At 39.7% G+C, this 71,254-nt stretch overlaps 3 protein-coding genes and 2 long non-coding RNA genes across 9 annotated transcripts in view; 3 read left to right on the forward strand and 2 right to left on the reverse strand.

Moving 5' to 3' along the window:
- Positions 1-3,062: 3,062 nt before the first annotated feature.
- Positions 3,063-5,328, reverse strand: LOC113947929. Its single transcript, XR_003527927.1, has 2 exons — positions 5,028-5,328; positions 3,063-3,502 (listed from the first exon to the last, which is right to left on the reverse strand). It is a non-coding gene; the product is annotated as an uncharacterized LOC113947929 (long non-coding RNA).
- Positions 5,329-12,772: 7,444 nt separating this feature from the next.
- RIPPLY2 (ripply transcriptional repressor 2) lies at positions 12,773-15,481 on the forward strand. Its single transcript, XM_027645074.1, has 3 exons — positions 12,773-13,248; positions 13,388-13,452; positions 15,185-15,481. The coding sequence occupies exons 1-3, from the start codon at positions 12,916-12,918 to the stop codon at positions 15,348-15,350; spliced, it is 564 nt and encodes a 187-aa protein (XP_027500875.1). The 5' UTR covers positions 12,773-12,915; the 3' UTR covers positions 15,351-15,481.
- Positions 13,973-16,513, reverse strand: LOC113947928. Its single transcript, XR_003527926.1, has 2 exons — positions 16,114-16,513; positions 13,973-14,514 (listed from the first exon to the last, which is right to left on the reverse strand). It is a non-coding gene; the product is annotated as an uncharacterized LOC113947928 (long non-coding RNA).
- A 67-nt stretch (positions 16,514-16,580) lies between these two features.
- LOC113947877 (cytochrome b5 reductase 4) lies at positions 16,581-52,368 on the forward strand. 5 transcript variants are annotated; one of them, XM_027644998.1, is made up of 16 exons: positions 16,581-16,682; positions 17,806-17,959; positions 20,759-20,859; positions 22,890-22,974; positions 27,007-27,048; positions 29,406-29,460; positions 30,836-30,893; positions 30,998-31,091; positions 31,678-31,710; positions 32,479-32,601; positions 42,630-42,770; positions 43,848-44,000; positions 44,604-44,754; positions 49,162-49,248; positions 50,653-50,817; positions 51,747-52,368. In XM_027644998.1, the coding sequence occupies exons 1-16, from the start codon at positions 16,608-16,610 to the stop codon at positions 51,799-51,801; spliced, it is 1,572 nt and encodes a 523-aa protein (XP_027500799.1). In that variant the 5' UTR covers positions 16,581-16,607; the 3' UTR covers positions 51,802-52,368. The 5 variants fall into 5 exon arrangements, with proteins under 5 accessions (XP_027500799.1, XP_027500801.1, XP_027500802.1 ...); XM_027645001.1 differs by lacking the exon at positions 16,581-16,682 and adding an exon at positions 16,771-16,884; XM_027645002.1 differs by lacking the exon at positions 16,581-16,682 and adding an exon at positions 16,865-16,923.
- A 15,632-nt stretch (positions 52,369-68,000) lies between these two features.
- MRAP2 (melanocortin 2 receptor accessory protein 2) overlaps positions 68,001-71,254 on the forward strand; it is a 35,202-nt gene continuing 31,948 nt past the window's right edge. Inside the window, exon 1 of the mRNA XM_027644774.1 lies at positions 68,001-68,136. The gene's annotated coding sequence lies outside the window, so the exon portion shown is untranslated. The remainder of the gene's footprint in view (positions 68,137-71,254) is intronic.

Raw genomic sequence — 71,254 nt, forward strand, 5'->3', positions numbered from 1 at the left:
TCAGAACACTGTTTCTTAAAGAGCTTAATTAACTTTATTGTTCTTGGCCCATGGTGTCTCAAGACAAGTCACAGAACATACCCAGCCACCAGAAAAAGGCAGATAAGTACAACCCCATTTTCTGTGTTTTTCAAGTAACCAACTGTGACAAGGGGAAGCATTGGTCTGAAAATGACCCTATTCTATTAACAGTTTTTCTCACCAAACTCTCACTATAAAAGAAGAATGTGGAAGCGGAAATAATTGAATTGCACATTGAAAGAGATATATTTCATATGAATTAGAGATGTTTATCTTCATTAAAATAACCAGACAGAGAACTGCTGTGCTTCATTCAGTTAAAAAGACTTGGTATTCATGTTTATTTTCCATGTAGTAATCAGAACCCCTGGGATATGATAACTTAGCTGGAGCTGTTCATCTTGAAATTTTCACTTGGAATCCAGCCAAGTTTGCAATAATTAAAAGTTGTTATCTGATGGGGAGAAAATAGTACCTTCTTTTTCCCTCCAATTTTTAAATGACTTTGGTTAGAGTGTAAGAAAAGCAACTCTCAGATAGGCAGGGTGTCTGTCCAGTTTAGTCTCTGACACTGGATGCTGAGAAGACTGGGATGTATCTGCCTTATCTATGTCTGATAGTTTTTAAATCTTCTCTATGGCAACCTGTGGCAACGAGTTTCTAAATTTAATTAATGAGTTTCTTATACCTTAAAGAATGCTTAGTACATTGGTGAAGTGTAACTTCAATTTCTACAAGCCATGCTTACTCCCTCACATATAAAACCTTCACCTTACTTTTTTTATAATCCATGTAATTTACTTTTTACTAACTTCACCATGTGTGAGCAGCACCCCTTGAACTCAGGATGTTGGTGCCTTTTCCATTTTTGTAGGAATACTGGATCTGAATACCTTAGAGTCATGGATACAAAACTATTCCTCCACAGTCATATGTGGAAATACCTCCTTCAAACTGCTCAGGATTAAGTCTAGAATGGTTTTTCTCATTGTAGATCATCTGACTAGTTGGGCCAAGAACTGAAACAATCTAAAACAGTTGTCTATGAATAATAGCGTGCTCTGAACTCTTCCTAATCCCCCTGCAGACAGCTGAAGTCTCTCCTTGCACTTATCTGACCCTTGCAGCCTTTAATCTGAGGGTGTTTTGCAGCCGTTGTCACCACCCTTGTGAGTCACTAGAAGCACAGCCTCGATCATCAGGTGGATTTATCAGGCTTGACTTTACCCGTTAAACAGGTAAGTATTTTATCAGAGGTTGCCAGGCAGACTTCCACACTTGACATCATCAGAGAAGGACAGGCACGTGCACAGTGTTGCTGGTTTCCCCTGCTTTGCGCCCTGCCTTGGGATGGGGTGTGCTGTTCTCTAAATAGGGCAGGCTGACCTCTGAGTGCAGGACAACTGTTTTTTAACTCTTGGCTAAGAAATTTCAACCCAAATTGATTTTACAGCACATATTCGTTCTGTTACCATTGTGAAACTCTGCTTTCTTTTAACAAACACTACTGCTCCTCTAATGGTGTAGTCTTCTCTGTTATTCAGATATATTTGAACTCCACTGTATTACAGTATCACACTGATTATCTTCTAGCCTACTTAGTAGGCATCTACAAGATGTTTGGATTTTGTCATCTTGTCTCAGGCACGCAGAGTGTTTTCAGCTTTGCCCTTTCAATAATGAGTCACTCCAACTGGCATGCTCTCCTACATCTGTCACCTTGTCCTCAATCCTCCATTTTAAAGCACTCCTACAGTCTTTTTTTTTTTTTTTACCCTGAATGCTAGCAGACCCCTTCCCCTCTACACTGGAAGCTGGAGTTTTCACACATTCTACATTTGTCTATATTATATTTACCGGAATTCTGGTTTATGGAAACACAGACTCTTAAACACAATACTTGAGAAGTCTGGGAAACAGAAATCTTAACTGATAAATAGGAATGTGAGTAATGTCCTCATGGGACACTTAATCATAGCAGTCCAGTTCAACAAGAGAGCAGAGAGCTGTGGTGAGTCTGTCCATCTTGCTGGACTTCATTGATACAGAACAGTTTGGTTAGAAGGAACTACAAAAGTACAAAAAAGTTTGTGCATAATTTATTAAAAATGGAGATGTATGTTTTGAAATAAACAAACAAAATTCAAGTATTTCTCAGCCTGTACACAGTTATATTACAGAAATAAAGAAACATGCACATTTGCACACACAAAGACAAACCTTTTGAAATAAATGATTTATTGAAAATTATATCCTTGGTTCCAGTGCTCACTGAGGTGTGCTGTTAAGCCAAGCTAATTTCTTGTGTCTGCCTCAGAAAGGCATTACCCCAGCTGTCACTGTGGTTTGCATGCATAGCACAGAGGAGGACACAAACCCCATGTCCACCTCCTCCAGGGAGTGCTCCCAGAAAGCTTACGCTGCCACTGCTTTCTGGCCCTGAGTTCCATTACAGATTTGTCCCGCTACTTGGCCTGTGATAGGGAATCCCATGCTCATGTAAAGCCCATAAAAATGATGAAGCCTAGTGCTGCTCAGGCCTCTGGTCCTTCTCCACTGTCAGCCTTACATACGTACCTAAGGGTGTGCTGGGGAGGCTGAAGCTGATGCCATTCATAAATCCAAGCTTTTGCAGAGTATTCACAATGCTTCCTCTCATTCCACTACACTAAGGGCATCTTGAACGCAAGGGAGGATTAAGCCTGGTCAAGCCAGTACTTTCCAGAGACATTACCTCTCATTTCACCCCTTACGCACCACTCCCTCCCCACCCCCTCCAAAAATGGAATTCTCCAGAAGATTAAACATGTTAGCATTTATGACTAAGAGCAAGCAACTGAAAACTCCATGTGGAACTTCCTATATGTGTTGTGCATGCAGAAACCCTTGGGTATTTTACACAGAAATGTTGATTATAATTATAGTACTAGAGCATCTCTACTGCCAAAGCGTCTGCCTTGCACCTGCTCTCCTACCATGGAAAGAGAGCAATGAAAGAGAACAGAAGCTGCAGCAGGAAAGGGAAGAAAAATAGTAACCTCTTTAGAAAAATACCATCAGTTTTTCTTCAAACAGTTTTTTTTTCTTGGCTTCAGTGTGGGAAAAAACAAGCATGGCTCTTCCACTATTTCCTTGCTCATGATATAAGCAAACTCATGAAGGGTATCTCAGATCTACAGTTCTTTGAAGAACTGCAGTGAAAGGATGAATCCTCAGAAGACAATATTTTCTCTTTGTCTGGTTGAGCAGACACAGGTCTTGCAGTGTCAAGACAGGCTTTCTTTCCCTTCCTCCAAACGGAACATGTTTATTGGCACTGCGACATCAGCTGAGAGTAGATATCACTCCCTTGCAGTTCAAAGTAAAGTCACTGCAGGTTTCAGAGGAAGCCAGGGCAGGATTTAAAACTGTATTTCTTTTAGAGGTCACTGAATCCCTTCTACATTTCCAGTGTGCTGCCAGTCAACATAAGGTTTTTTTTCTGATAAAAGCAAAAAATGCGTCGGTAAATGAAGCCTTCAGCTATCCTGCAGTTAGTACATAGCCCTGGTTTTCACATATAATGAAAATTATATATGAATACATATATTAATATATATACTAATATATGTACGCATTCAAAGAAAAATACTTTATCTGAACAAGGTACTTAAGAATGTATATATTTATACATTTATTAACAGAACATATTTATATATTTACTAACAGAACATTCACTTCATATTTGTGAAAATTATGCCTAGCACTCCATATTCATGTTCTCTGAATCCTTTCTAAGTCGGTAAATAAATACACAAACAAACCCAGCATTAAATATACATGCTTCAATGTATTTAAAATATTCATTTTAGACAGAAAGGCACTTGGTGCACACGTCAAACAATTTTTTATTTTGGAGTATTTGCCAAATGCTAATGTCACAGACAATATGAAAGATCTCTTGTGGTGCTGAGATAATGAACTCCCAAGGTAATAATTTCCATTATTAGCTTTCCATTTTAGCTGGAAAACACTCTTTAAATTCTTTATGCTTTACATTTCTTCTTAATAGCAGCACCATTTAAAAAAAATATATATTTTTCAAAATTTGTATTTAGGAAAATACATCTGACAAGGTTTAGATTTGCTATTTGTCACTTTCCAACTAGGTCATATATATTTGGGTAAGAATTACTTTAATATGTATTTCATGTATATATATATATAAATTCCATATATATAGTCATGGTATACAGATATAAGTATATATATTCTGGGATGGTAAGAATATCTATATTCTTCTATATAATACATGTTTTATATAAAATATATTTTCACAATATAAATATAAATATAGCTAGAGGTAAATGTAAATTCTGTGAAGGTAAGAAAATACAAACAGCAAGAATTTACAATGTCTATTATAGCGACAAAGTATTTCAATAACAACAACAAAAAACTATATAGTATGGACAGTTATTTTGGAGAAAGAACCAGCTGAAGAAGATGGGAGTTAAATGTAATGGAAAAATTCAGACTATTTTTTTTTTTTCCACTCATGCTGCAGTAATGCCTGGAGGCAAGAGAGATACTTGGCTGACTAACAAAATGCTAATTATTCAGAGACTTCTGTTTCACAGAGTAAAGCCACATCAGTAACTTGGAAAGTGGGATATGTGGAATTCTTAAAGCGTACTAATGAAAAAATCTGTCAGGAGAAAATTTAAAAGATAAGACAGGAAAAAAATTTAATAATGTGATATCACACTTATTTGCCATCCTGTCTTTCATATTCTGAATTTCATATTGTGACTGCAGGAATGCAATGTGTGATCATGAGAATGTGGCTATAGGTTAAAGAGGAAATAAATAAATAAAATTTTAAGCAGAAGAAGGTGACTCCAATATCGAGGATGCAGCTTTAAAAACATTGTGATAGTGTTCAAGTTCTTTAAAAATGACAAGTTCATTCCTATCAGACAAAATTTGCTATCATCTACTTTGAAATTTTTACCTGTGTACCATACCTGAGCATCCTCATCAAATCCAAACATTGTACCTCATAGTTTTCCACTCAATATAAAATATATTGAATATTTTGATATATATATATTTTGATAGTGATATCTTGAATATGAAGTTTGGGCCTATAAAGACATGCACAAAAGCTCTTGAGGGAAATTAAAAAGGGGAGGATCTTAGGCAAAATCTCCAGATAAAATATACCAGAGTTGCATCTGTCTCACACTCCCAGACAACCGTGTGTCAAAACATTATTAGGACTGCGATAGAGAGCACCAGAAAGTTAGAAAAGTGCCAGAACTTTGGTTGTCTGTGCAACTTAAATTCAGTTTGCACCTGTATACACATTATGGCAGTCAATGGCTTCACCATCTTCTGTTTTTCGCAAGTCCCTTCCCTCTCCCAGTGCCCAGAATAGTTGATGAGAATGTATTGAATGGTTTTTCAAGATATCAGTTGTTCTCTGCACAGCCTGCACCCTCTGACGATTTCTTGCATAGCAAAAACTTGCAGACAGTATTTCAAAATGCTGCTCTGATGGCAGGGGGGTTGGACCTAAGTGATCTTTAAGGTCCCTTCTATCCCAAACCATTCTATGATTCCAAGATTCTGCAGTGCCAGTAACCATGGTGGCTGAAGGTATTAACTAACAGACTTCGTGGAGCCTCTAGGGACTACTGCTACCATTTTATAGCTAGGTAACTAATATCAAAAAGGCTCTTTAAACCCGGTTGGCCAGTTTGACATAATGAGGATCTCATTTTTCCATAGCTTTGAATTATATAGTACTGCATTTAAGGCACGATCCTCATTAATTTCAAGTGCAGTCAGGAGCCTCATATCTAGAAGGTGATGGGACTTTGCCAGCAGGTTTCTCAGGCTTTGCCAGAGTAGGGTCCCCAGAGGTCCATATAGGCTTTGGGAAGGTATACACTGGGGCTACAACTCCTATACCTGTTTTTTCCAACTCCATTCCTCTTTCCCTTTCCCTCAAATCTACTAATATTTTAGTCATGTATCTTCCCAGTTTGGCTTTTCATCTCACTTCTTATTAATCAGTCCCAAATTCTAACCTCCTCTCTTCAGACTACCTCTGGGACCGAGACATCCAGGCCCAATATCCTTCACTAGGAAGAACCTGTCTCAAGCCTTCTGACTGTTTTCCCAGTCTTTCCTCCATTTGTAGGTACTTGGAGCTCTTCCTGTCCTCAGTCCTTCACCTGTTTTCTTACCCTGTTTAACATTATTTCTCTCTCCCAGTCTCACCTTGCATCCATCTTTCCCTCTTCACAGAACCTATTGCTATCTGACATCACCAATTTACTCTTTTCCAGTCCAAATTGTCCTTCCCATGCTCAGTGCTTTCTTTTGCCAGCTCCTCTGTCAGTCACTCTTCCTTTGCTTCTGCAAACTTACTCCTTGGTGACTTGTCCTACTCCTTCCCTCTTCCTGTTCTCCACTGCCTACTGGGGATTTGGTCCAGTCTGCTTGCTCAAACATGGTCTGCTCTTTCTACACCCTGAAGCTGCCCTTCTCCCTATCTACTGGAGACTACTCCTCCCTCAAAAAAGGATCAGAACTTTTTTATGTTGCAATATGATGTTTCTACCATTTCTCCCCCATCCCTGAAAGTGTTCAAGGCCAGGTTGGATGGGCCCTGAGCAAACTGATATAGTAAGTGGCATCACTGCCTATGGCAGGGGGGTTGAAACTAGATATTTAAGGTCCCTTTCAACCCAAACCATTCTATGATCCTTGAAAATGGCTCAATGATTTGAGCTGTCTTATTTTGATTGTACTTTCCCCCCAAAACTAATTCTCCTACCACAAGAAAATTTAGCCCAAGTAAAACTTGGAAAATTATAAGGAATGGAAAATGTGATTTTTAAGGGCACTGATAAGCAGCCTTAAAAATAAGCGACACCAATATTTACCCTTGGTACCTCTGCCATTTATCTGCATCTTCATTTAAACAGGTAGACTAGCAGTCTCTTCCAGCCTATTCCTCGTGCTCAGTGCTACCACTAAGGAACCCTGAGATGTGAGCATGCCATGAAGAAGTGCTGAAATTCTGACATGATGGAATTGGCAGCCTTGTAACATCAGTCACAAGAAGCTGGGGGAGAACTGCAGGCTTAGGGGGTCTCTGTCAGCGCTTATCTCTGGGCACCAGTGTGAGAGCTCTGACATCCCTGCAGTGCAGTACAAGACACTGTGTGTACTCCTCAGGGCTGGCACTGCTTATCTTTAGGACTTACATCACCTTTCTCAGGTGCTTGTTTGTCGGAGGTACAGCTCTGTTTCTTGCCATTCATTCTTTCCTGACAGAGGTTAAATACTGCATTATATGCATCACCAGATTAGTGGCATGTATCCTTTTGGAAAGCTGATGCTGTGCTGATAGCTTGGAGAGACAAGGGAAATTGAAAAACAACCACTCTGCTTCCATTACTATCTTTGTAGCCAGGAAAGCAATAAATCTGAAGTAACAGTTAATTGAATGGAACATTGTGAGAGGACAAATGACATTGCTAGGGACTGTATTACCAGAGGAGTAAGATCAGGACATTCCAGTGATTATCTTAATTTCTTCATCTCTTCTGTCAATAGCTCTCGACTTCATTTCATTTGGCTGCCTCTCACTTACTTCCAGAGGCAAGAGGACAAATCCTGCCAGTGCCACACTGCAGCACTGTGTGCTCCAACTGCAGTAAACACTGTGACATTATGCTGCATTATGCTGAGGCAGCCAGACACTTCTGCTGAGTGCTGACATCAGTGATGTATCAGTGTTTCACTGACTCCCATTCTATTAAAAGAGCTTAACAAGATTGGTGTTCAGCACTGATGTCTCTGTTTATCTGCATGGAATTTAAAGTGCCCATAACTCAATAGCAAGTGATACTCTAATTTTTTTGAAAGATCCCTGCAACTGGTGGCTGATTCCATTACACATTCTCAGTCCCTTCACGTGTTGCTTTCCAGTGTGGATCTCTTACCATTTGCCAGCCTGGGCGTGGAGTGCAATGGGGGAGGGAAATGAGGAAGCCCAAGCTGCTGTGTGCAGTCACACCTCGCCACATGGACGTGTGGAGGTCTCAAGTAGCTGTGTGTGTGCCACAAACACAAACCCGTTGCTCAACTCCCAGCAGATACCAACGATCACCTGACCACAAAGTTTATAACAGCATCAGGACTGGGGTAAATCTAGGAAAGCTGGAGGTTCTCAGTCTTGTTGACAGAGCAGAGTGTAAGAGCTGTGTTCTTTCAAGTGCGGCCATTCACTCCTGAATCCTCCAGCGCTGTTACCAGGAGCTAGGCTGCCAATAGCAAAGAGTGGATGAAAAGATGTGCTTTTCTGGAACTGCATCCCTCCTTTTCACAAAGTTTTCCTTCTAGTATTTCAATTTAACAGAGGAAGGGGAAGAATAATTTTCTCTATAAAATGAAAGAAGGATGTTTAATGCTATTACAGCCTAGTCAAAATCCGGAGAAATGAGGTAAAGTGAAATGGATGTGTCCATGAGAGAGCATTCCATCTTCAGGCCTCCAAACATACCCCTCTGTAGGAACCACACGGCACTTGGGCTTAAGTGGAATAACACTCTTTGAATATGTGCTACATTTTTGTGTATAAATAGGACGGAAAAAATACACAACAGCAATAGGATGAGCACAGTCTTTATTAGCCAAGCAATAGTTTTATAGCCATTGGTATCATTGGTAATGTGAATAGACCAATTTGCTGATTCTGTTCCTTTATTTTTATTTTTTTTAATAAGAAAAGATAATTTGTATTTATTTTATGTCTTCAGATCTAGTTTGGGTCTCATATTATTTACTAACAAAAAAAAATCATTTTGTGGAAATGTTAAATGAAACCGAGTTTCAGGTTTCATTCATTAGATCTATTGAAAATACTGTATCAAGACCAAATAATGGTAAGGATAAAAGTTGGCGAAGATATCTGTGTTGATCTTTGTTCTTTACAGACTGATGTTTTACTTTCAAATTATAGCAGAAAAAAATGCCATACATGCCACAGCACAACTAAGAAATGCTTGAGGCTTCATAACACACCATTGCAAAGTTTTCAGTAAAGTGTTCGTAATTGCACACAGATGAACATCTACCAAAGCTATGCACATTAAGTTCCCGTGCAAAATTTGCTTTTAGTGACAAAAAAATGATCCATTTATGAGCTAACAGACCAAACATGTAAATAAATGACATATGCATGCGCGGCCAATATCAATATGCAAATATCAGGCTTAGACTTATTTTCCAAAAACTGGTCCTGAAGTGTTGCCAAAAGTGAAAGCATCAAGATGAAGCTAGGCTATAACCTAGTAAAGATCAAATTTTTTCAGTTAATCAGTTTTCTCAGTTCAGTCTCAGTAAGCAGAGAAGCAGTTCCACGTTTGACCTTGCTTTTCTCCACTAAAACGAAGTCCTAAAAAGATCAAGCCAATCCTCTCCCCATATCAACTCATGTAATAATTTTCATACAATAATTTCATGCAATAATTTCCCTGCTTTATTAGTGAGAGCTTGCTCTGCTTTCAGAAAGGTGAATATAAAGCCATCTGAGTGTCCTCTGTCCAGATATTCCCATGTCCAAGTGTGATTAGCACTGTCTTGTCAAATTTAGCTCTAAGCCATTTGTGAACACCTTCTTTGTTTATAGTAGCACACTGAAATCTCCAAAGACCTCTGTGTTTGCTCTTCTGTGTATCCTATTAACAGTGCACTACGTTTCAAGATGTCATACTGCAGAAAGCTACAAAAGCACTTTTAATCAACCTAAACATAATCAAGTGAATTACTTTCATTCTGGATAAATACTGCTTGGTATAATTCTGACAAAACAAAATTGGGTTTTAGTTCTACTGCTGTAAATCCAGAGTGACTGTACAAGAATTTTTTGTACTGCATTTGAAATTCTTAAATTGCATCCCTATAAAAATTCAACTGTGGCTAAACAGGATTGAACCCCATAAATGACCAGCTATCACCTGCTTGGAAAGTGGTATAAGGAAATTTTCAAAAATATATGATCTTGAGAGAAATTTTCAAGAAGCTGATAACTGGTGGAATGCCCAGATACTTTTACTATTCCACAAGAGAGTAAATAAAACTATATAACATAATATTTCAGTTTTCATTCTGGTATAAAGGAATGACTCCCAGCTGACTCCCAGCCTTGCTTTACTAAAGGCAGTCTAGTTACATAGGTGCAACCAACAACAACCTTCAACTCAGGACCTGGAGTTTTCTTAAAAAGCTGAAATTCAAAAAAGCAGGAACTAAGGTACAGAATGGGAAATATTGCTTTAGTTAGAAGAGTCAAGAACATGCATGAGGGGACTACCTCTATCAGACTTCATGTTGAATTCAGCACTATGCATTCCAGTACTATATGCAAAGAACCAGCTTTAAGCGTGTCCCAGCACTCCCACTTGTCTAAGTATTTGCTCAGCAGCTGTATGTAGCCAATCTCCTCATAGAGATTTTAGCATGATGAAACTGTGGCTTGGATAGTAACTTACCAATACACCGTTACTGTTGATTTGTGCACAAACTGTAAGAGACAAAGCATCTTCTATCCCTGATTTACCAGTTTCTAGCCTGTATGTCAAGGTCAGGGGGAATACAGCAAAATGTTAAGATTTGGAGTTGTGTTTTTTATGGTGTCAATGAGAACAATTTATTAATGCAATGACAGACTTTTCTATTTCTCTCAATAAACAGGACTGCATTACTGAACTGTAAAGCCAAGAAGATAGTGTGAAAATATGCAGGGGAACAACAGCTGTTAGTCATTATTTTCTCCTTATCCTTTCAACACCTCTGTTTCAATTTGCCCTCTAATGGGTAAATCACACTTTCTCCTTAGGACATTTTCTCATGTCAGGCAGGTACTAAAAAGAGTCCTGAGACAATTAAGAGTCATTGGCCACACCCTGTCTTTTGTTGCTTTTATTGTAGATATTGAAGCTAATTTTTATGCTTTATCAAACAGATAAAACTGATGTGTTCTCTTAGACCTTTGTGATAGAGGATGTTTCCGCTTTCCTTCTCTAGACATTGAACCTTGCTTCTTTTTTTTTTTCCTTATACAGCCTCTCTTAAATTTCTCAAAAAAGAAATATAAAATATAAAAATTATGGCATCACTTTGTTTAGGCCAAAGAAGAATCTACCATCAGACAGCATTTAAACATTTGTTTTATGGTTTACTACATCTGACAAGCTTTGCAGTAGCTATACAGAAAAAGAGGAAAAATAGAAACAATTTTGCTTATGATCACATTCAGTGTAATGCACAAGCTACTTTACTCTGCACTATTCTCCATTTCTTAATTGTAAGAGGAATATTTACTGGTGTTTGAGCCATTGGTTCGCTCTGAATTTAATTTATCTGACTCTATGCCACAGAGAAAACAAGGCAGGGAAAAATGCAAACAGCTACAAACATCACATGTCCTACTAAACTGGACTTTTTAACAGAAAATACATTTTCCTTTAATAACTCTGAAAGTTCCAAGCAGTCATGTGGCAGAAACCTCCAAAGTGACAGAATATGTCCACTGATGAAGCTGGAGTATATGACAGCATGCACAAGCTTGAATGCATGCACTCTTCCAACTATTTCTCTTTCAAAGTAAGTGGCTGCTTTTCTTCAGAAAGGCAATCTGTTTACATCTGGTTTTGACTTAAAGATTTGAAAGATTACCCTGATTACACTTCCCATACAGCTTCTAATATGTAACTTTTTTACAACTGGTACTGCTGCTACTATTAAGTGAAATGGATTGTGCAGAAGATGTTGTGGAGAAGGCACAAGCCACCTGGCAGCTATGCTTGGGCAGTGCTAAGGTACACACACTCCTTATGGCTACACTCAAAAAGGCAAAATATTGTTCCAAAGAGTGCCTCAGTCTTTAATGGTACAATAAATTACCTGGATTTTAAGCTCTCCTTCATCACCTAGGGCAGCTCCATCCCACCAACCCTCCTAGCTTCCTCAGGGCTCATATTATTACTGTTTACCAGCTCTTACATAACTCTGTTGTTTCTGTTGCCCGTCACATGCATCACTGATTGCAGTCTCAGAAAGAAAAGGGGAAACAAAAATAATAAATAAAAATAGAAACAAAAAAAAGCTCCCTTGGTACCAGGGAACATGGAGATCTTAGGAGCTTGGCATAAAACCTGGCACATGTAGTGAGAGCATCTGATGCTGGCAGCGGAATGAAATATTGGGACCACGTGAAAAAGAATAAAGGAAAGAACATTCCCTCTGTAAAAATACCCTATGTATATGTATATGTGTATACATGTATGTATGTAAAGAGCCACCATGCCAACTAAGAAAACAATGTAGTCTTAGGGGGAACGCGTCAGGGACAGTACCTGCGGGTGACGCGTTATTAAGGAAGGACCCCTCCAAAAGATATCATATTCCCCGCCACCCCGGGATGAGATCCCTTTGTCCGCGCCCGCTCCCGCGGTGAGCGGCTGGCGCTGCCCTCACCCGGGCGAGCCGTAGTGCCCTCCCTGCCCACACGCCGCGCCTCGCTGCTTCAGGGCATAAACAAACAGGGGCCGAACAACAAAGGGCCGCGCTGCCGGCGGCCGGGCCGCTCCGCCGGGGCGCAGAGCGGCCGAGCACGCCCCCGGTGCCGCCCCCCGCTCCGTTCCCACAGGGGCTGCCCCCTCCCGCCCCCTGGCAGCTGCCATGTGTCTGTTCAAGTGCGATTAACACCGACCCGCCAAAATCCCCCACCCCCCGCTTCCCCTTCCCGGGCCATTTGGGGCATGCACGCGCCCGCGCCCCGTGTTTACACGGCGGCGCCTCCGCGCGGAGCCTTTTTGTGGATGGCGCTGGCAGATGAGCCGGGGGAGGTGGGGGCTCCGCGCCGCGCAGCGCCCGCCGCCACCGGCTATAAAAGCCTCCGGGCCCGCAGCCGGCAGGGCCAGGCGAGCCGCCGCGGACAGGCGGAGGATGGAGGGTGGCAGCGTGGGGTGCGCCTGCCCCCGCCCGCTCTCGGCGGCGCTGCCCCCGCAGGGGTACTCGCGCCTCTCCTCCTCCCCCCGGTGCGGGGGGCGGCCCGGCCCTGCCCTGACGGCCCTGCCCTTGCCCTGCAGCCCGGCGCCCTTCTGGAGACCATGGTTGCCCGCGCCGGGCGAGGCGGCCCCGCGGAGCGGCCCCGGCCCCGCAGCGGTGAGTGTGGCGGGGGCGCGGCGGAGCCTCTGCCGCCGGCATCGCCGCAGGGACGACGGGGGAGTCCCGGCGGGGTGGGGATGCTCGGGGTGGGCCTTGTGCCGTGCCGAAGGGCTGACCTCTGCTCTCTCCTCCTCAGCCTCACAGCCCCGGCGGGCTGGCGGACGCCTCCCGAAAAGTGGCGCAGTACACGCATCCCGTCAGGTAAGTGGCTGTTCGGGCCGCCGCCGGTCCCTGCGGGGGAGCTCTGGGCACACGGGGCCCGCTGGCGCTGCGCGGCCAGGAGGAGAGTCCTTTGCTCGGCAGCGCAGTGCCGCACCGCCCGATCTCCCGCCCCTTTTGTTTCCACCCATATATTTATGTAGGTATTAAAGTCCCTTGGGAGTGAATTGGCCATCTATGTGCTTTTGCACTGACTGGTCGTTGGGCAAGTGATTGCCAGCATTTGTGAATTTAACATCTTTGAGGTGTTGATGTGCTTCTGTGGTGTGGGACTTGACATGCTACGCAGTTATGTGGGCGTTTTTTGTGGTGGCGGAGTTGGCTGAAGCCAGCTACTCATTCCTGGGCCCAGGATTAAAAAAGGAACGGGGGTGTAGTTCCTAGGCTGTATTGCCGTGCAGACATTCAGCGCCCTCACAGACCAAAGAAGCAGGTACAGGCACGGGAGAGAGTGGCAGGCAGAGAGGGTATGGACTGGCTAAGCAACCATTGCCAAGGAAAATACTTGTGTAACTACTGCTTTAATGATGAAGGTAATGATAGTATCTGCACTGTCAGTCTTGAAAAGGAAATGATGAAAATAACTACAGTTGAATCTGCAGGAGAGTCTACATTCAGAAATACTAATAGGTGTCAAGAGAGGCTTAAAGTAATTGCATAGGTAATTCTTCCAGACAAGATGCAGCTTTCTGCCAAATCTAGGTGCTGATCCTTCAAATACTGATGCACAGATTAAGCAATTGCCCAGGCTTACTTCACTGTGACTGCTCCAATACTTAGGTATGAGTGAATTCTGCTGCAGGGAACACCGGGAATGAACACATTACAAAGTTGGTGTCAGTTACTTTGTGCTGAAAAGAAAAGCAGTGTTCTGCTAAACAGTAGCCTAGAAAGTATTTCTTGTGATTGCTAGAAAGCTGTCTAGTTCTGTATCTTTAAGCATTTCTATTATAAACAATCTGTAGTTAGCATTTCATTATGTTGCAGTGTGCTAGTCTCTTGGCTCATGGGACTTCCATGGTCTTTCTTCTAGCTATTTCCAAACTGCAAGTAAAAGAGGATGTTAGTTGAAAAGGAACAGGAACTGTGGAGTATATTAATTGCAATATATTATCACTAGCTGATAGCCCTTGTCAACTATGATATCACCAATTTTTGTTAGTTTCTAGATACAACACAGACTACTTTAAAATCTAGATCCATGGGGCATTCTTCAATAAGGAGTTTCTTGGAAATAGCTTTCCTTTCAGTTTGGGATTTGTTTCACACCATTGTAAACAACTATCTAGGCTGGAGACCTTCATTAAGGAAACTCTTAATCCAAATATATTTTGGATTCTGTTTGACACCCATTATATTCCCTAGGAATAGTTCCAGTTGGGGCAGTACTATTTGAATCAGATCCCTGGTAATACTGTTAATGAGGTACTGGAGTGTGAAATTTCACATATGTTGGATCTTCAGCTTTAGGGTAGTTTTGCTGCAAAACTAGCACTTCAAGTGCATCTTTTTGTCTTCAGATGAAAATATAGAATGCAGGGAATGTTTTTTGGGGTTTTTTTCCTAATCATATGTAGAAAGTGATTTAGTAATTGACCACGTGAGGAAAAGCTCTGTAGGATGCTTAACAGAATTTCACTTGGGTTTCTTGCCTGCCAGCCACCACATAAAGTATGTAATAACAGTAAGCAAATCTATTGTATACTTGTTTCAGACTATTTTGGCCCAAATCAAGATGCTATGATTACTTGTATCAGGAAGCTGAAGCACTTCTGAAAAACTTTCCAGTTCAAGCTACAATTTCCTTTTATGAAGACTCAGATAGTGAAGATGATGAAGATGATCTGGAACAAGAATCAAGAACAGAATCAGATTGCTGATTGCAGGGAAGACCAATGCCACTTCTAAGACTTAATTTAAACTTAATATAAATATGTATTATAGTATTTTTAAATATAATTTATTTCTATGTAAGTTATTCTTAATAAAACTGAGATGTCTTATAATTTAACTGAGCTTTTTCCTTTGTTCTATTCCTGTCCCAGTCTAGGCAGGGAATGTATTGATTAGTATTTTTATCTGACATTCTATGTTTTGTAGACCATAACGTGAACACCAATTTTAGGAGCAGAGAACAGATACCTTGCTTTAAAGGGCTCTATGGTTATTTGACTTTGTCAAAATCTGAGGACACAAGGAAAGCTTTTCATGGTGATTTAGTAGGCTCCATATGGAAGTGTATCAAGGAATCATTGGATTAAGTATTCTAATGTGCTTGCTGTTACAACAGAGTTCCAAACATAAAGAAGAGAAATAATATACTGTTTTCTAAATGGAGAGAAGAGTCCAAATTCTACTCTAGGTTTTGATTTTTGAAGAAGGTGTTTGGCTTAAGTTACTCATACCCTCATGTACATGTACTGTATTGTTATACATGATAGTTTCCCACTGCATTTGTTTGTAAGGTTGACAACAAGAAATGAGAAAAAGGCCTAATGTGAGTTCTTATTGTGAGTTTGGTTTTAATAATTGAAGCAAAGCTTGGTACCAGTCATCAAAGTCCCTAAAAGAACAACACCAACAAAAATCCAAAATTTTAACTTGAATGCCAGTGCCTCTGTCAGGTAGAGCTTTTGTACATACCTGGATCTACCCTTGCCCGAGTGCTGCGTGTGTCGCTGCAGGCGGGGCTGGCTCAGTGTGCCAACAACACCGCTGGAGTGGCTGCCCCATCACATCTGCTCCCAAGGGACCCGGCGCAGGAACGAATCGGGCCCTCATACACAGCCGGGCTCAGCATTTAACCTCCAGGGCGTGGGCAGCCAGCAGCAGCTGTGTCAGTCACGACAACCTTCCAGCTCGAGCACTTGGCGCTGGGAGACCTGGACGTAAAGCCAACCTGCGAGCGAAGGGAGGCAACCCCCGGCGGTGTACTCGGTACGCGCCGCTCGCTCCCCGCAGAAATGTCCAGCCCCGGGAGGTTTCCACCGATCCGACCCCGAGCCGGCGCTGCCGGCCCCGATGGCGGCCCGGCCATCCCTGACCCCCGCCCGGCCCCGCCCGGCGCGGCGGAGCCTGCGCGCTGTGCCGGAGCTCCGCCCGCCCGCGGGAGCCCGGCCGCGGCCTGGGCCGGCAGGATGCTGAACGTGCCGCCGCCGGCTTTCCCCGCGCCCAGCTCCCAGCAGCGAGCGGCAGCGGGCGGCCGCAGCAAGGTAGGGGCAGCCTGGCCGCCGACAGCCTCTTTGGGGGTGGTGAAGGGCCCCGGCGCTTTCCCTGCGTTGGTGCCGCGTGCGTGGCCTGGCCCCGCCCGGCGGGGCTGTGCTGGCTGCCGGACGGTTCCCGACTGCCTCCGGACACTCTCCTGGAGCGGTCTCGTACTCCAGCAGCCGCCGAGGGACCGCGGCAGGGCCCCGGGTGAGAGGCCAGCTCAGCCATGTCGCTGGAAAACACTTGGCACTTCTCGTTTGAAGGCGGTGGTGGTAACGCTTCCTGCGCTGCCGGCCCGGGCTGTTCGCCCTGTGCAGAGATGGAGAATTTCAGCCTGGAATTCCTGCGTGCAGCTCATGCTGTATATGTTGTGTCTTCGTCCTTGGGAGGGGTTTGAGAACACTTACTGTCTGCAGACCTCGCTTGGACAACAGACTTAGACTGAAGTACCATTAAGCAGTGTGGGTCTATGCATGCTGTAGTTTGGGGTTTTTTGCTTCTGTTTTTTCCTGTAGTTTTGTAAGTCCAGGGTTCTTTAAACGTTTTTCTGCTGTTAAAGTTTGGATCAAAGGGGTTCACAGCCTGTGGTGGTGTTGAAAAGGCACGTGTTAAACATCCTGAAGATCTTGCTCTGCTTTTCAGGGCAGGCCATGGCCTCTAGTAAGCTACTAGACTTCAGTCCCAGCTTTCTCTGGGTGAGTTTTCCAGTGGCTTTAGGGCTTGGGGAAAGTCTTTATGAATGCTGTGAAAGTGAACGTTCCAACCTTGTAATACCTTATCATGATTTTCAAATTTCCCTTCTTTGTTGCTTGTAGGTTTACAGGCCATGTCTCAAAGTGATACTGATAAAAAATTTTTACTGCCCCAGGCAGATTTGGTATCTTCAGTTTGCTTTGGGAAGAGTCTGAATGTTTGGTGATGTTCAATAATTTCTGTATCTGGGTTACTACCCAGAACACTTCCTTTAAGCACCCTTACTACTGAGTAGGGCTCCCAAATATCAATGAATAATATGAGTTAGGTTATTTCCTTTTTGTCTGAGTACTCCTAAGGAGCTTAGAAGAGTGTATTTAATGGCTTTTTCTTTCTTTAGAGTCTAGTGATGTTTGTACATTTGGTATTTTTCAGGTACCTTTAAAACCAGGAAGGAGTCTTATGGACTGGATTCGATTAACTAAAAGTGGGAAGGACTTGACTGGTCTGAAAGGGAGGCTGATTGAAGTGACTGAAGATGAGCTTGCTAAGCACAACAAAAGGGAGGACTGCTGGATATGTATAAGAGGTTGGTTGTTGTGATATTACTTCTGCATTTATTACCTAGCTTCCCTTTTCTGTACTTAAAGAAGAAGCAACAAAACCAAAACAACAACAAAAACCATACCCAAAAACAAACTATGCACCTTCAGTGTTTAGACCAAGTGTAATCTTGACATAATTGGACACAACTGTGTTTGACTTGGAGATTTTGTATCACAAAGATATTCTTTGCTTTCAGACCTTTCATAAGAAGTGTTTCAAGTGGGCATATTTTATACCTATTTTATATCTGCAAATGAAAGTGATAAACCACAAGATTGTAGTCAATGCATCAAATAACAAGGGCTTAGCAAGAATAAGGCATTGAAAATGCTGGCATGTAGTTACACTCCTCAGTCTTGGACAGTTTATTATCTTTTGCAGTTGATTGGTTTCAGTGATTGTTTTAAAGCATCCAAATATATATAAATATTAAAAATGTTGCCTAAACCAGTAGAGTGGTCTTTGGAAAATAATTGTGCAAGGCCCACACACTGCTTCATAAAACTTAGCAATGCAAATGACAGTTGCCATGTAAGGCAGTTGTAGTCTACCTAGCGTAACAAATATCTGTGTAACTATGCTATTCTATTTATGGTATTATTTTAGTTAAATATTAGCTCAAAAGCGGAAAGTGTTAAAAGTGGATAAAAGATGGCCTGGAGCAATAGCTGTGGCTAGAAGAGTATTTTCAGGGCTGCAAATGGAGTTCCTAATTGTCCTACAGAAAGGAGTAAAATCTTTGCTCTTCAGTTTAATCATCTAGAGGCTAAAATACATTAATACTGCCTTAAATTTGTTAGGAAATAACAGCACAGTTAAGGGGATCAGCATAGCTAATGTGACATTTCTGTAGGAAGAGTGGTTCTTTTAGTGGTAACTTTGATCTGGTAAGGAACAGCATTGATATTTGATATAATGTCATGTCTTAACTTCAGAAAAAGGCAGTTAAGAATTTCTCTTGGAGGGTGACTGTTTTTGTTGGGTGTTAAAGGGGATGAGCGTGAAAGTAAGGGTAAAATGTCATTCAGTACTGTCCTTTGGACAAAATAATAGGATTGTTAATGGTCTGTGCTGCTCTTGCACGTGCTAGCAAAACTATAGTGGGAAGAGAGCTAAAGAAAGCTTGTTTATTAAGGAGATCTGTTAATTTTTCTCTCTGAAAGAGGGACATGTACTACCGCAGACAGAATTACTGCTTAAAATGCTTTTGTTTTGTTTTTATCTCATATTCTTCCTTGAATGCATCTCTAAGGTTGGTTTTCACAAGAACTCTGTCAAGCTGCTTCTGTATCTTTCTTTAAATTTTTCCATCTCTGCTTTTCTTTTGTTGTCAGACGACTAATATAAAAACATCATAACTGAGAATCCTGGTAGATTATCTGTAGACCTCATATGTGGACAAGTAGTAAAATAACATAATTGTGTAAAAGCTAAATGAGGTCTCTGCAGTCATAGACTGTGTCTCTAAAGAGCAGAAATTCATGAGAAGAATGTGAAGTAAAACAAGAACAGAGTTAACTTTGATCAAAAATCTAATGTGATAATCATCTAAGAAAGCTGTCATATGTGCCCCAAATTTATATAGGAAGAGGGATGGCAGGGGAGTTAAAAAAAGCATGAAGAGTATAGAAATGAGATTTCTTTTGCTTCTGAAGTTTGGTGATCAATTTGACTAATATTCGGGAGGTCTTACCTCTGTTGACACTTATGCTTTATTGTGTGCAGTAATCGGTGCTGCACACAAGATGGCACAGTGAATACAACCATCAGAAGAGCAGGTCAATAAAATATGCAAAGATTCTTCCTTTTTTGATTGGGATGGTTGTTCTTTTCAACTAGGATTGTCCCAAGTATGTCTCCCCTGGCTCAGTGCTGAGTGCCTGTCTCTCCTTCTGATGTAATTAACGTGCACTTCTTAATATCTTAAAAACTCCCTCTGAAAGTACTGGCATAATGCTACTTTTGGCAGCTTCCTGTTTTGATAATGTTAAATATGTTAAACTCTTCTGCTAGGTAGGCCTGTAATAATCATGTTAACATGTAGTTAAATCTGTTTATAGCTGAATTTTTCAGGCTCTAATTATCCTGGTTGCATAGCAACAGTAATTAGAGTTCATCATTTCAGACCTGTGAAGAAACATTGTTTTATCTCTCTGGAAGTGTAGAAAGAATGCTGACCCCTTTTGCTGGGACAGATTTTGTACCAGAGGTGCAAACCTTTAATGAGCATAAGCTATGTTAATTTCTTATATTGCTGAATCTGAAGAATGGAAGTTTTCTTGCTGATGGTGACAGTTTTTCCTTATGGAAGACAGTTTATTCCTTTAGGCATTTTATTCCATAGATGATGGGTGGTAGGGAAACAATGATGACAAGAATTCAGGCATAACTTAATTGGAAAGAAGAGTGAAAATAATTCCATACACTAGCTGGCTCAATTTTATGTCTTTGTTAAAACCAGCCTCAGGTTCTTTTACCCCCTAGCTAGGATACGTCATGTTCAGCTTCTAGGTTGAAGTCTTGACCCAGCAGATATCTTCAGACATTCACTGGGAAAAGTGGTATGGCATTGTAGGATTGGCATCTCTGTATAATAAGATACCTCTGGTGCCCTACACAATTGTGTAGCTTATGTTTCTGTTTTTGCAAAGTCGCACTGTTTGTTCCAAAAATGTCTAGTGTTTACCTTTGCTCTTTAATGTGTGCTAACCTTTTCACTGGTTTTGGAGATAAGAGGCGTCACAGAAATGTTGCTCATGTTTTTATATTCCACTTTTTTCAGGATTTGTATATAATGTCACACCATACATGGAATATCATCCTGGTGGTGAGGATGAACTAATGAAAGCAGCAGGAACTGATGGTACAGATCTCTTTGATCAGGTGAGAACAACTGGCAGCGAATGACACTTACTGTATTGTGAAGAATACATGTTTTCTAATTATTTTTAGGGCATTCCAGTGGAAATGGTGATTTTAACTTTTTCAGTCCTAAGGAAAGGCAGTGGGTTACTGCTCAGAGTGACACGTGTGCTGAAAGAGTTTTAAGTTTTGTACCAAAAACACTAATGAAAATACCACTTTATGTTGTTGGAATGATGCTTCAATTAGACCATTTTTTTTAGCAGAAGTAGCAATAAAGCTAGCAAGAACTTGAGATACCACCTTCTTAATAAATTGCTACAATGACTAATTGCTGTAATTTGAGAGACCTTTTTTCTTCAGAGCTTTCGCTTTTCGAAAAATGCTTGTAGAATTGTCTATTCACCTGGCAACTACATTGTCAGAAAAAATGCTGGAGCTGCTATTAAGTGGTTTTGAACAAATCACAAGATGACAGTTGGTCTCTACTGTTTCTTTAAATATTTTGAAAACACTCAGAAAATAAAGGGTCTGCAGCATGGGTGTGCTTTCTGCAAGGAATTGCTTGCAAACTTGGTGTTCTAAAAGCTGATTCACTGAGTTGGTGTTTTTTAGAAACAGACATTCTTTGAGTCTCCTTGACTCACTAGGTTTATCTAATAAACTGAGAAAGAGCAGAAAGAAAGCCTCATCTGTTCCTGAAAGGAAATCTGTTACCTCCTTACATGTTGTGCGTCAGAGTATGTCATGCCTTTATTTGCAAAATATTTTTAACAATGTAAAGATGTGATAATGTTTTAGCTTTGAGTTTATCCTTGGTTAGTCCTTTCACAAATGAAGTGTTAGATTTGGGCATAATTCTTTGATTTCCATATATATGGAGTTTTTCTCCTAAAAGTTCATCCAGTATCAAGTTGTGACCTGGAATTATGTGGCTGGGTCATTGTATGATGTACTCGGAAACAGGAGTCTCGACATCAGGAATATTTGGGAAAGCTCCTCTAGTTGTTACTAACTGCATATACATGCTTGCTGCATTTTTTATTTTTTTTAGTTTGTTTTGTCGTGGGAATGGAAAGCAGTGTACAGACCCTTAAAATATGCTTTTCACTTTTATTGTTTCTGGCTGATGTCTTTCCTGTTCCCAGAAGCATTTCTGGTTTCCTCTCTGCTTTAGCATTCTCTGTCTGTTGGATATCGATCTTTTTTTAAGAGTTTGGTAGGTTGCTAGTGTTTCTCAAATTTTTGTGAAAATTAATTGTCATTCATAATCCTTTATTTCTTTCTGTTATTTGTGTATGAGGAAACTGTAACTTGTGGATGGGATTCTTTATCTCACCTCTTTAGGTTGTTCAGTTTGAAGTTAATTTAAGTCTAGATACCATTCAAATTTGTCATGCAACACTTTGTTTCCTTTTTTCTTCTTGTGATGTTATCCTGGATGCCCTATCAGAATTGGCTTTTCTGCCATCCATTTCCTCTGCAAGTTCTCCAGTTCTGGTCTGTAAAGCTACTGCTTTTTCTTCACTTTATTTGACTTCTAAAATAGGGAATATCCAAATAATTCAGTGATAGTAAGACAGAAACAAACAGAAATACACCAACTTAGTAAGAAGAGTTTTTGTGTCTAAACTACTATTCTTTATGTTTGTTTCCGTCATCCCTTTTCCCTTCACTTGTCTAAACAAGACTAATAACCCTTGTGGTAAAGACAAGGCTTTTATTCTGTAATTGCATAGCATACATCATAAAAATGCTCTTCTGAAGTATATTCTGTAGCTCAAGGTAATGATGTTCCAAAACTGCAAAGCATAAATAAATAAATTAAACTATTGTGACATTTTCATGGTCCTACTTTTTTACACTTGCTATCTGTAATAGAAGTAAAAATAAGTACTGAATGATGCAATAATGAGTTTTAATGTGTTTAAAAAATAATCTGCTAAATTAATTATATTAGTCACTGTACAAAAATGAACTTTTGTATTTCAGTGGATAGAACAACATAGTCAGATTTACCAGTTTTGTGAAAAAATATTTTGTTAACATAGGTGCATCGTTGGGTAAATTACGAGTCGATGCTGAAGGAATGTCTAGTTGGGAGAATGGCTGTCAAGCCTATTGCTGCTCCAAAAGGTGAGACTTTTTAAGAATGAAATATTTTCTATGATGCTTTATTCCAAATTTATCTAGAAATTATGAGAAATTCTAAATCATCATATTTTTAAGGAGAGTCTCTATTCTTGCATGGAGTGAAGGCTGTTGCATATATTCGGGTTTTTTTGCAGCAGACAACTGAGGATGAAATGTTTTTATGAATGAAGACTTTTTTAAGTAATGTACTTCTAAGTTTCTTCTTTTAGTCATTAGAAAACAGATGTCAAGATCTCTCTTTCTTCTTCTGATCCCTGGGGACAAACTGTCATAGGCAGTTCTCATCTTGAAATACCAGTCAGTATTTTCAATCTCATGATTTCAGCACTAGATATATGTCTGGCAAGTTGCATATATATTGACATATTTGAATACACTTTATGGACAGTTATCCTTTCCAGAACACTTCATTGGGTCCTTTAGTTTGAATTTAATTAGAGAAACTTTTGCTGATACAACAAACTCTTCTGAACCAGGACAGCAAGAAATGTAGTATATTGTCTTAAAATACTGGTGATAGTTTCCAGAGACTTTAATTTGCAGTATTTCTTTTGGTTTGTAGTCCACAGCCAAAAGCTTCCTGCTATCTGGGAAGCAGACACTGTTACTCAATACTGACCCTTAGCAAAGCTGCTGTAAAAACATAGAAGAATTAATGGTTGCAACTATTTTTCTCCAATTCTGTGGCATCCTTTAGTTCACAAATTCAGCCATCTTGTAGCTCTTCAACTTCTGACAAAGTGCACTGCACACTTGCTTAGTGCTTAGGTCGCATCCCCTTAGCAGTTAGGTTGAGTTTGATCTGTATATGAAGGGCAATAGCATTTTCCATCTCCGTGATGCTAAGTAGCTAATTCCAGTGTTAAACTCTTGAGCTAAATGCTACAAAGTATGGAGAAGCCTGGACAGCATAAATGCCTCATGGAGTTGGGGGATTACACATACATTACTGCTACTTTGTCAGCTGAGTTAGAAATTTAAAAGTAAACCTGAATTTTTCTGATTTCATTAATCTAACTTTTCTGCAACTGGAAGGAATTCTTGTGATAGCCAGTCAGTAAAACATAAACATGTCTTTTCCCCTGCCAGCTATGACAGTCCATTTTCTGCTGTTCCTTTTTTTCTGCTTTGCTTTTTAATAGGACTTTTCTCTCCATTTTGCTGTAGTAAAATTTACGGGATAAAGGTTGCCAACTGTATAAAACCAGTTCTGTTGCCTGTGTGTCTTTTAGCCATTTGAAAAAATGTAATTTCATTAATTAAGAAACTGATTACAGAAGCACAGAATCACTTAAATTGGAAAAGACCTCCAAGGTCGAGTCCAGTCTTTGACTGATCACCACCTTGTCAACTAGACCATGGCACTGAGTGCCACATCCAGTTGTTTCTGGAACAGTTCCGGGGATGGTAACTGCACCACTTCCCTTGGCAATTCATTCGAATGCTTAACAGCCCTTTCCATGACGGAATTCTTCCTGATGTCCAACCAGAACCTCCCCTGGTGCAGCTTGAGGCCATTTCCTCTTGCCCTGTCACGAGTTGCCTGGGAGAAGAGGCCAACTCCCACCTGGCTACAGCCTCCTTTCAGGTAGTTGTAGAGAGTGATAATGTCACCCTATACCCTCCTTTTTCCAGGCTTCTTCCTGGGGAAGAAGCTGGGGCTTCTTCCCCGGCTTCCTTAGCTGCTCCTCATATGACTTACTCTCTAAATCCATCACCAGTTTCATTACCTTTCCTGGACACTCTCCTGGACACTCTGAAATTCTTCACAGTAAAATTCTCAAAGTTTATTTTATTCCTCTTCCTCTGTTGAATTATCAAAAAATGTGATTGGCTAACTTCACTATTAACCAGCAATAATTCTAGTCTCACATCCTTCCAGAAGACCATATTCTGCAAAGTTTGCATTTGAAAATAGAAGAATAAGTTACTAAGTTAAGGTGCATGTTTTTGAATATAGGATTAAATTAAGTATAGAGGGAACACAAAACTTCAAATTAAGGATTGCATTGCTTTCTTTTTGTGACAGAGGGTGAGTGTTTGCTAATAGGGCAAACATTGGTATTTGATGCTTGATGCAGTCTCAATACAGAGCTAGGAAGGTAGATGTAGTTTTGTCGAGGCGTTGCTGGAAGATTTGTCGTTCAGCTTAGGTTTTGTTTCCTGTGTTCTGGTGGGTTTTTTTGGAAGATGTTGCGATGATTTGCTCACTGAACTGCTTGAGAAAGCTGAAGCTTGTCTTTGCACAATTGAGGCTTTTTAAGAAGAGTTTTTTGAAAATACTGGTGATAGTGATTTTGCCGACTTGTATTTTGGGAATGCTGCTTTATGCTATGGTAGTGACTGACAGGAAATTCTGAAGTGTTGCTTCTGTAGTGTTACAGTGGATCTGTGCACTGAAACATGTAGTGTTTGTACATGCTGAGAAGGCCAGCACAGTACCCAGGTATGTAAGAGATGATTTCAGAATCTCTCTCAGCAAACCTGTGCAGAATTAAACTGCTTGCCTTCTCTTCAGGGTACTCAGCTGTAAACATTAGCACAGTTTGTTGTCTGGTATTTTTTAATATTGCTAATGTTTTGCATAGGCACGTCAGTTTAAGTCCCTGTATTACTTCAGTGATTACTTAGCTTGTGAGTCAGAATACATGTTGTATTATTGTTTATTCAGTGAAATTAGACTGAGAGCTGTGGTGTCATCCAAGGAAGAGAGGTAGGGCTCTGCCTTCAGTATGCCTCACGCAGTCCTTAAAATTGTAATGCCAGTTTCAGTGCACTGTGTTATAATGTAGTGAAATGAGAGTAGACTTCTGAATGCAAAAAATTACCTTTCATTAGAAACAAGTCTTTATGAATGACTTGTTATCCTGGCAGAAAGCTTAAAGTAATGTATAGCAGAATTTGCAGACAAATATTGCCTCAACCAAGAATTTGTGGAGAGTTTTCTTTTTACCTTATAATGGCACAACATGAAAGCCGCTAATGAAGTCAATTCTTCATCATCTCTCAATTAATTTTGCAATGCTGTATGCTTAATGCTTTGTTCTAGGAACCTTCCTTAACTTCTGTCTAGCATTTTTCCTCTAACACTGGCTGGTGTGATGCAGAGCACTGGGAAGGATTTGGAAGAACATATGAGAAACATTCCTACTTTGGTTTTTGTAAAAGGGAGCAGGAAGAACAGATTTGTTTCTCTCCCTTCCCCAAACCTGGCTGTCATAGGAAAGAATATAAAATGGACCTTCATATTGGGACATTATGAGATGTGCAATGTAGAGAAGGTCAGAAAGGGGCCTGGGTGTATCTAGAGGGCTAGTTTCCCCACAGATTTGCTGTGAACCAAAGGATATGGGGCTGCGGTGCCTTTCTGGTAGAGTTGAGCACCTTGTATATAAATTGACACTGTGATTTATCCATTTGGTACTTTTTTTTTTCTGCTAGTGTTTTTTTTGAGTTTTTTTTTTAATAGTTGCCGCATACTGTAGATTTAATGAAGAATTCAGATACTACCTTGACAAATAAAATCATTTGGCAGAAAAAGCTTATATAAAGATATTCTTTTTCCTGTGTTTCTGCCAAAGATTGGGTTTAGATTTCCAAGGGTTGGGACGGTCAGATTCATGTTCTACTATGTGATGTCATGAGGCAAGTGTCATTGGAATTCTTAACAGATTCAGTAAACTTGTAGCTGTGAAGTTTATAGTTGTACAACATAATCTGTGATGTTTGTTTTGAACAAACAAAAATCCTTGATGTTTGTCTTTCAGTGCTGTGCAGCTTCTGGCATTTGTAACATACTGGTTTTTCAGTTAGACATAATCTTTTGGAATGGTAATCAGTGCTGCATTTATTTGTCACTTCCTGATATCTGAAGTGTCCTGGTCAATCCGTTAATGTTTTGGAAAGTTTATTTGGAGATTCTTAGTTTGGCTAATTTCTTTGGCATGATGTGTGCAAGTACTGTGCTGTAACTTCTTAACTGTCATGCTTGTTGCTTTTTCTTAATGCTTTTAGAGATTTCTTGTACTCTGTCTGAAGGGAAGAAGCAGCTCAATGGTAAGTATTCACCTGGAGCAAAATAGTGAACGAATCTTAAACTTATTTCAATATTATTGAATGAGCAGTGTTTATCCAGACTTCTCTCTGTATTTGAATCAAATGCTGAGGCTCCAGTGAACCGTGGAAATTTCCAAAGGCAAAATCGTAATCAGGTATTGTGAATTCCATGTCTGGAAGTATTGTAAGACTGCGGTAGAGTAGTGTAGATAAGGGAGGTAAGAGATGACCAAGTAAGTTCAGCTTGTCTGCAAAGTGCTTGGAAGATTTTCTGCAAAGGTCTTTTCTATCCTGTCTCCTGTCAGGTCTCCCTTTTTTTTTTTGTTGCATCAATTTCTTTTTATTCTTTCAAGGTGCAAAATTGTGCATTTTCTTTTGAGCTTCATGGAGCTTTTGTCAGTCCATTGCTTCAGTCTGTTTGTGTCCCTTTGAATAGTAGCCATAACCGTGCATGGTTTGGCTGCTTTCCATGAGTTGTTATTGCTCATGTACTTCCTGAATGTAGGACAGTGTGTTCCCTGTAGGCGGCTAATGACAGTATGAAACAGTATCAGCATTCCCTGTTCCCTAGGGAATGCCAACAGTAACTAGCCCCTAGTGGGACTTTGCATGCTGATCACACCTTTTGTGACTGTCAGTTCTACTAATTTTCTATCCAGGTTGTAATCCTCCTGTCAAACCCAGCTGTTTCCAGTGTGGCTATGAGGATAATATGGGAACCATTATCACTGCACTTGCTGTCCCATGGGATTGTGCAGAGCAATTCCTAGAACAAGCTGAAGTTTGCTCCCTTGAGATGCGGAGTTGTATTTCTGCTGTTCATCTGGTTACCTTAAACTCTTTCATTTCATACCTGCCATCAGCCTTTGGCTTCACCACCAGCTTTCCTTTATGATCACCATGACCAGTACAGCACTTTGCTTAATTGATCACCTGAATCATTGTCTTTTTATTGAATTGTTAATTCTTGTTTTCATGTAGCATCTTACAGTATTTCAGAATAATTCATAAATAACTTTGTTTGCCAGAATGTTCTATTTTATTGTGGCTGCTTATATATTTCTGTTGACCTGCAAAAGCAAACTGAAGTGTGTATGACCATGAATTCCTGTTATCTGTGGGGGCCAACCTAAGCATATGATGTATGTCCTCAAGAAAGGCTTAGCCTTTGAGAAGGCTTTTATCATTATGTGATTGGTTTTCTTTTGCAATGATCTGACTGCTCTGCCATTTAGCTTCCTTGGCAGCTGCAGATGGTGTGTACTTAGGAGTAATTAAGAATCAAAGAATAAGTAATTTGACTGAGTTTTAATTGCTTTGGGTTAATTCTCCCATCTGGATGATCAAATATTTTCAACAGATTGGATTGGACTGGAGTGGCTCTCTGTTTTTATCTACTTCCCACGTGGTGAAGCCACTCAATCACCGTGTTTAAGGTTGTAGTCATACTACAAAACTTACTGGCAATTAGAAGATAGTAATCTGGGTAACTGAGAATTCAGGTGCTAATTATTTTATGCATAGCCATTTCAAATTTGCAAGGTTTGCCTTTGAATGGGCTTGGAACCAGCACTTACCAGCTGTTCAGTCTGCAGCTTCCTCCATCATTATTCTATTTAACTTCTTTGTGTTAAATAGATGAAGGGTTGCAGTTGCTTTTATCTGTCTCTGTGCTCAAGTGTTTGCCAAATATTTTCAGTTTCTATCATGCCAGAGATTAGTACAGTTGACGTTTTTAAAGACTGACCAACTGTTGCCTCCTAGCAAAGGCCTTTTCAGACTGTTTTGTGAAGTTTAATACTTAGAGTAGCTGAATTCTGTGAAAATTCCTAGGAAAGTGCTAAGTTGAAAGATTAAGGTTGATATCTTTGCTTAACTGACTGACATGAAGTTTTACTTGTGAATTAGGTTAGATCAGACATGCCAAATTGAATTTATTCATCTGAATTGTATAAACAAATAGTTCTGTTAAAGGAAATTCGTTCAGATAACCTTGTGCTTCACTATCACGAAGTGTAAAAGCACAGGGTAGTTACAGGTGAAACTGAGATCAAGCCACATGTACCAGAAGGGCTGCAGACACAGGTACTGTGGTGTATGGAACTCTTAATTTCTGAAGTAGAATTTCATTTTCTAGGACCCTGCTCTCCAAGAGAAAATGCTGAATAAAAACTAAATTTTAAAAAGTACATGGTTATTTTTGGCTGCCTGTGGAAATAAAGCCATTAAATATTGTTCAGGGATATTTAGAACATTCAATTAAAAAAAAATAAAACCAAACCCCAGATATACTTGATAAGTATTTCTATTAAGCAAGCATCCCAGCAGGTATTTTATTGGCTGTCTGCTCTTTGTAGGTATGCTTCCTGAGAAGAAAGTACTAGCTTCTTCCGCTAAAGACTTAACTCCAAGGTAAGCCTTTTTCTTTCATTGGCTGTTGAGCATTCTATTTAAAAATTCTGTGCAATTCTTAGTACATGCAGACAACTTCTTCAATGGTTAGCTCTCGATGTTTCAGCTAAATGAGTATATGTCATCACCATCCTCTCAGAAGTAGGAAAGTTGAGGTTTGTTTAAACAACTTACCAAAGGTCATATAGGCAAATGATTATTCTTGGCCTGCTCGGTTGATTTCTAACACTTGCGCCTCCTTGCATTGTATAGAAGTGTATGACTTATATTTGCAGACTCCTTAGGTTTGCTTCTTGAGGAAACTTCTAGAAAGTGATTCCAGCTGGGCTGATTACTTTTTTTGACTTCAGTTAATTTGTCCATAGATGTACATATAGCCATGCCTTGAAAATGTGCTTCATTTCAAGCTGGAATATAGTAAAATGTGATAGCTGTATTCAAGTTTCTACAATATGCAAAGCGAAGCAGGCCCTAAAATCTCATTGTGATATACCTACTGTTGTCACTGAGGTGTCATTTTACTCGGTGATGCCTTGAGTCAACAAGGTTCAGTTTCTCATTTGACGCGAAAATCTCCTGTGAGTGTGTGATCTCTGCACTAGTTACATGCAGTCAGAAAATGTTGTGGCTTGTAAACAACTGGAATGTGGTTTATCTTCTGAAGTGCTCCCCAAACCTTGCTCCCTTTCTTCCCACGTGTGTCTGGCATATTCTGGATGTGACTGGAAGATGTGCAGCCTAGAATGTGTTGGCTGTCAGGAATGTTTACCGGAGGGATCATCCTCCCTCTCTGCCTGCTTTTCTGGTCCAGTAGTCTAAACAGTAGATAGAAGTTACTTCCTGGCAAGTGTAAAGCCGTACAAATAATTAACATCTGAAGGCTTTCCTTTTTTTTTACTTTACCTGGATTTATTACAAGATTTGGGCAGCATGGGAACATAGGAATGAATGTAAAATCTAGATTCAGGGAGATGAAGGGAGATGGTTTTGTGGTATGTGCATCAGATCTTTAACTCTTGGAAGTCACTCTGCTTCTTTAATGCTTTTGTCTGGAGTCAAGATTTTAATCATCTCCTAAAGGTGATTAAAGGTTCATATACTGCAAAGAGGGTGCGTATGCTTTTTAAGTAAAACTAATGACATATAATTTTAACTTCAATTTGCTAACTATCAGGATGCATAATTACACTGTTACTTTAGTAATGTTTTCAAAATTACTGGCTTTGGACTTACCTCTTCAAAAATAGTAAGTAATGTATTTGGCTTGTAAATTCATGAAAGATGCTCTTCTTGAAGACTTGGATTTAAATATGTTTTGATATGCCCAAAGAAATTCTATTTTTTTTTTTTTGTTATTGTATTTTTTGTTTTACAGTTATGATTGGTTCCAAACAGATAGTTTAATCACCGTTGTCATATATACTAAGCAGAAGGTAAGTAAAAAGGAGAATTACAAAATCCAGTTGTGATCTAGCTTGAATTCTGGAAGAAGTTCATAAAAATTGTTGTGTTTTTTTTTCCCCCTTGACTGTGAAAGGATATGAATGCAGAGTTGGTGATAGTTGACTGTCAAGATAAACGATTAAGGGGAGAGATCATCATGGATGACTACTCATATCTTGTAGAAGTTGGTAGGTATTGTAATTTTGCAGTTGAAAATACTGAAGTTTCATTCTACTTTATTCAAACCCTTTTATTAGACCATACGCATTTTACGTGTACTACTTAATATTTTATTCCTTTTTCATTTAAGATGATTAAAGTACCTTGATGTAAATTAATTACATTGTGTATCATCTCATATCTTCATTTGTTAAGTGTACTAAATGTTTTACATGTAGACTAAAGTGAAGTAAGAAATCAATTTTAAAGTTGTGTAAAATTTTTCTTCAAGTGTGTTTTTTATAGTTGTTAAAATGGTCTTATTCAAAAGGACAAGTGCGATAATTTACATAAATGAAGATTAGTAGCTTTATATGAGCCGTTGTTAAAAGTAATGGGAAAAATGGTGCCTTTATGTATGAGGCCTGTAGAAGTCATGAGTAAAATTTCAAGGCCAAATAAAGATGCATAGGTTTCTAGGCTCATTAGTTCACTCAATATTCCTAGACTTACAGTGTAGGTGTATACATAAGTGTGTGTCTATATATGTATATATGATGACTGGAATATAATTTTATTATTGCTTGACATAGAATTTGTTTGTCTTTATTTCAGACTTGGATCATGCAGTTTCAGAAGAAGTGGCTGGTAATTTCTGTCTCTTGCAGCGCTTCTGTATCTCTTCTAGGATAGCCCAGTCTGGAGTTGAACTTCAGTGATCCTTGTGGGTCCCTTCCAGTCATGATATTCTGTGATTCTAATATCAGAATGTGGAACTTTAGTTTATTTTTCTGAGTCTTCAGATACTTTACAGTTTTACTTACCAGCAGGTCCTGACACAGTCAATCAAACCATGCCATAACACTGAATAATTTTTTTTTTAAATGATGGCATTTGGCCATGTGAAAGTAGTACGTTGATAGTGCTCTGATCCCTCTGAATATGATTAAATGTTAAAATAGTTAGAAGTTAGTTCTGTTGTGTATTTGTAAAATGTTCTTTGCTGAGACTGGGATTTTCTTGTATTTAATAATTCATTCAAATGGCCTCGAAAAGAAAGTATTAAGTAGTGGTAGTTACCAATTTCCAGTACATGAGGACTCTGTGTTCATGAGCATTTTTCTTGACCAGATGGGCTGTGAAGCTGTCCTAGTTCCACAATCTATTTAGCAAATAAAGTATATTAATTATGCATATTAAATTAGTGCTTGTTGTTTTAATTGCACTCTAAAACATTATAGAGTGATAGGTAGAAGTATATTTAATTTGATATTCTAATTTAGTGGATTAACTACATGTGTCTTGAGAAATTTCTTCTAAATTCTTCTAAAATTTAGTTGTAACCGAGGAATGAATTTTTTTTTTTTTTTACAAAGTGTAGCTAAAAGTAACAATGTGAAACCTTTTCTCTTCTAGTAAATATTGCTGAAAAAATAGGAAAAGTAGAAATTATCTTAAAGAAAAAGGATAACATTCATTGGAAAATGCTGGGACAGCCCTGGGGGTGTCATAATACATTTATCAAACGCACAGACAGAGGTAAGCAATTTCATGGCCAAGTTACCAGTTGTTTTCTGACTTCTTGGAGCTTGTTAGTCATTTGGTTTCTTTCAGGATTTTCTATTGCTGTAGTTGTACCTTCAGTTCATTCATGATTGGTGTCTAATCTTGTTGAAAGCTACTCAGGAGTTCTCCTTGAAAGGATTCAACTTAGAGGTGGTTTTTTGCCTTGCTTTGGTTTGATGGTTTGTTTTGTCCCACATAGGAGTTGAAGGTGTTTCAGGCTTGTGGAAAGACTGGAAGAACCTAATAATGTAAGGTGAAGACTACTTGAGTGTTGTTCCGCCTCATGGCTACCTGTGTGCTTAATGTCCTTTCTGTCCGTGTGAAAAGACCCTGAGGGACAGTGCATAGATTTGTATCAATCATTATGGAAGTAACTGTAGTGAAGGTTTTCCTTCACTTCCAGTTTTTTCTATGGATATAGTAACATCAGGAACAGTGTGGCCAGCAGGACCAGGGAAGTGATCCTTCCCCTGTACTCTGCATTGGTGAGGCCACACCTTGAGTATTGTGTTCAGCTCTGGGCCCCTCAGTTCAGGAAGGATATTGAGGTGCTGGAGCGGGTCCAGAGAAGAGCAACGAGGCTGGTGAAGGGACTGGAGCACAAGTCCTATGAGGCTGAGGGAGCTGGGGTTGTTTAGTCTGGAGAAGAGAAGGCTTAGAGGCGACCTCATCACTCTCTTCAACTACCTGAAGGGAGGTTATAGCCAGGTAGGGGTTGGTCTCTTCTCTCAGGCAACCAACAACAGGACAAGGGGACATGGGCTCAAGCTCTGCCAGGGGAGGTTTAGATTAGATGTTAGGAAGAAATTCTTTACAGAGAGGGTTATCAGGCATTGGAACGGCCTACCCAGAGAGGTGGTGGATTCACCATCCCTGGAGGTTTTTAAAAAGAGATTGGACGTGGCCCTTAGTGCCATGATATAGTAATTGGAGTTGGATCAGGGGTTGGACTTGATGATCTTGGAGGTCTTTTCCAACCCAATCTATTCTATGATTCTGTCTTTCAACGTAATGTTGTTCCGTCGCACTACATCTTTGTAAGTTTATCTATTGACTTCAAGCCACGTGTAGGTATTAAAGCCAGCTCTGAATAAGCTGATGTGTCTGCAAGAAGCAGTAGATGTTATATTTGAGTTTAGTTTGTGGTAACAGAATAGTATGAACTTGACGCAGCATCAAAATATATTACAATGATCAGTGTGGTTTTGGTTCTTTTCACCTAAATTAAAAATTTCTGCACAATTACATTGTGTAGTATAAGCATGCTCCTGATATTATTGCAAATTGCCCAGCTTCTCAAAAGCCTTCTTGGCCCTCTGTCTAATAATGCTCAGAAATGGACTGTTTGATATTAGTCTGCCCGATTATGTGTGAAAGCAAAGCTGTACCTTTTTAAGAGCTAATTACGTGTTGATCACCATGTTGTACACCTCCTACTGCCTCTCAGTTATGCTACGTAGGCCTTCAAAGTCAAGAGATTACTGTGTTACAAAAAGGAAGACTGCATAAAAGCACATCTCTCTAGCAACCTTTAGCTTATATAGAATATAATTTTCCTTATGAGAGTTTCAGAAACTGTTAAGTTTCTTTAGTATTAGATTTTTCAATATAATCCTCTATATTTAAGGGCTTACAGACTGATCTAATATATTGTCCACTGTCCATTGCTCATTTTCTCCTGCCTTATCGCTTTTCAAAAAAAAAGAGAAAATAATCTGAAAGAACAAGAGCCATAGAATAGGGTGGCTTTGCAAATGAGGAAGGTGTGGATGACTGGATGCAATTGACAGAAGTGCATATTGAGCATTTATAACCAATGCTTTCTAGATTATTTATTGTGCTTTTTTTTTTCCTAAGAAGTCAATCTCCAACACGGTATTTGTCCTGTAATGCAGAGGACTGTTATAAGGTATAAGATACAGTTATAAGGTATAAGATTTTTTATATAATTTATAATATACTTTATTATGTATCAGTGACTGAGTTCACATCAGCTTAAACTGAATCTTCAGAAAACTTAAGTTAAAGGGCTTGCTGAGCCTAGGTTTCTTCAGTTCCCTGATAAAAAAGGTGATGAATCTACCAAATAAAGTGATATCTATGGCTTTTTAATACCTACTCCAGAAACTTTTATTCTGCAATTTTTAATTTTAAAACCTCCAAATTTAAAATTGAGCATGCCAGAAGGTGTATAGATGAAGAATGTTCCGGCCTACATGTCTTTCCTTCATTCCAATCCTGTGCTTTCAGCTCAGCCATAAAATCTACATGGTGTAGCTTCTATTTATTCAGTTTAGTGTTAAGTAGACAGTTTCCTTTTCTGCTTAGAATTGTGTTCCCTTACACTAAATTGCAGAATTTTCATATTTGCTTCTGGTTCTGTGGAAGCAAAATAATGTTATGACTGAAGAAACTCATACCTTGTTCAGTGTGAGCACAGAATAAGTAATTAATAACTAGAAAAAAATAATTTTACAAAAAACTTTTTATCTGGTATTTCTATATGGCACTATATATAGGGTACCACAGATGTGTTGCCTTAATTACTGAGATTCTTTTTCACTTGGATTTATGTATCTTCCTCTGCTCATTCTCAGCATTACCTTTTAGTTTTGATGGATGTGGGTCTTGTTTGAAGGCAGTGTAACTGATAACTTCCACTTCTGAAAATCTGGGAATAGAATTGAAAGTGGTTATATTGTCTTGTTATACATGTTTTTTGTTTATTTTATTCGAGTTTTGTGTATTTGTAGGTTTTTTGATAGCTTGCACTTTCTAAGAAAAGTAATCATTTTACCTGCAATGTTTTCACGCTTCCAGTTTGTGGTAAGGTTGTTCTGAGGCTGTGAATAGTAAGTGCTTATGGGAGCACTGATATTTAATTCCTCAGGGTTTTCTTGTCTTTGAGTTTTTCTCTAGTATTTCCATTGTATTGACCATTTCAAACATTTCCTTTGTATTCAAAGCACAGGAAGAAGGGCTGAAAAACAGGATTAACACTTGAAAACTTTTCTTGATTTCATGTTGTTATAACTTGTTCACATGACAGCATTCATGAATGAGTTTGTAAAGGAGGGATGGGTGACCTCCGTGCATAAGCCCCTACACTTCAAAATTATTTAATCTTTATTTTTGAAACAGTTAAGTCTAAATTCTACAAAAAAGCGATGAAGCTTTTCTTCAGGGACAATGACATAATGCAGAGATGATACTGGAAGCTTATGATAACTTTATGTTATGAAGAAACAATTAGCATAAACCTCTCCATTTTTCCCCTTAAGGTGGGAAAGTCCTACTCTCAGGTAAATTGCCTATGTAGTCTCAAATTTCCGCTGAGTTTATACTAACATTTTGGCCAGTGTGTCTTAGTTAACTGGAAGGAAAGAACAAAATTGTTGAATTTCCTCAAAGGTGAGAGGAATTTTTTAAGAAAAATTAGTGCAGTTTCAGTGAACTACACTGTATCTTAGGATGTATCAGGAGATTCAGAAAAATATTCAATACCGCTTCTACTCCTGAAGAAGGAAGTGCTTGCTTTTCTGGAGGAATAATTATTTATACCCCCACAGTATTGTTGTAGAAAACACAATTCAATATAATTAGCTTGTCAGTGTAGGAAAGTTGGTGTCATTACTCTTTGCTAGCTATCATGAAACTGGTCATTAAAAGCATAAACGAAAACTAGTGGTCACCGTGCTAACATCCTGTGAAATGTAAAAGCAGTATTTAAAAAAGTAGGATAAGACTTTCTTATTTAAAAACCAAACAAACAGAAAAAAACAAAACCAAAAAGAACAACCAAGAAACAAAACCCCAAACCAAACCCCAAAAGACCAAATTAGCACACAGCATAGTAATAGAGTGCAGGTTTTCTCATAGGTATTGACATGATTTTCTTTTAGGTGCCTTTTCTCAGAAATAAGATATGAAGCCAACTCGTGAGGGGGCATGCATACAAAAGCAGTAGCCATATGAAAGTGAAAAATGATGTTAGTACAGGTGACTTTGGATGTGTGTGTGGGGGGGGGTTTCCTCATGGAGAATGAACTATACTAGTTCTCTCTGAAAATGGTTCTGAACTTTTAATCAAATCCTTGTTTTGGAATATAACTAACTTCTACTTTCTTAAAGAGGGTGCAACTATTGGTAGATGCGTAGGGTGTGCAGTAAAGAAACAAGGTGCTGTTACCTCTGAGGGCTGAAATAGGATGTAATTTCTTTGTTTCATGGAGTGGTTTTAGTCCACATTAAGTGAAAGATCATAAACCTTTTTTTGTTGGAAGTACCAGAAGGAAGCAGAATTCTGATGCAGCACTTAATGTATATCAGCAACACTTGTGTTGTGACGGGTGCTATTTGCTGCATAATTAGGAAAGGTTTAGCAGATGTTGACTCAGTGGAAACCTTATTTTGGGAGGGGAGAGAGACCATCTGGGAAGAGAATGGCTGACCTTTTTGGATAATAGGAACTAGCTTGTGAAATCTAGTAATTAACTGAAGCATTTGAGAATACTGACAAATTGATGGTTAGCAGTAAGGGTTCATTGTTGTCTTAACTCCAAGACTAGGCTGCTGCCAGGAGTGGTGGGCAGCCACCTTCCTTCAGCTGTGTGGTCTAATCTCCATTGTGTTGGCACTAATAGTATTTGAGGCTCTGTAATGAAATAACCTGAACAAAGTAAGGATTAACGTTCAGCTGGCTGATGGACACTGTTGAGTGATACATGCTTGCTGGGAGTGGGGTGGAAATCCTCTGCTTGAGAGGGAGGGGCAGCAGAGGGATTTGGCTTTTATGCTTTAAAACTCTCTATTCCAAGCGAACAGGCTAATATTGCTGCTTTAGCATTCCTAGCATTATGACTAACAAGTAAGAAATAAGAATTGTCTTTGAAGTTTTATCATTGAAGAAAAGCAAAAAACATAATTCAAGGAGAAATGCTTAAATTAAACTCCCTTTCATGACAAGGAAGAACACAGTAGGCAAAAGGCTAATACTCTCCAAAAGGTATCATTATCTGTGCAGCAGTTTTGTTAGTAAAATTAAATTTGTATGCCTGTGAATCAATGTGCTGCATTTTTTGATTCCAGCAGAGGAAGAAGTTCAGTTTGAAGGGTGATGTCTCTGCCCTGTGATAATATTGGGGTTTTTTGGCAAAGCTTTGCTAACAGGGAGCTTCTCTGAGATCAGGTGCTGTGATGCTGGCACTTGATGTCTGCAGAAAGCTTGATCAAAGCTAACCTCATCAGTAGCTACTTTCTCCACTTTGAAAATTATGATTTGCTTCTGGATGCTTCATCATGCTCCAAAATTGAGAGAAGAATACCTTTTGTTTATGTACAGTAGCAAATCATGTGTCTTTGGCATCTGGCAGTTAACTTGGCTTTGTGGGCTGATGAAAGCAAGTGTTCAGCTTCATCTTGCTACTAGGGGTTGGTATTCTCTTGCTGAAAGGCTTTTCTACATTGCCACTTGTTTTTGCTTGTGTTCTAGTTTTGGCAGGGATAGAGTTAGGGTTAAATCACAACACACTGATAATGAACTAATTTTAGTTAATACAGGAAAGGCTACAAAAATAAACTAGAAGTTTACTTAGACCTAGGCAGGTCTCTGTTTTTAAAGGTGAGATTGAGTGAATCAGGACAAAAGTTCTGTATGGCAAAATAGAAAGAAAAACAGGGAGGTAAAGGTTATTTATATGGAAAAGGCTGGAATTAGTCAGGTTGTAAAGGTCAAAAAATTTTCAGGAAACAGTTGATGAATCATTTTTTTAGCTTTGCTCTCTCCACTCCCAAATATCTGTAAGAGTATTAGCTGATCAGTATTATGGGCTATTGTAGTGGGTTTCTGTGGCTGAGTTTTGGTAGCGGGGGGCTACAGGGGTGCCTTCTGTTAGAAGGTGCTAGAAGCTTCCCCTGTCTGATGGAGCCAATACCAGCAGGCTCCAGGATGGCCAAGGCCAATCCAATCAAGAGTGATAGTAACGCCTCCATGATAACATATTTAAGAAAAGAAAGTTATCGCACAGTAAAAAATTCCAAACAGGGAAGAGCGGAGTGAGAACATGGGAACAACAAAGCAGACACCAGTGCAGAAGGAGGGGGAGGAGGAGCTCCAGGTGCCAGAGATGAGGCCCCTGCAGCCCGTGGTGCAGACCATGGTGGAGCAGCTGTACCCCTGCGGCCCATGGAGGACCACTGGGGTGCAGAGACCCACCTGCAGCCCATGGAGAAACCCATGCTGGAGCAAGTGGATGCATGAAGGAGGCTGTGACCCTGTGGGGAGGCCCAAGATGGAGCAGGGTCCTGCCAGGGACCTGCAGCCCGTGGAGAAAGGAGCCCACGCTGGCACAAGTTTTTCCCAGGTAGGACTTGTGGCCCCTGTGGGGGACCCACACTGGTACAGCTCATTTGTGAAGGACTGCACCCCATGGAGAAGTGACCCACGGGACAGCAGTTTGGAAAGAACTGCTGCCCGAGGGATGGACTCATGCTGGAGAGATCCATCAAGGACTGACTCCCATGGGAAGGACCCCACAGGGGCAGGGGAGGGATTCCTCTCCCTGGGCAGCGGCAGAAACAACAAATGACTGTAACCCCCATTCCCCATCCCCCTGCACTACTGGGGGGGGGGAGGAGGGAGAACATGGAAGGAAGGAGAGGTGGGGGGAAAGTGTTTTTAAGATTATTTTACTTCTTGCTCTTTTGCTCTGATCCTGTGTAGTAATAAATTGAATTAGTATCCCGGCTTTGAGTCTGTTTTGCCCATGATGGTGATCAGTAACTGACCTTTCCCAGCTCTTATCTCAGCTCATGAATCCTTGGCTGTTTTTTTTCTCTCCTCTGTCCAGTTACAGAGGGGAGTGAGAGAGCGGCTTTAGTGGGTACCTGGTGTCCCGCCAGGGTCAACCCACTACAGCTATATTACCAACTTCACACATTCTTTTAAGCAATTCTTAAGTCTGCAGAACTGACAGCAATCTTGGCTTATTTATTTGTGTACTGTACTTTGCAGTCTTACTGTGTATTATTTTTCTAATTTCAAAAAACCTTTTAATAATATTTGTATAGCTGGAGAGATGCTTTACTTCAAGATTGGTATGAAATGGAATTATTGACTTCAATTTTTTCAGGGCTTTAGGCATTCTTTTGATTCATCTGAAATGTTTGCTCATTCAAAATAAGGAATTTGTAGGATGTGAAATGAAAGGTGTGAGAAAATCTTAATTAAGAAGATTTATTCCATATCAGAGGCTTTACATTGTGTCTGTGCAGGCATTTTTAGTGGATAAACTCATTAGTAGATATTTGAATAATTTAAGAAAACAAGTGTATGCATAAAAATGTCATGGTCATCCACTGTGGCAATACTGGTACGTAAGGAATTTGCTGCTAGTTTAGTCCATGCACAAAGTGCATGTGCAGCTGAGGTTTAGTAATCTGAGTGTATATTTCAGGCATAACTGCATGTATTTAGATGCTTGACTGTTCTAGCAGAGTTTATTTATACCCTTGGAAATAAAGTCAATTAGAAAGAAGCATGGCTGAGCTAGAACATACTGTTTAAATCCTGAACTTTTAAACAATTGTTGGTTTGAAAGCTGTCCTCTGTTTAAAATTATTTGGTTTCTGTTGTGGTTGAATTGACAAGCTGTGATCCTGCACTTATTGAAGAAGGGAACGTTGATAGTGATAGCTGTTCCTTCAGGCAGCAATTGACTGCGCTGTCACAGAGCACTCTGTAACTAGTCTCCAGCAAACTCTTTAGCTGTGTTTTTAATCCAGAATATCTGGAAAGAGCAAAATATTTGGGGTAATAATCCTGGACTAAGGAAACTGCAGTACAGATAAATTACTTGGAAAATGATAATTCATTACATGAAATTACTGAAGTACTCCAAGTGGTCCTTAAATGACTCTTGGGGAACACTGGGGAAGGAGAATGGACAGGCTAGCTTACTGCGAACCCCTCTAACCTTTTTTGGTTGATGGTTGGTTTTGGTGTTGTTTTTTTTAAGTCCAGTGATCAGTGTCTGTTTGCGAATTATAGCCCTCGTTGAGCATAAAGATCAGCCAGGCTTACTGATTGGGCTTCTCTCTGGTGCTCTTGGAAGTAAGAGCAAGGAAGCAATGGCAGTGGTTGCTGGAGCTGCAGCAATGCCTAGAATTTCCTTTACATTTTGTCTTGTATTTAAGGGAGACTTCACTGGAAAATTGCATAAGCCTTCTGTCAGGCAAGACTCACTTAAGAAGAGTCATTGTGTTGACTCAAGAAAGAATTTTGAAGGACATCAGGATTTAGGCCATATACATAAAATAAAATGAACATCTGTGCCTGTAGTGAAGCCATGTTTACTGTCACAAGTTACCTCCTTATTTTCCATGCATAACTTCCAGGAGTATCTGCTCTGTGATCTTACCAGACACAGTGGTTATGCTTTGCATTTTCCAGTCAGTGGGAACTTCACCAGAGTGCCACATGGATGGGCAGTGGCTGGCCACTTCCTCTGCGAGTTCCCTCAGAATCCACGGATGCATCTCGTCAGGTTCCATGGACTTGTGCACCTTCAGGTTTCTTAGATGGCCTCGAACCTGACCTCCTATAGTAGCTGGTACTTTCTACTCTTGCCTCTGCCTTCCTAATGTCTAACCTAAATTTGCCCTCCTTTAGTTTGTATCCATTATTCCTTGTCCTATCGTTTCATCAGTTCCTGACAAAGAATCCCTCTCCAGCTTCCCTGTAGGCCTCCTCTATATTATAGTTGAGAGTTGAGAAATACTTTCCTCTATTTAGCATTTGTTGTGAAATTAACCTTTGTAAGCGTTTTTTATTTCCAGAAGGAAAGCATTCATGCCCTTTGTTCTTTGAAGTACTTCTTCCTTGCTGCTTCATCCCAGCTTAATGTTCTGCAGTCTCTGGCTGTAATCAACAGGACATAACCCTCTACTTTGTTGAGCTTTCAAATCCTCCCTTAGACCCTGAAGTGCTGTATTGATGCAGATTACAGAGCTCAGGATGGCTGCTTAGTTAAAATGGGTGCAGGGCTGGCCAGCTTTACGCTGAGTGCTTTGCCACAGAGGTTGTTTCCAGCGTAGTTGATGGGTTATTACCCCTGTTGTAAGAGAGGCAGTCTGAAATGCAAACCTTACATAGTGCTTTTATTTATTTATTTTAAATGCTTTCTTTTTTCAGTTACCTTTTGCCAGACATTTAGTTGATGCACAGGTTGAAAACTCTGTATTTGAAACCAATTCCCTCGCCCCCAAAACACCTGTGTTAACAAAAATTTATGCTGTACATAAGACCTTGTAGTTGATTTAAGTGAGCATGTGAACATATAACTGGAGTTCATAATTCCTAGTTAGCCAAAAGGCACCAATTCATGCCTAAAATATTTACTGATAATGCTGAAGTGTTTCTTGCCTATGTAGGCACAGATGTTCATTTTATTTTATTTCATGTATAAGCGTTTAAGCATTGGAATTGTGTACCTGAAAAATTGTGCAAAACTGTATCAGAAATTCTTCTTGTGCTGATGACAGTCAAAGTGAAACAGTATGGGGTGGTCAGACCAATAAATATCTGAGATGCTGGGTGGGTTTGGATAGTCTGTTGCTAAGGACTGTGGTGCTCTGCTGGCTTATATTTCATTTGCGTTACGCCAGCTGGTTTTGGTCTACATACATGTACTTGTGCTGTAGTTACATGGTGAATTCAGTGCAGGTACAGTGTAGCACAAGGGCTTCTGTTTTCTGCTAGTTTCTGATGCTTTTCTACTTCTTCCCAGTCATTGCTGATAACTCAGAGGCCCAAAGTAAGGCTATAAATGAGTCCTTAGTCCAAAACTGTAAAAATAATTTTAAGTAATTATACAAGAAGCATCTATAGTGTTTTTATAATTGTATATACTGAAATACATATATTTCTCTATCTCTTACTGAAAGATATATAAGAAAAAAAAGACAGATTGAGACTTAACTAACAAGTATAATCATGTTTATAGAACTGTTCTACAGAAAATGCAAGTTGGTTTCTAAGACAGAAGTTACCCATGACACCAAGCTCTTCTGCTTTATGTTGCCAAAGGGCACACATCTCCGTATTCCCACTGGACAACATGTTTACCTCAAACAAATTATTACAGGTAAGAAAAATTGAGAATGTAGTAATAGATTCCTTTTCATAGTCTTGAGAGAATGCCAAGTCCACGGCCACTAATTCCCATGTTGTAGTTAGAAAGTCTCTGCTTCCAGAATCACAATCAGTGCTTAATAATGAACTGACTGGATTAATATTGATGGAAAGCTAACTATTGAGGTGGCTGGCGTTTACTGTTGACCTTATTGTCTCTACTTTCAACTCTCTCTTTAGAACATTCTCTCTGCTGAAGTAGTGCTGTTCATCTTTGAAGGGGGAAAACTTATCGTATATGTTATGTATCATTAGTCAGTTCCTTTTAATTTTTTGAAATGAGGAGGGTATTGTTGCAATTTTTCCTTTTTTGGAAAAATGATAACACAAGACTGTGAGACAAATGTATCTTGAAAAGCATGTTTGTTGCTATTCTTCAAAATTTTGTAAAAGGTGGACTTAAGGAAATGGAAGGCCAAAGAAATATCTGGTTTATTTTTTTAAAAGTACTTTTTAAAATATGTATATTAGTGGTTATACTGGTCACTATACTTGGATTGCAATATGCATGGTAGAGAGATTTCTCAGAAGACTTTTTAAATATCCATTAATCAAGAACCGTTTGTCCTTCTCCTCCTCCCTGCCTAATGCTTTGCTGGTGTCCAACTCTTGTGATCTTTCTTTCTATCATTATACAATGGATTTTTGAAATTATACTGCAAGAAAATATAACTGTGCAGTACTAAAACTCTGCTGTTTAAATTTAGAAAAAATCAAGTTCTTGAAATAAATGAAAATAAATGAAATTGTTTAGATTTTCAGTTTCTTCGGGGATGACTGAAGATCTTTAAATCCGTGTTCTGAATTGCTAGATAGCACAGAAATAACATGTGCAGTGACCTGAAATTTTTAATTTTCCAATTCTGGTGCAGTGGAAAGTAATAAACTTGCATAAAAGCATGAGATGGTGTTATTTTTATGGGATATAAAGATTATTTATTTACTCATTGCCTATTTTGGTATTTGTTTGTAGTAGCTGGATGTAGAGTGCTTTTCATATTATTTCAGCTTCTTTTGGTCTACTCTCTAGGGACAGAGGCAGTAAAACCATACACACCTGTATTGCCTTTTTTGCCATTGGATTTCCAAGAAACATCTCACCATGATGGTGTGCATATATATTTAATGATTAAAATTTATTCCTGTGGGCTGTTCACACAGGCACTTGACCACCTACAAATTGGTAAGTTTATGGTGGGGTTTTTTGTGTTTACCTTGTCTTTAAAGATTCACTGTCTGAGTATTTTGATGTTCTTATCATTTACCTACTTATATATTGGGATATACTTACTTTTTTTAAACCTTGTTTTCCATTCCCTAAATGTACAGGCTTATCCTCACTGTAACTTCGAGTTGCCCATGACATAAAGCTCTCCTGACTGATCTGTGTGAACTATCACACATTAGAGTTGATCACTTTGATGTCTGATGCTCTGAGAACAAGTTTTTGTGCTTTCACATAAAGAAAGCTAGGTCTGTTTTATGGGACTTAAGATGCACTTCCGTTTTCATTTCAGATACAGAGGCAGATTTTTAATACTGACTTCGGAAATGTTTGTGTACTCATGTCTTGTAAAATCCATCAAGACAAAACTTTTTAATTGTGTATCTCTTTTAACAAGAGTGATTCTTATGTGAAGTGTATAGTACCTTTCTGAAATGAACCTTAATACTACAAAGATAAAGGCAATATGAAATAGCCTTTAAAAAATCAGAATACTGATTAGCTTGTTTTCATCTAATTAATGTTTATCTTTTTCTTTTTTCATTTTTTTTTTGAATAAAGGAGACTATGTTTCTGTCAGCAATCCTGAAGGCAACTTCAAGAAGTCACAAGTTCAAGCTTCAGAAGATCTCATTTTATTGGCAGGAGGCACAGGCTTCACACCAATGGTTAAACTGCTGCATTTTGCTCTGACTGAAGTTAGTTGTCTCAGGTATGTACGATTCTTGTGATTTAATCCAAGTTAGAAGGAAGAAACATAATGGGCAAGCCTCAGTGTTAGTAAAACAACTAACAAAATAAAATGGTATGAAAGCAATTGTCTTCAACTTATGCCAAGAACTGGCATGCTTAAGGGAAGAGTGTCAGAAGCTTAGGCAATTTGCACGTTTGGTTATTGGCTACCCTCAACATAATGGACTGATCTGCATTTTGGATTTTAGTTGTGGTACAAATGAGCTCACTGGGTAAAAACTTGGAGGATTTTTTTTTTAACTAGCTTTCCATTTCAGTCTCTTTTTAGTATTGAAATATTTCAGTGTAGGTATTGTTTTTTGGACTGAGAAGAGCTAAAACTGTTTACTTATAACCTCTTTCTGGTATATTTGAATAGCTAGCTTATTGTTTTCACCTGCTAAGTGACAGTTAACACATTGTTATTGGATGAGCTCCAGTTTTAAAAAAGTACCACTTCTATAAGCAGAGCATTAAGTGTATTCAAATGCATAGAAAGGTGTATATTGCATATGCATTCTATACTCTGTTTGTAAAATCTACAGAAGAAAGCATTACTTTTACTTGGTAAGGGAACAGGTTGTTATGTCCTTTGGAACCCCAGAACTAGTACTTCTGCTTTTGAAACAGCATAGAGATATTAATTGGTCACTAATCTTCATACTAAAGCTAAAAAGGATGAGATGCACTGCAGAAGTTTGTTTCTAAAAAAACAAACAAACCCTAAATCGAGACACTATTCTTATATTGTTTATATTTCAGCAATGACGTATAATCCTGTTTTGTGAGCAGAGGGATTGTGTACTGTCTAGCTCTTCCAAAGCATCCTGTATTGTCAGTAGCAAATAGCAAGTGGCTGGCTGGCCTTGCCAATCCAAAGGGTAAATCTATCATCTGACAAAATGCTTGGGAAGCACATTTTTAACACTTTTCAGCATGATTTCTTATGGGAATTCAATGTTAGTTTAGGATGCAGCAGCATCTGTTTCCTTAACTAGTCAATTCAAAGTAAACAAATTTTTCCTTCTTGCTGTGGAGGCTTGTTAGGTGAATGACTTGATCTGGTACAGGTTCTGGTTATATGCAGATACTTAAACATTTGGTTTTCTGACTGTTCCAGGCAATTTAGTTTCTTGGCCTTATATGTGCTCTTTAACCATTATTTTCTTTTTGGGGAAAATATTAAGAGTGTCTTAATATATGTATGTTTATATGTATGAGATACATGTATATGTAAACAACATAAATATGATTTGCATAGAATTATCTTATTTAACAAAGTAACTGTTGTCCTAAGCTTGGATTTCACTTGCAGGAATACAAATTGCAGAAAGCTGAGGAATAATCTATGCAGTGATTGACTTGTCACCTGTGGGTGCCAAAGCAGCCTCTGTCTGGAGTGCTGTGTGAGTGCTGCTGAACTTCTGGGGATGCAGTGTGAGTGCTGGAGAATCTGCAGCTTCCCTAAGCACCATTTACTGTTATGTAATGGGCTAGGATCAATGGATTTTCATTCTTACTGTCTAGTCAAAGTTTCCCTATTATCTTTTAAGTCTGCTATTTCTTGCCTATGGTAAACGGGGAAAACAATTTGTTCTCTTCTTACCTGCATTATCCTTTTGTGAAGGATAATGATCCTGAAGTCATAATGAGTTGTTTCCTCTCTTACAGGCTAAAGTGTATTTGGCCAAAGTATTAATTAAAAAACAATAGTAGTCCTCTACGCTTTCTTTTTAAGATGGGGGTTTTTTGCTCCTTTTTTACTGATGGTGTATAACTACAATCAGTTATCAGTTAATGGGTACCTTTCTTTAAAAAGGCACTACACACTAGAGGGAGGGCTAATGCTCTTCTTGAGTATAGGATGCTTGTAGTCTATTATTGATTCTTCTTGATAGTTGCATCTTCCCTTGTCTCCAGCTTTTCATTCCTAAATTACCACTCTGTCCTCATATTCACTTTTAATATAGTATCCCACTTTCATCATCATTCTTGTTTGGAAGGTGATTTTGTAACTTTTTACCTCCTCTTTTTCCTAAAATCCTATAAGGGTCTCTAACTCCTCTCTGTACAGCTTTCCATAGGACCTCACATACCAATTTTTTTTACTTTATTAAAATCTACATCCCTTGAAGTAGCTTCCAGTATACCAGATTCACCCTATTTCCTTCCAAAGGGCTGATGAACTTTCTAATTTGTTATCTAAACTTTTGTCAGCATTGTCTCAACCAGCTTTTCTTTACTGGAGAGGATCGTGTCTCTTCATTTTAGCTGGGTTTTCTGTTCTCTTGATAGTGCCGAGTACTGAGCAGCACTGCAGCAGATATATTTGTCTACACTGGGAAGTATCAGTAAGAGTGTCTCAACCAATTTGTACCTTTGTATCCAATGAACAAAATGCATGATTTTCCTGTGCACTTTCTATTGACTTTTTCCCCACCTGTGTAACACTCGATGCTGTGGTGCACCATGCCAGCATTTAGAGCACTGCATTCTTTCTTGTAGTGAGCTTTGTTTTCTGGGTTTTCAGAGGGCCCCAGGGAAGATAAGTGTAGCTGATTTGGGGCTGTTTTGTTTTATACCGGGCAAGTGTTCTCAAAGCTTGTTCACTGTATCTCACTTTGAGTTGTAATGCATCTGGAACTTGTTTCTCTCAGGTGATGTGTATTATATACAACATACGTATTTTATATGTTTATGAGTTTTTATATTTTGACAGGAGAAAATGAAATGTTTCTCAAATACAAGATGACCCCTTTTCTTTGGCATCTGATGTGGCTTATAAGAGTTTTCCTGGTATCTTGAAGTGCTTGCAAAGGGGGAAAAAGGTTAGAAATCAGAAAAACGTGGTTTCTTCAAACTGGGAGAACATAGGCTTCTAAACTGCAGTTGAAGAACAGCTGGAGGTCATGAACTCTCTGCAGAAGCCCTAGCATATGTGAAAGATGTGTGAAAGTATGTGTGAAAGATTGCTCTCTCCAAAGTATAGAGCAGGAGGTGATAGGAATTAGTAGTTCCTGTGCGGGATCATGTAAACATACTGTGTCTAGCACCAGTCTCTTAGAATCAAGCTTGGCTTGTAAATGGTACACTAGGCAGTGGAGTGCCATGTTGTGGAACTGGAATTGCAAGACTGTGTGATGTGCAAGACCAGCAAGCTTAGCTGACAGATACCTTTGTGGTTCTGCATGCATCCCAGTGCTCTGGCTTCCTGCAAGTAGGGCACCAAACTTACTGCTTCTGACAGCACAGCAGCGTGCTCTCTCTGTGCAGAGCTGTGCCTGAGTAGAAAAAGCAAGCCCTCTGGGATTAATTCAGGAACCACTTGCATTTAAAAGTACATCATCTGTTTTATGTGTTGGTGCAGCCTCACCTTGAATATTGTGTGCAGTTTTGGGCACCTCAATATAAGAAAGATATTAAGCTCTTATAGAGCATCCAGTGGAGGGCAGTGAAGATGGGGAACGGCCTTGAGGGGAAGCTGTATGAGGAGCGGCTGAGGGCACTTGGTCTGTTCAGTCAGGAGAAGAGGAGACTGAGGGGAGACCTCATTGCAGTCTAGAACTTCCTTGTGAGCGGAAGAGGAAGGGCAGGCACTGATCTCTTCTCTGTGGTGACCAGTGACAGGACCCAAGGGAATGGCCTGAAGTTGTGTCAGGAAAGATTTACATTGGATATTAGGAAAAGGTTCTTCACCCACAAGGTGGTTGGGTACTGGGGAAGTGGTCACAGCACCAAGCCTGACAGCGTTAAAGAAGCATTTAGATGATACTGTGAGGCACATGGTGTGACTCTTGGGGATGGTCCTATGCAGGGCTAAGGGTTGGACCTGGTATAGAGCTACTACAGGACCTGTAGTTAGCTCTTGAAGTTATGCGTTAATTTTCTTCTCTGTGTTAACATTTCATCTTTATCAAATTAATATTGACATAACCTTCCTAATTCCAGTTTCACCTCTACAAGCTGCTGTGTGTAATATTAAGGAACTGTACAGAGTTCATATACCAGCTATTAATTGTAGTGCTCAAACAATGACAAACCACTAGATAAAACTTGACAGGTTTTATTGTAATTTCAGACAGGTCTTAGTAACTTTAAGAGACTTTATTTTTCTTAGGACAGGAATTCCTGAACTAGAGGGTGCAAATGCAGGCAGGGTTGTGGCATTTAGAAGAAAGGCCTCTAGTCCAACAGACTTTCAGTTACAGCAAGAAAGAAATTATATTGGGTTAGTGGCAAAAAGATTTGAGGATTGAAGAGTTGCAAAAAACCAAAGAAATAAAAAATGTAAGTAAAAGGTGTCTGTATGATACAATAAGTTCTGATTGTTTGACATGTTTCAAATACAGAAACAGTCTGCAGTTAAATTTTCTTTTTTTTTTTTAAGGACAGTGAAGCTGATCTTCTTCAACAAAACAGAAGATGACATACTTTGGAGAAACGAATTAGAGCAATTAGCTTTTAAAGATGAAAGGTATTTAAAAGTCTTATGGAGAACAACTTGTACCATCTTAGTCTGTAGGAGAACAAGTGTTGGGACTTAGACTAACTGTACAGCTTTGGCACAAGGACAGATTCTGATTCTGTAAGTTCTTAGCTAAGGATATAATGAGACTTAGGGAGTGGAAGGAACTGTATTGGTCACAGATGCATAGCAGAGGTTATGTCATTATGTTCTGTAGGTTTCCAGAGGAAGCCAGGGGATTTCATTGGACAGTGTTTAGTAGATGGTTATTGGATAGTTACATGTTAGATTAAGTGATTTTTTTAAGACTGAGAAGCTTTTTGGTGGTGAAGAAAATTTACCTTAGCCTTAACAATAGAAAACACAGATATGCAAAAGAGGCATAGAAGTGATAGAGGATAGTGTACCCCATTCTGAATTTAGAGAAGTCTTGAAAAGTCTTTTTGGTGTCACTCGTTGGGAAAATATTTATGTAGAAATTCAAAGTTTAAATAGGCTTGTTACTTTCATTTTTCCTTACTAATTGTTGCATTTTTCCCTCAGTTACATTTTAGCTGTGGATTAAAATGCATTAGTACCCATGTAATGTCAACTTAGTTTAGCAGGCCATAGTTTTGTCAGGAAACACAGGATTATCAGCTTACCTTTAATTTAATTAATCAGATTACCTTTTAATTTAATTCCTTGCTGTTATCACTAGATAAATTGTCACTGCTTAGATTTTATATGATAAAAGTATGTTTTGTTTGTGCTTACCTAATTGTTAGTTGAATTGTTTCTTGGTTGAAACCACTTGTTCCTTCACAACACTGAAGTGAAAAATCAATACTTCATAGCCTTGTGATGTCTGGCACTTTCAAAGCTCCATAGTCTAGACATTGTGCAAATTTACAGTAAAAACCCTTTCTCCCTTTCAGTAAGAGCCTCAGATATACAAGTGCTTGTTTTTTTACTGAATTGCTATTCTGTTATTGAGTTTTTGAAACCACTTATAATAGTTTCTCATTAATTAAATTGTGCTGGCATTTTCACAGTAAAATCTGTGCTTTAGTATCTTAATTGGTCCCAGCTGGTTTTGTCATTCTTGTTGTTTTGGGAGATTTTCGGTTGGTTGGTTGGTTTTCACCTTTTTTTTGAAAGGTGAAATATGCAGCTGGAATTTTTAACATTGAAAGATTTGGTTAAATAATTAAATATGCAATATTAGAGGTGGTTTGACTGACTTGATCGATAGGAACAACTTAAATATCTCTCAGATCTGATACTGCAGTGGGGAGCTGAGCAGAACAGGAAAGTAATCATAGTGTCATGTAATGACACCATGTAAAGTCATCAGCGTCTTGATCAATAGCATTTTGTGTAGCAGATTTCTAATCAGAGGCAATATTTATGAAATATTCTTCTGCTTACCAGGTTTGAGGTTCAATTCATTCTTTCACAACCAACAAAGGACTGGGTGGGTAAACAGGGGAAGATTTCTTCATCTCTTCTCTCTGAGTTTGTGAAAAGAAGCAGAAGAGACTCCAAAGTGCTTATCTGCATCTGTGGTCCAACACCTTTTACAGAACAAGGAGTACAGTGAGTATTTTGAATGATGAACTAGAAAGCAAAGAATTTTAAAAAATTTGATCACTTAGTTAGGTATCGTGTTTCTGATTTGGTAGACTTTCAAAAATGGCCTTACATTTTCTGCTTTGCAAGAAAACTTTAAAAATGTTTTAAGATGTAAACACAAAAAAAAGAATTTATAAAAAAAGGAATTTAAAAAAATCACCTGGTATCATACTTGAGGAATGTGTTTATATTTAGTGTGTAGCTAAGTAAGTATCAGAAATATGTAATTTTCATGAGTTCTAGTAAGTTGTCCAAAACTTTGTAAGAGCATCTCTTTCACAGTGACTGGTTTTCCCCAAGGTTTTAAATGCTGCTTTTAATTTGATGTTCATAGAAAAGTTGCAGTAATAGGAAATAAGCTTTCTGTGTTGGTGTTAGCTTGACAAATTAAGCTAGGGAAGTAAAGTTCAAAACAATTGTTCTATACAAACAGTTCTCTTGCTTATTTTTTTTAATTAATGCAGTTGTTTATGGCCATACCTAATACTTTTCTTATTCTATATGCATATTTAGAGATAAATATGTCTGCTAACTTTCTCTTGCCCACCTTCAAAATATTGAACGAATATGGTTGCATCACTTGCATTTCTGAAGTCCTAGTGAAGTTAAGGTGGATTTAGTGGAGGGTGGATTTGGCCAATAATAATGCTGCCTCTTGAGAAATCTGAGATAATTCAAATTATGTCTGTATTTATTTTTAGAAATTGTTTTCAGGATCCAAAAAGTTAATGTAGTATATCTCAGCTCCTGGGTATTGTTTCCTAAATATATTTGTGGGGGTAAATGTCGTGGTGCATGTTTGAATAAAAACAAGATGGTGCTGACTGATCTATGTCTGTGGTGGATTTTAGGCTCCAAATATTAATATTGCCAACTTGATTTGTGACTTTCAGATATCTGAAGAATCTTGGATACTCCCAAGAAGAGATACATGCTTTTACTGCATAAACCCATATGAGGATATCAATGTTTGTTTGTATAATTCAGTGTTATTTATTTACCTTCATGAATTTAAATAAGTGAGAAGCAATTTTGTAAGACTTGAAATTTCATTCTTGGTACCAAACTGTTTCTCGGAAGAATTATATCTTTGAAAAAAAATTTATACTGTGTTTTATCTTCTTTTTGTAAATATTTTTGCAATACTTAAGTCATCCAGGGTATTAATTTATTGTAGAGGCAAGCAAAAAATTATACTATACATTACATAAGATATTTCATGTTGTTGGTTTATGAGAATTCTTGAATTTATGAAAAGCACTGATTTAGGTTTTGTCTTGATGAAGCTTATTATTTCTTACTGTAAAATGTCTTAAGAGCAATACTGTCTGAAATTAAATATTGCACTGTAACTCAGGTAACTGGTCATTGAAAAATGTTCTTTTTCATCTGATGTCTCTATTTGACTTGCAAGTGATCCAGATACATTTTTGGCTTTGTAAACAAAGAATAAAAGTACCTTTGGTAAAATATAAAATTTACATCAAATAATAAAAAAATAATAATTTTACATTACTTTATGCATTTCTGTAATTTTTTTTGTATTTTCAGTTATAGTGTCATACAGAAGGGTTTCCACAAGCTTGGTACACCATCTGAGAACTCAAAACAGAGACACAGAGTCTTGGTCTCCCACGAAACTTCCCATGTAACCTCACTGGTATTGCTCAACCCTTGCCATCAGACATTCTGAGGGTAAAAACAGCTTATAGCCCACAGGTACCAGGGTCAGGACCATAGAAATATATAAAAATATTTGACAGGTTGCACTAGTATTACATGAGGTTATTTTATTTAAATCAGTGTGGGTTTTACTCCATTATTAAAAGTGTATTATTGTGAGAAAATAATCTGCTGTCTAATTGCAGTTTGGAGAAAAAAGCAGTAAAGCAGCTCTTCCCCTTCTAGATGTTGTCAGTAATATCTGTGGGCATTGTTTTGTATGACATCCAGTACTCTTTGTCTTCCTGTTGTGTTGAATGGGTATTTCTTCCTCCTAAGCAGCCAGACTTGTAGCTGTGGCATTAATACTTCAGCATTCTAGAAAAATGTTTTAGTGAAACCCTTTAAAAAGGTTAAATAGCTATCTGACAGTGACTGGCTATGCTAAACTGAACTGTCATCGCTTCAGTGCCCCATGTTTATTGGACTTGAATTTAGAAAAGGATCTGGTTGTCAGTCGTTCCCTATAGGTAACAAGTTCACAGAATCACAGAATCATTAAGGTTGGAAAAGACCTCCAAGATCTTCGAGTCCAACCTGTGACCAATGCCCACCTTGTCAGCCAACCCAGAGCACTGAGTGCCACGTCCAGTCGTTCCTTGGACACCTCCAGGGATAAGGACTCCACCACCTCCCTGGGCAGCCCCTTCCAATGCCTGACAACCCTTTCAGTGAAGAAATTTTCGCAATATCCAACCTGACAACTTGAAGCGGTTTTCCTCTCATCCTGTCCCTTGTTCTCTGGGACCAGAGCCTGAGCCCCACCTAGCTCCACCTTCCTGTCAGAGAGTTGCAGAGAGCGAGAAGGTTCCCCCTGAGCTTCCGTTTCTCCAAGCTGAGCCCTCCCAGCTCACTCAGCTGCTCCAGCCCCTTTCCCAGCTCTGTTCCCTTCTCTGGATGCTCTGCAGCCCCTCAATGTCTCTCTTGCAGTGAGGGCCCAGAACTATACACAGCATTTGAGGTGGTACCTCAGCAACCCAGCACTGAAATGGCATTAGAGACTCCCCAAATCCCAGTGCCCACAGAAGGGGCTGGGGAAGCACCACTGGGGTCTCTGGTGACTGGATTGTGATCAAGTTACCAGTTTTGTGACCAAGGGAAGATTAAAAAGCCATGGCAAGATGCTAATGGCTGCAGCTGAACTGGACTGTTTTTAAGGGGTTAAACCTGATTTACATGTCGTGGGGGTTTCGTGGGGTCTCAGTGACACAGAACACCAATGTTATTTCAGAAGAGATGGTGGTATTGTCATAATTTAGTCATCTAGAAAGATCTAAATGTTTTCAGTTATAATTTTGCAATGCTATATTTGTGGATATTTCTACTATAAAGTTCTGAACAGGTTTCTCTTCCTCAGAGCAGAAGCATCAGTGATATGCTGGACAAAGAAAACACTGATTGACTTTTATTATTTTTTCCTAAAAATATTCCTACTCAAAACCTGAGTGATACTGAGATGCTGATGATACTGATGAAGAGCAAAAGATGACTGACATGCAAAAGATACATCCTTGGAGGTCTCAATATGCAAATGTTTTACCTTTGAAAACTTTTGCATGACTGCTGCTCCTAGTTAGCTTCTGATTCAGTCATTGTCAGTCACTAACAAGCACTGAATTCAGAAGTGTTTCTGTTTGTAATAAAAGTGGAATACCTAAATCTGGCCTGGTTAAGGGAACAGGCTGGAGATTCCTGCACGATATCATCCATGAATCAACATGAAGTTGTCACTTGGACCAGTGTGCTGCAAGGACACAATTACACAGGGGGAGAGAAAAAGGCTGATGATCCTGAGATGTGACATGTTAAATAGTGAGTGACCATTTTTACTTTCTTTTGGGATGATCGTAGAATCATAGAATGGCTTAGGTTGGAAGGGATCTTGTGCTGGTTTAAAAGTAAACCAGTGGGAGAAAGGAACCCAATTCTAGAGAGATTATAAGTCAGTTACAATTTACTAAAAATAAATTACAATAGATGCAATGATTTTTTTTCCTAAGCAAAATTGGTATTTTGGAGAAGCCACGGAAACCACCACGTAGATGTATCTTTTATCATACTAACCTTTTTTTAGGAAAATTCCTGCGTTACAGACCTGTGCAACACTCACCTTGTCACGGTCACAAACTTAGTGCATTGGTAACCTCTTCAGTGGCTTATGCTGCGTGCAGCTGAAATAAAGTTTCATCTCCTCCCTCACAAGATATATTGTCAATATCTTGGAAATAAATCTGCCTGTTGCACCCTAATTTTGCTGTTTTGAAAACAACCAACCATAACCAAACGAAAACCTTAACCCTCCACACAGATGTGTGGAAGTTACACCCACAAAATCTGCACATTAAATTACAATCTCTCATTCTTCTCTTGCAGATAGATCTGTAAGGTGGTTCTTCCAGCTGCATGATGTGGAAAAAGGAGAATATTTTTGATTCTACCCACAGTCCTCATTGCTCTGACTTTGTCAAGGATGATATCTCTATGGGGATTCCTTCTAGACTGTTCAGGATGACCTCCTTTAGCATGGAATTCTATTTTTTCAATTGAGAAAATAAGTATCTTTTTGCAACAATTGAAATCCAGATCACATCCAAGACAGTAGTTCCAAGCAGCAATAATTTGATATCTGTAGTGAAGTGGAAGGACACTCTTTTCCAAGTTCCAATGTGGACTTTCTGCTGAGATGTTTGCTATACATCTGAAGCCCAGTTCACTGCCTAAATCTCCTATCTTGCTATTTAGATCTTTGATCACTGGTGATGTAACGCAACAATATCTGACTGGAACTGAAGTAGAGGTTTTTCCAAGTGTCTGGAAAAATCCTTTGCATTTTACATCCTTTGGCTATATCCTTTGGAGTCTTTCTGTGACAATAGTTACAAAGTGCTGTGAAAGCAGGTGTAGGTTTTAATTTTTTTTAACTGTCTTCAGGTTTTTCCTGTATATTTTAATTAAATATATATATATATTCACTCCTAAAGATTAATAATTTTATTATTTTCCTGATATTACTTTAAGTGGTCTTATTAAAATAACTATTTTTACACAATCATCAGCAAGAATAATCCTGCTTCATTTTATTCCTTTCTACAGATATTTAAATCTTCTTGTAGGAGGGGTTATGTCATTTTCTAGGCTAGTCTGGAGAAATTTAGATTGAAAAAAACTCCAAATTCTCTGTATCTCCACCCTTTCAACTTCTTGAGCAGATATAAATATTAAAATTGCCAATCACCGAAGGAAAAAACCCTCAATTCGTGTTTTTACAGAGCTGTCTTGGAGTGTGTGATCAGTGGCTTAACACTCTAGTCAGAATCCAAATTTACTTAGTCATGGGCCAGAGTAAATATTCCCTGGCTGTTTTGCCACACAGTCTCGTGCAATACAGATTCTCTTAGTAAACTACCTGCCTTTCATTTTTTGATTTTCCCGTTATTGGACAAATTTCATGTTTTGCCAGCAGAAGTTTCAGGGCAGGCCTGGGTGCTTAGTTCCTATGGAAACAGACTAATGTCTTCACACAAACTGGACATGTTCAGTTGCTGTGGCAACACAGGTAAGAAATTCTAGTAGGTGTAGAAAATATTGAGTCTGTGTGGACTGCTAAGTCTGAGCATCTGGCATCTGCCAGTAGCTTGTGCTGGATGCCCCAGAAGGGAGTGGAGAGGACTCTAGGATGCAGATGATGGCCTTAAACCTTTAAAATGGCAGAATCTTCCTCCCAGCTTGCATATCTTTCTGCATTTAACCATGAGAAATGCACTTGTATTGTGTGTTTTGTAGCTTCCCAGGGGATTTATAGATTCTGTTATTGATGATTAAGCTTGTAGAGGTCAAAGAGGAATGTCTGGTTTTTGTCACCAACTTGCAAATGTTTCTAATTGAAATGTACCGGCTGGCAATCCTATCTATATTTGCATCTGGAGATAGAAAACAGGGTCCTGTTGGAAATATTTTCTCCTATTTGAAATAAGGAATGCATTTCAAATGCAGTGAGAAGAGGCAAGGAGTGCTGTTGCAGTCTGGTCAAGAGTGGTGATTGCAGTCCGGTCGAGAGTGATGGTTGCAGTCTGGTTGAAAAATGTTTGCAGTCCAGTTGAGAGTGGTGGTTGCAGTCTGGTTGGGAGTAGTGGTCTGCAGTCTTCCTCTGGATCCCACGAGTGGTTAAAAAAGTCCCAAGACCCCAAGATTATATATCCTCCAGTTCAGGCAGGAACTACGACACTCCCTCAGGGCAGGGAGTTCCACAATGGGTGTGAGGACAGGAGCATCCTCTTATCTCGCAGGCCTCTAACACCCAGTTTATAGCCTGAGGAGTCAGGCCTGCTCTAGGCAGATGGTGTAAATGGTCTATTGATAACAGTTTCTTGGAAATGGCATGGAGGGCTACAGAATACACAGTTTTGGGTTACACCCATCCAGTGATGAACTGGTCCCAGCTGTTCTAACTAGGACACTTACAGAAGATACAAAGATAGGTACATATTCACATGGCAGAAAATGGGGTGCGGGAAGGAGACTTGAGATAGATAATGTGATAGAGGGATAGCTAACTGCATGCTGCTCAAATTGACTAAACTGTTAGTCATGCAAGAGAAACTTTTAGCAATGTATATTTAAAGACAGGTGTTTTAGTTAAAGCACAGTATGATAGGATCTTTCTCCTCACTGAGTCAAAAGTGGTGTCTGGCTCATTTCCAAAAAAGAGAAAGAAAGGTTGCTAAACCAATTGACCAGATTAGGATGGGGAGAAGGGAGTCATCTTGCTTCTCCTTTTAGTCTTCTTGGTCTCTGCTCTGAACTGTGTCCCTCTTGATCAAACAAAGGTCAGTGCGGAATACAAAGTCAAACTTTGAGAATCAGCTCCAAAAGAGATGAAGAGGAGACAAACCATTTTAGAGAAGGGTCATCTGTTTCAGTCAAAATTGTGAAAACTACACTCTGAATGGTGATCATTGCAAGAAAAGTGTTCCAGGGAGGTTCTGCTCTGATGCATGCTCCAAAATGGCAATACAGGAGATGTGAGTGACAGCTCTAAATGTAGGCTGTTTGGGTGATGAAAAGAAAAAAATTATGTCCAGGAAGGCAATAATCTAAAATGAAAAAAAGCCTTTATGTTTTGAATGATCCATTCAGATCTAAATGCTCCTAGACTACAGGGAGGGGAGAGAAAGGAGTGTGTATATACAGTGTAACTGTGTAAAATTTTTTGCGGAAGACTTCTAAAAATTAGGAACTTGAAGGTAGGTACCTAAATACAGGGGCATGAAAACTAAGTCTTAGAGGCAGAAAGAGCAGCTGAGTGCCTCGGTGCCCACCAGTGTGAGCATGTGTCGTTGTCATGTGTGTCTTAAGGAAGAGCCGTCTTCTACATTCACAGCAGGATGAACCACTGTTGAAAATTGCATCCAAAGCCTCTGATAGTTCAGACTTTGTGTTCCGAAATACCACAGTCACCGTGAGTTTTAAGTAAGGTAGTCTTCACCTGTTACCTCCCCTTAGCCATTCAATAAGACATGTGAATAAAAGCAGAGTAGATTCGTTGTGGCTGGCGTGTTTTAAGTCCAAAAAGTTTTTAAATAACCATCTCAAATCCATCTACTATCCCCTCAAGATTCTACATCATTCCTCCCAGGAAAAATATGTTTAACAACAGGATTTTGGTGCACTAGTCAAATGAACAATGTTCTTTTTTGGTACAGAGATTCCTGTGAAATTATTTTCCTGTAAAGAGTACTGAATAGTGAAATCTTAACAAATTTCTTGGGTAAGTCGTACTAATATGCAGAGATTCCTCAGCATATATTGAAACCAGTGAAACAATTTTAATAATTTAATATCTTCCCTGTTGTTTTTTCACAAACTGTAGAAAACTTGCCAGCAAAGCTTCAGAGTTTACATGCTGAATTATTCCCATGTCCTCTTCTTGAGAAACAACCAGGGACTTGACCAGCCCTCCCAAGCTTACATCCTGGAAACCACGAAGCTTGGTGTAGGCTCCTTTGTCTCTGTTCAGGTACTTAATGTGAGGGATACTGGTACTATAGGACTGGTGCTCTACTACCTTTGGACTTTGTGAATATAGTAAAGATGGAACCTGCAAAAATGTTTTTGCAAACTTTATACTGTTTACCTAATATTAAGTAACAAAATCTAGGGAATTTCAGTAGTAGGATTTCTCTGGCTGAGTCCTGTTGGGGTAGGCCAGAATTGCTGAAAGTGTTTTATGTGCTGTGCAGGAGAGGAGGCAGACTGGACTGTCTGGGCAGTGCACCATGGTATCAGTCCAGTTTTGGAATAAATTTGTTTACCTTTCTTCTCCTCTTTTTGTAGGACAGTAGCACTATGCAGAACTGCAGATGGTCATTGAACAAGGGCAAGGAAGGGAATTCTGTATCAATAACATACCAGTTTCTGCTTATATAGGATGTTTGGTGAATTGTTTTTCAGACTTGTTTATACATCTCTTTGTCCAGTGAGGCTAATCTCTAGTTTAGGTTGCCTCATCAGTGCTGTTGTCTCAAAATGTCTCTCTACGTTACTCCCTTCAATTTAAGGTCTCAAACCACCTCATATGCACAAACATAGCTTATATACTCCACAGCAATTATGACTTGTGTGTGTGTATCTGTCCCCTGTGCCTAACACTATGCTTACCATTCTCCGTGGCATCATGCTCCTCTCCTCCATGCTGCTCTCTTTCCTCTCCCCTTAAGCTCAGAAACTGATAAACAGAATCAAACAAAATCAAACAGAATCAAATTAAACTCAGATCAACCATCACAAATTTCAGCTGTAAGCCTCTTCTTTCTGTTTCAGACATAAAGCTGGTGTACCCTCCTTTTTTTTCCCTATTTCAGTTTGTCTAAGACAAGAAACAGCATCTCCCAGCAAACCACATCTTGTTAAGACTAAAAAAACCACAACCCTTTAGCACATGTTGAGGACATAAGAACATGGTGTCTTTCCTATGTAAGGGAGAGATTTGCCAATCTCTCTTGATAAGGGCTTGTAATGAAGGTGTAACTTATCTTGGTGAGCACTTAAATCTGTGTAGCATTCCCTGGCATTCTTTTAGTAAAATAAGAATAATTTAGTAATAAAATGTCTCAGTGTATCTGTAGCTACTAAAGAACTTCTCCCAGCCCAGCAAACAATTGCTTTGGAAAATAATTTCTTAAACATTCATAACTAATAAAGATCTGGCAACAAAGCTTGTAACTAGAGGCCAAACTTTTATATAGTCTCTTCCTGTTTATTATTACTATGACTACTTTGAAGTGACTGTAAAGAAAAATTGAGTGTGGCTCCTTTCCTTTTTTATCCTCTGCCAGAAATCAAGAAAACCCATGAATCCTGTGCATAACTGCTTATATTTTCAACTAGAAAGTCTAGTTTTGTATATTTTCAAGTTAGCAGAAAAGTTAACTAAATTTTTATACTGCAAGCTAAGGATGATTAAAAATAACTGCTTGAAATACGTTTTCATCAATTATTAACCTTTTGTTGACTACTAGTACTAAAGACACTGTTTTCAGCTTCCTCAGCCCATCAGTTGCTATTAAGAGAACTTACAGTGAACTCTACTTTGATATCCCAACATGTCCCCTGGCAAAATCATGCAGCAGATTTAATGCTTCTGGTTTTGTCTGTGCTGCATCACAGTGGTTGGTTTTGTAGTGTCACAGAACCATAGTTGTTATACCAAAAGCCATAAACTAAGACTGATGGATGGCTTAGATTTTGCTAAAACAGTTTAATCTATTAAAAAGCCAAACAATGTATTAGAACAAGGCAGTGAGGTATCCTGATCTGACACGCAAGCTGAATGCATCAGAGCCTTTTTTCTTTGAGGTGCCTGGCTTTGATTCTCTATATTCGTTTCTGTAGTCCAGCCCTGAAAACCAGCTTATGCCATGAACCTGAAAAATGCATGTAGTCTTTCTTCTCTGCATATAGCAGAGATCTCTTTGACAGCATAGGGTGTGGGCATCTTACCAGTTGCAGGGGTGCTTTTTTCCATTTACAGGCATGGCTATATAGAGGTTCAGTCATCAGTGAATATCTATGCTCCCCAAAACAGATGTAGATATAGCAGAATAAGCAGGAGTTCCCTTGGATTTGAGGAATTAAAAAATAATTACCTAAAGTGATTTGGTACCGTAATCCTGCAAAAACTGGATAGTTACCATAGTAATGAAACTGTTGCTGAGCATGGAAGAGAAAATAGCTGGACTGTTGGACCCTGCCACGGGTGGTTTGCTACAACACTTAGTTCAGATTCCACTCTCTGGGAATAAAGCCAACAGAATAATGTCATGCTTAATAAAACAGGACAATAACAAGACCAGAGTATGTCTCAGGTGGGTAAATTCCTACAGAAAGAGGTACAGAATACAGTTTTTGTCTGTATTCCACACAGTTTTATCGCTAATAGCATACAGTGCTTTTGGCAGTCGAGGCGGCTTCCTAAGTGAAAGCATGTTTACTTTTATTTCCCCTTTCAAACAGACTGGTATCATAGTGTTTGCAAATAAATTTTATGTACTCAAGAGAGTATGAGGCAAATTCAGAATTTATATCCTTTTAGGCTATGTACAGTGAAAACCAGAGACAGTGAAGTTTTACTCAGTAAATGATGATTATATAAATTTTTAAAATATTTACTCAATAAATAATGATTATATAAATTTTTTAGTGCAGTGGAATCTCTTTTTGGTAAAGCTCTTAATCTAATTCTAAGCACGGCAACAATGCTTGTGAATTGTGTATTGGGATCCTCACACAACCCTGAACACTTGAAAAATAACTGCCTGATCAAGACCCAGAGAAGTGGGGTTATCTGGGAGTATCTATTAATGTGTGCTGCTCAACAGGTGAGCAGGATAAATCCATCACTCAGGCACAGGGGTTACTTCCTTTCCATTATACATTGGAGATGATTGATCCTGCAACTGCAGAAAGACCCCTTGTTGTTTAGGCTCTATGCACATTGAGTTCAGTGAATGTCAAGTCTAGGAAGCAGGGCTCATCCCCACTCTGATGTGGTTTTCTAATCTTACTGGTCCTTTTTGAGCCCACAGCATCAGCAGGACGTTCCTCTTTCATTCTCAGCCCTGATCTTCTGCTCTTACCTCAGATTTAAGAGACTCAACTATATTGAGAACTTGGTTTAATAAAGATGCTTCAGTCTTCTTATATTTCTCTCATCAAATTGGCTACTTGTTCCTCACAAAATAGAAAACTGCTGGCCATCCCTTACCCAGCAATTGCTGAGGAACTTTGCCAGGATGCCAAGAATGTAAAAGCATGCAGGGTACAACTGGCTTAGCCTACTTCTACGTCCACTAATCATCTATCCCTTTGGAACTAAAAGATTCTCCTAGTCATAAGGTTTAGTGAGTGAACTCTTCTTTCCAACACAGATCTGCGTGTTGCAAAGTGCTGAAAACAGTTTTAGCAACGGTGGCACCAGCAACTAGAATGTGTACTCCTAGGCACTGAAAAAAACCCCACTGCTGGCTGACGCTGTGATAGTGTCTATCCTAATACTTGTGAAACTGCTTAGTTTGAAAAATGCTTATCCTTTGGGATAAGAAACCTATTAGCCACTACTGAGCAGGGCAGCATCCATAAATGCGGGAGATTTTCAGTCCCTTCTTCTTGTACAGGAACAGGATTAATATGCCCTACTTCTCATAGCAGTCCTGGCCACTGAGCTGTGGGGCAACAGTGACCTTAAAATAGTCCAAGTGTGGCTTCTGCCCTAAGACTGTGCTGGCTTAGATGTGGAGAACCATATTCAGGTGAGGCACCTTGGCAATGACACCTTGGCAGACATGGTATTCCATCATTTAGTGCCTTTTTGAGAGGGGTTGGCTTTATGTGCACTTGTGGGATTATCAGCTACCTCATTTCCTGCTGAGCATGGTGATTTTGGTCAATTATTTTTTGGAGAAACATAATTGTCTGTATAGATGTCTGTGCTGGGAGTGAATGTACTGCCTAGCCTGGGTGGTACTTAAAACTGGAATGAAACAACAATGAGAGGTGCAATGCTTTATTTGAAGTTGACTTGGGCTCTTCAGTATCTGTCACTTACAAAAATGTGGACTTGAAAATAGGGCCCACTGTCTTATTACTAGCTTGAGATAATTTCATATGTTGGTGGAGGTGAAGGGCAGCAAACACTTTATTCCTTCTCTCTTCCTCACCTCAACATTTGCTGAAGAGAAGAAATGGCAGCATAATAGAGAAACACAGGTGTTAAGGAGGACATGAACTTGACACAACCCGAAATTTCAGAGTGCCTCAGAGCATAGCTTGAAAAATGCCAAGCTAAATAACCAGAGAAAACAATCGTGCTTGTAAATGTTTTGACTGGCGGGTGTTATTTTACTGACACGTTCACAAGAGTATTTAGAGATGGGAATGTAATGTCTTAAGAAGGGTTTGGAAAAGAAAATGAAACCAGCATGAAATTCTGTAATGTGCCTGCAGAAATCCAGGGTTGATCCCAAGGTGCAAAGGGTTACCTTCTTTTTTCCTTTCGTTTCAATGAGCCCAAGGTCAGGCCCTGAATGCATATTGTCCCAGAAGGCTGGAAGCAGGTCACTGCATGTACAAGGAGGAAGGTTCTTCCTCCATCTCAGACTTTGAGAGGTAGGACTGGTACCTTCTACAGCCAGTATGAGGCTCTGGAACTAGAAGGTCAGACAACTGATTAGGTGGCTGAAGGTCCTTCTGGGGTAGTGGGGCCTCCTAAAACAACACCACCTGTACCCCACATCAAGACCTCCTCTGTCAATAGGAAGAGAATGGTAGTTATAATAGGAGACTCCCTTCTAAGGGGAATGGAGGGCCCAATATGCAGAACAGACCCAATTCACAGGGAAGTCTGCTGTCTCCCAAGTGCTTGGGTAAGGGACATTACTGAAAAACTCTTCAGTCTAGTAAGGCCCTTTGATTAGTATCCACTATTGGTTATTCAAACTGGCACTAACAAAATAACAAAGAGAAGTCTGAGGGCAATCAAAAGAGTCTTCAGGGCCTGGAAATAATTGGTGGAGGGATCAGGAGCACAGGTAGTAATCTCCTTGATCCTTCCAGTAACAAGGAATAATATTGATAAGAATAGGCAGATCCATCAGGTCAATGATTGGCTCTGGGGTTGGTGTAATAGGAAAAATTTGGGGGTTTTTGACCATGGGATGATCTACTCAACACCTGGTCTGCTGACACCTGACAGGATGCATCTACTTCAGAGGGAGAAAAGAGTTCTAGCACAGGAGCTAGTGTGGCTTTGACAGAGCTTTAAACTAACTTGGAAGGTGGAAAGGGGCAAAACCAGGCTTGCAAGCAATGAGTGATGGGATGGTGTGCCAAAACTTGAGAAAACTCATGGGATCCCTCAATCTGCCTCAAGAGGTATTGACTACAATGTACCACACCTGAAGTGCTTCTACACCAATGCACAAAGCATGAGGAATGAACAAGAGGAGCTCGAAGTTTTGGCTCAGTCTCAGAGTTTTGACATCATTAGCATAAGTGAAACCAGGTAGAATGAGACCTGTGACTGAAGTGCCCTGTTGGATGGTTACAGGCTGTTCAGGAGGGATAAGCAGGGCAGAAGCGGTGGAGTGGTGACACTGCATGTAATAGGAGGGTTAGAATATATGGAGCTCACAGTTGGCAATGGCACAGTTGAGAGCCCTGGATAAGAGTCAAAGGGTAAACAAATAATGCAGATGTCATCATAGAGTCTGCTATAGACCTCCCAGCCAGGATGATGATGCTGATGAATTATTCTTCGAGGAACTAAGGGACACTTCCAAGTCATCTGTCCTTGTCTTTATGGGAGATTTCCACTTGCCAGAAATTAACTGGGAGCATCACACAGCTGGTACGACCTGGGCCAGAAGATTCCTAAAAAACCTGGATTACAACTTTATGGAACAGGTCCTAAGGGAGCTGACTCATAAAGATGCCCTCCTTGATCTGCTGCTTGTCAACAGAGCAGATCTCACGAGCGAAGTGGAGATTGGTGGCCGTCTTGGCCACAGTGACCATGAAGGGATCAAGTTTAAAATCTCTGCGGACAGAAGGAAAAGTTCTAGCAAAACCTCAACTCTGGAGAGCAAACCTCAAGTGAAGAGAGCAAACTTCAGGCTGCTCAGGGAATTAGTAAGTAAGGTCCCCTGGGAAAATGTTTTTGCAGGTGCTGGGATCCATCAGTGCTGGTCAATTCTCAAACATCACCTCCTAAGGGCACAGGAACAGGCAATTCCCAAATGTTAGAAGTCAAGCAGGCAAGGCCTGGAGAAGAGGAGACTGAGAGGACAACTTATTGTGGTCTAAAACTTCTTGTGAGGGGAAGAGGAGGGGCAGGCACTGATCTCTTCTCTGTGGTGACCAGTGATAGGACCCAAGGGAATGGCCTGAAGTTGAATCAGGAGAGGTTTAGGTTGGATATTAGGAAAAAGTTCTTTACCCAGAGGGTGGTTGGGCACTGGAACAGGCTCCTGAGGGAAGTGGTCACAGCACCAAGTCTGACAGAGTTCAAGAAGCATTTGGATAATATTCTCAGGCACATGGTGTGACATTTGGGAATGGTCCTGTGCAGGGCCAGGAGTTGGACTTGATGATCCTTGTGCGATCCTTTCAACCTGGTATATTCTGTGATTCTGATTCTGTGATTCCTGTTGTCATCTGGACCTGCAGGTGGCTCTTTTGATGAACATAAGCAGTAAATGTATGTCTTCTCTTTCCTCTCTTTGCATTGGGCAAAAAATATGTCTGCAATGGACAGAATTTAATAAAATAGCTATTTTGTTTCATATTTTCCTGCTTCTTCTGTAAACATAGTAGTTTATTCAAGTCTGGACTGCTGCTGAAAACAAATACTGAAACTGTTTTTTTTAATAAGAACTGCCTTGTCTGTCAAAATAATCTGTCCTGTATTGCAGAGGTATAATTACCACAGGCACCATCAGAATTGCATGATTTAAGTCCTTTATCCCATGGAAGAAAAGGAACTAATTACTAAAAGCATTCCCATCATTTAGGAAGAGCAAACTTCTTCAAAGAAATCCAGTTTTTTGGTGGTGACTTGACTCATCCCAAGGAGCATTGCAAGGCCTGTCTGTGTGAACCCCAGGGAGACACGAGCGTGGGGCCTTCGTTTTAGCTTTTGTTTGAGGTAAATGTGGGGATCCGAATGCATATGCACTATCTGCAGAAAACAGTCTCTGTGCACATTGCCTTCTAAAGCAGAGTCTCTGCTAGTGTTCTGAGAGTAAACCATGTTCTCCTGGATCATTGGTGGCCTAGGGCCAGAGCTGCCAGTAAGGAATGTTTGATCTGACAGATGGAAGATTTCTTTATGGAATATGTCCCCATCTTCCCTTCAAATCTATTCATGGATATATATCAGAAATTCTGATCTGTTCAAAGGGCCTGGAAGTCTGAGGTGAACATCTTGTGTGTCCTGCCTGCCTGGTCGTTGGCCTCAGGTCTCTGCAAGGGGTTAAATCAAAACATCTTTATTTTGCCTTCCAACTACATCTCCTGAAAAGCTGTCTTATATTTATTCCAATTAGTCTATGTGTCTCTTGGTAAGGTACTTTACGTAAGAGAGCAAATATGTCAAGACCCTGTTTACACTGCTCTTTGCTTCTGCAACCTGCAATTGAAGAGTTATTACTGACACAAAGGAGCTATCCTGTCTTTTTAAGTTGCTTTCTGAAATATCTAGTAAAACAAACTACTTGGCTGGTATTGCCATTAGTTCTGTAAAAGAAACACTGGCTTGATATTTAAATTGTTATTTTATCTGCTATGCAGCATGATACTCTTTTAAACCAGACTCTGGTAGGTTGACAGTGAAGAGTGGCATCATCAAGAAGTTTCCTTTCAGCTATCTTTTTCTGTCCTCTTTAAAAATAAGGTATTTTTTCCAAAGTGATCATTGTCCTGTAGTGTGGACTACTGATAGTGTCTTTATTGAGTCTTGCCAACCCGGAGCTAACTGTTCTGTAAGCCTCTTCCCCAATGAGCCTTCAGTGACAAGGTGAACTTTAGCTTGGTGTAGCTTTTCATCACAGTTTTCCTGGGTCTTCTGGCTATTGCTTCTGATTTCCATGTTCCCTTCTCAGCCGTAATTTTAACAATCTTCTCCAGAGTAAAAAGGGTAATTACATAACTGACCAATCTGGACAGGAGATGGGTTGTATGCAAAAAAAACCTGAACAAGTGAAAATGTGCCAGGACACACTTTTTTATCAGCTGGTTTTGACACAGAATCATAGAATGGTTTGGGTTGGAAGGAACCTTAAAGGTCATCTAGTTCCACTGCCTCTGCCAAGACTTTTTTATTGTGAGTTGTATCCTGTAGTTATTTCTGACAGCTAATACTTATAAATCTGACATTCCTTAGACATTAGGCAGTACCCAGACACTGTCCATTAACTTGGTTGATAAATGATCATATTCAGCAAGCAGAGAAGTGGGCAAATGCTGTTTGCTCTTAAATTGGATAGAAAATCTTTGTATGATTTAATAGCTGAAAAGCCCAAACTTGAGATGGGAAAATTTTAAGCTCTACAACACACCCTGTTCCTTTTTAAGTGTTATCACATCCCTAACAGCAAGGGAAAAAAAAAAAGGGCTCATCTAGAAGTAAACCTAATATTACTGTCCCCTGCTGTGAGGCTAAGATTTGAACTTAAACTCTTTCTTATGAGCAGCATAGCATGTAATTTACTTGTTATCACATGGTGTGTGATCTGAATTTTTCATTCAGCTTCTGATTATGAGAGTCTCAAAACTGGGACAACCCTCATTAAGCATTTGTCTTTTCCAGTAATTACAATTGTTGATCTGCCTTCAAACAAAAGCATTAGTGAAGAGAAAGGTGTTCTACTTTTATATGTAGTGGAGTAACAGAAAGGTGAGAGGCATGTTTCACACTCCATAACCACCCAGAAATCAAGTGTAGGGTGTTCAGCTCACTACTGCCTTGTCTCAGTTTGAAGAGACTGGAATGTTTGCTAAAGAGGATGAGTTACGAGACAGACCAAACTTCTCCTCTCAGCAATTGTAAATTCAAAAATTAAGCGGCTTTAATTGAGGAAGTGTGGAAAAAAAAGAAATAACAACCCTTTATTAAAAGATATATGTATGTTGGCAAGAACAGTAACGGAACACAAAAACAACTAAACAATAGTCCTGTACCCAGAAGTCCCCTTCAAACAAAAGAAAAGTCTGAATACTTCTCTGTCTTTAGCACAGTTCTAATCACAGTTGGCAGGGGTGCTGTTGGATCACCGGAGGTGCAGAGCCTGCAGTGCTCTGCGGTGACCTGCAGGGAGTGCTGTTGGGCTCTGGCGGTCACTGTGCGGGAAGGGGGTCTGGGGGGGGGTCTCGGATCACGGGAGAAGCCGAAAAGAAAATGGGGACCCTTACCTCAATGGAAGAAAGGGGGAAAGGAAAACAGTTCACCCCCACGAAACTCACTGTTGTCCTCAGATGATGTTGTCCCAAGACTCGTTCTTTCTTCTCCCGGTGAGCACAAAAACTCTCCGATGAGAACGCAGCGGGGCCGGGCCGGAGACAAAGACAGCCTGCCTGCAAGTCGAGGCCAGCAGTCAGGGCTGACCAGGGCGGGAAGCCAGAAAGACCAGTCTCCAGGCCTCCTCTCCAAAAGCACGCACGCCAGTCCCCCTGTCTCCGTCCCAAAGCTGACCTGTCCTGTGTGAGGGTGGCCAGCAACTCCCCCTGTTAGCTGGGCCAGCTACCAAAATCCCAAACTCCTTTTCCCCCTCACTCCAGCCTTCGATGGGCCATTATCTAGGAATGTGGCCTTGCTGGCTAGACCCTTTGTAAAGCTAATTGACTCCTTTCCCCCTTCCCTATTCGAACTCCATTCTTCCCACAACTGAGCAGGGGAAGAAAAATTCCACTCCTGAATTTATAACCTATAACATACCTATAGTCAAGGGGTAAAGGATGGGAAAGAGCATGTTTCACTTAATTGCAGACACATTTCCTGTAGGCATAGAGTCCCGTCATTTCCTCCCCTTTCCCTGTATAGAGTCTGGCTGGAATGTACTTTGTTTTCTTCATAGCAGCTCATATGATGCTTTGTTTTGGGTTGGTGATCAAAGAGTGTTGATAACACACTAATGTTTTCTCTGCTGCTGAACGGTGTCTGCACAGCATCAAGGCCTTCTTGGTTTCTCACTCTTCATATCCACCCCTGCTAGGGATTAGATTAGAGGTGAAGAGGGGACACAGCCAGGCAAATGTCCCAAACTAAGCAAAGAGATATTCCATGCCACATAAGAATTGAAACAAGTAGAAAGAACAAAGAAGCTAATAATGTTGATCCCAAGTTACAAGCCCTCCATCACTATGTGTCTGCTGCCCATACTAAGTGTATTTCAGCTAACACCAGCTGAGCTGCAAAGTACACAGAGCACTAGAGTATATCCCCAAAACTGTGTCTGCATGACCCTAAAGATTACTTGTTTGCTATGTCTCTTACTAAGGCTCATAAGCCACACTAGCATGGCTGTGAGTTTTCATCTACCAAAGGTAACTCATTCCAGACCTAACAGTACATGTTCTCTATGGCATTGGATGGAACAGTAATCATTAGCATGTATATAGCAAGCCTCTGAAGCCACCAAAGCCAATCAACTCTTACAGGATGGATCTAACCAGTGAATACACTAAGCAGCTGTCTTCAGTGAAAGTCATAGAGCTTCTGAAAAAAAACCCAAGCATGAGAATTTGAGCACATGAGCAAGAAAGAATGGTCTCAAGTACCAGATGGTTTTGGCTCATAGTTTTTCAGGTACCATCTGGTTTCAGTTCCTGGCTTAGCAATGGACTGCTTGGGCAAGACCCTTCAAATCTGTGCCTTGGCTCCACACATCTGCTCCAGTGCTGTGGCAGTGGGAAGTTGTCACAGAAAAGCTTACTGTCAAGCTTAAATAACCATACACACTGTGGCTACAAGTAATTTTCTCCCATGTTTTGAAGCTGACTTGCCCAATCTGAAGCTGAATGAAGGAGGATAGAGAGCTCTTTGTCCTTTTCCCCAGTACAATGATAAATTTTCTTCCTATGGTTTCATTTTTAAATTAAGGCAATTTTAATCCATTGCTCTTTCTCTGCACCTTTATTTCATTTTCAGCCTCTTGAAATTTTCCTTTCACCATTCTTCAAGATTTGTTATGATTTTTACTGTCTGATCAAATTAATTTAGAGCTCCTCTTATCACTTGTCTATTGTCTGACTCACTAGCTCCCTTCACTCTCCTGCTATTTTATACTTAGTAAAGATGGTATTTCCCAGCTTTAGCAATCTTTGCTCCATCTTTCTTGGCTGCTGTCCAGTATTTTGCTTATGAAGTAGTTTTCATGACATAAACTCTTCCCAGTGTTATCCATGAACTTTGGAAACCTTTGAATCAGCTTCTCAGCAAAGAAGCAGACTTCATGCCATCAGTCCCAGAATATTCACCACTTGCTAGTAGTATCATGACTAGTTCAGCCACCACATTTGTTTCTTTTCTGATATCAAATGCAAGGTCTGAAAAAACTGTTCCCAAAAATATGTATGTATCTAAAAAGAAAGGAGTATAAGAGTAAGTTCAAATCAGTTCTTGTTGCAAGAGCATTTTAGTGGAGTCTGTAACTGTCTGAATCCTTGTCAAATAGAGACATTGTCTGGAGGCATCTTCAGAACTGTGAAAAGTCTGCTTTGCAATCCAACATATGGAACTTCATCTGTATCTTCTTCCTGAAAGATATATTATTCTGCAGACTGTGTGTGAACTGCTCACTTTGCGCTATATCTATGTAGTTCCTAGCTACATGTTCACTGACAATACTGTCATGACCAAATAACTTCTGGTTGACTTAGGGAGCAGACAGAATATCTTTTTACATGCAAAAAGCATATGGACATGAATTTAACCCACCTAATCTTCTCTCCATGCATACTGCTTTTGGCTGGGATAGAGTTAATTTTCTTCATAGCAGCTCATACTTTATGTTTTGAATTTGTGACTGTTCTTGCTGAGCAGTACTTATGCAGCATCAAGATCTCTCTTCTGCTTCTCACACTGCCCCACCAGCAAGGAGGCTGGGGGTGCACACAAAGTTGGGAGGGGACAAAGCCGGGACAGCTGACCCCAACAGAACAAAGGGACATTCCTAGGCATGTGGCATCATGATCAGCATATAAAGCTGGAGGATAAAGGAAGAAGGGGGAAACGTTCAGAGTTAAGATGTTTGTCTTTCCAAGTAACCTCTATGTGTAATGGAGCCCTGCTTGCTCAGGGGTGGCAGAATATCTGCCTGCCCATGGAAGTACAGAATGAATCTTTTATTTTGCCTCACTTGTGCTGGCAACTTTTGCTTTTCCCATCACACTGCACTTATCCCATAGGTTTTCTCACCTATACCTTTTCCATTCTCTCCCCAGTCCCTCTGGGAGAGTGAGCGAGTGGATCTGTGGGACTCAGCTGCCTATCAGGGCTAACCCACAACATACTGGAGTGAAATTTCTAGTGGGCATTTGACTGTCTAAACAGAGCTTTCACTGTCCAAAGAGACCCTAAAGTGAGCTTGAGGCTATGCTTCAGACTTGGAGGGTAAAGGTCAGTGCTCTA

This window comes from Corapipo altera, unplaced genomic scaffold, assembly GCF_003945725.1.
Source record: "Corapipo altera isolate COAL_440 unplaced genomic scaffold, ASM394572v1 2, whole genome shotgun sequence".
Taxonomy (NCBI): Eukaryota; Metazoa; Chordata; class Aves; order Passeriformes; family Pipridae; genus Corapipo; species Corapipo altera.

Coding starts and splice junctions, on each gene's coding strand:
- RIPPLY2 (XM_027645074.1), top strand. CDS start 12,916: ATGAGCCGGGGGAGGTGGGGGCTCCGCGCCGCGCAGCGCCCGCCGCCA. Junction 13,249..13,387: donor GCGGCCCCGGCCCCGCAGCG/GTGAGTGTGGCG, acceptor TCTCCTCCTCAG/CCTCACAGCCCCGGCGGGCT. Junction 13,453..15,184: donor CAGTACACGCATCCCGTCAG/GTAAGTGGCTGT, acceptor TACTTGTTTCAG/ACTATTTTGGCCCAAATCAA.
- LOC113947877 (XM_027644998.1), top strand. CDS start 16,608: ATGCTGAACGTGCCGCCGCCGGCTTTCCCCGCGCCCAGCTCCCAGCAG. Junction 20,860..22,889: donor GTACAGATCTCTTTGATCAG/GTGAGAACAACT, acceptor TTGTTAACATAG/GTGCATCGTTGGGTAAATTA. Junction 44,755..49,161: donor ACTGAAGTTAGTTGTCTCAG/GTATGTACGATT, acceptor TTTTTTTTTAAG/GACAGTGAAGCTGATCTTCT.